Source organism: the organism of the source record quoted next, unplaced genomic scaffold (genome assembly GCF_019419815.1).
Source record: "Pyrus x bretschneideri cultivar Hongxiangsu unplaced genomic scaffold, Pyrus_bretschneideri_v1 Contig68, whole genome shotgun sequence".
Lineage (NCBI taxonomy): Eukaryota > Viridiplantae > Streptophyta > Magnoliopsida > Rosales > Rosaceae > Pyrus > Pyrus x bretschneideri.
In genome coordinates this window covers 2,026,190-2,098,278 of record NW_025999807.1, presented here as the reverse complement: position 1 = coordinate 2,098,278, position 72,089 = coordinate 2,026,190, and the positions used below count along the sequence as shown (strand labels likewise).

The window sequence follows — 72,089 nt, the reverse complement described above, 5'->3', positions numbered from 1 at the left end:
AAATTCGAAACTCTTCCCTCCCTTAAATTATAATAAATTATATTTTACACCCTCAGCTTTGCATGCAATTGCAACGTCATACAACATTTTTAAAACATTTCAATCTCATCTAATACTTATCATTTCATTTCAATACCATTATAGTAATAGTCTTGAAACTCCTCTCTTCTATTATTAATAATAATAATCATAATAAATCATTATTTGGAAAATAACTTGCACATAACCGTCACAATGTTGGATATTTTTGTAAGTTATGGTTTTCCCTTTTTTATTTTTATTTTTATTTTTATTTATTTATTTTTAAAGGGACCTGGTGGAAGAAAGAACATTTTAAGGTGCGTAAAAAGGGATTTTTATTTTTTTAAGACTCTATTTGTTCACACATCTAGTGTATCAGAGGGATATGCAAATTAGGCCTTTTTGTGACATCTCACATCATTCAGGGGAGTGATATTTAAATGTATATTCTCATTCCTACCTAGCACGAGGCCTTTTGGGAGCTCACTGGCTTCGGGTTCCGTAGGAACTCCGAAGTTAAGCGAGAAGAGGGCTAGAGCAATCCCATGATGGGTGACCCACTGGGAAGTTGCTCGTGAGTTCCCAAAAACAAAACCGTGAGGGAATGGTAAGCCCAAAACGGACAATATCGTGCTACGGTGGTGGAGCGGGCCCGGGAAGTGGTTCCGCCCCGGGCCGGGATGCGACATTTGGTATCAGAGCCTAACCCTAACCGCGTGTGTGCCGACGAGGACGTCGGGCCCCTAAGGGGGGTGGATTGTGACATCCCACATCGCCCAGGGGAGTGATCCTTAAATGTATATTCTCATCCCTACCTAGCACGAAGTCTTTTGGGAGCTCACTGGCTTCGGGTTCCGTAGGAACTCCGAAGTTAAGCGAGAAGAGGGCTAGAGCAATCCCATGATGGGTGACCCACTGGGAAGTTGTTCGTGAGTTCCCAAAAACAAAACCGTGAGGGAATGGTAAGCCCAAAACGGATAATATTGTGCTACGGTGGTGGAGCGGGCCCGGGAAGTGGTTCCGCCCCGGGCTGGGATGTGACAATTTTAGATACAATGAAGCTCAATTTAATATGCCGTTCAACAATGTATGCACTACTAAATTTTTTTATTTTTGTAACAAATGATATTATTTACATTAAGAATATGGGGAGTGGGCTAAGCCTCACAATGGTCTAGCAATAATGTGGTTCAAATTCGTTTTTGACGATAATTGAACTTAATATCTCCCACTTACAAATGAAGAAAAATATTACTAGATCGTAATACAAAGTGACATACGCACTACCAAATTTAAACTAAACACAAGAGGGAATAGACAATGACACTCAATAATGTCTGGAAACTAAACTCAAGAAATTAGTTTATAGACTTTGTACTTTTTTGGTGAATGATGGAGGAAGGAATAACATAAAATATTACAATTAAGTTAGTTATTTCCTACAAAAATTTCTTTTTTTTTAGAGGAATAGGTGTCACTTCGGTATGATTAAGTAACCATTCACAAAACCTTGCATTGCATCGCTTGTTTATATCTCTACTAATTAATAAAACACTTATTATTAACTAAAATTTTATGAAATTACCAGTTTAACTTTCTAATTAAAACAGAACATGAATAAGAAATATTGGACAAAAATGTAATTTCACACAACCAAATTTTACTTTTTTTTTTTTTAAAGCCTCACCTACATATAATTATAACATATCTCTAATTAAAAAAAAATTAAAAAAATAAAAATAAACTTCCCACTCCCACATTCTCTATCACCCTCTTCCTCTCTCCTTCTATTTCAAATACAAAAATAAAAAAAAATTCTCACACGCTTTGTGTGCGTGTGACATCCCACATCGTCCAGGGGTGATCCTTAAATGTATATTCCCATCCCTACTTAGCACGAGGCTTTTTGGGAGCTCACTGGCTTCGGGTTCCGTAGGAACTCCAAAGTTAAGCGAGAAGGGGGCTAGAGCAATCCCATGATGGGTGACCCACTGGGAAGTTGCTCGTGAGTTCCCAAAAACAAAACCGTGAGGGAATGGTAAGCCCAAAGCGGACAATATCGTGCTACGGTGGTGGAGTGGGCCCGGGAAGTGGTCCGCCTCGGACCGGGATGTGACAATTTGGTATCAGAGCCTAACCCTGATCGTGGTGTGTTGACAAGGACGTCGGGCCCCTAAGGGGGGTGGATTGTGACATCCCATATCGCCCAGGGGTGATCCTTAAATGTATATTCCCATCCCTACTTAGCACGAGGCCTTTTGGAAGCTCACTGGCTTCGGGTTCCGTAGGAACTCCGAAGTTAAGCGAGAAGGGGGCTAGAGCAATCCCATGATGGGTGACCCACTGGGAAGTTGCTCGTGAGTTCCCAAAAACAAAACCGTGAGGGAATAGTAAGCCCAAAGCGGACAATATTGTGCTACGGTGGTGGAGTGGGCCCGGGAAGTGGTCCGTCCCGGGCCGGGATGTGACAGTGTGCCCATATGCTAGTACCTTTTAACCAAGAAGTGCCACTTCGTACATATATATAACATGTCTTTTCAATTTGAAATCCTAAACTACTAATTTTTATTTTAACAAATGATACTATCTACACTAAGGGGAAGACGATGAATTTAGCCTCCTAATAGGTTAGCAATAATTTGGTATTTAAACTTCTAAAATTTTTTATGAAGTTTTTTACGAGTTAGATACCAAGTACACAAATTTGAATTTCAAAACAGTGCCGACTAGTTGTTTGAGACCTTCGACTCGTCTGTTAATAAGTTACAGAGATTGTCATGCGTCGATCGGATGTCTACTTTCTCTGACCGCTCGGATTTCTCTGTTATACCTCCCAAATTTCTCCTTTTGTTTTGAAAATTTTCCGATACACACTATCGTCTCGTGTTATTATGTTATGTACAAAATTATATTTACATAACTTTATATTATTAGCTCAAAACGCAACAATGACGATGAACATGTTTCGTAATTTGACATGAAAAACCGACTCCAACAACAAATACTCTTTTGTGCTGGATTGACTTACTTTGTGTTGGTAAATAACATAATTCCACTTGTAAAGGTGGGAACGGCGGCTAATGTGGACAGCATAAATTGCTCTCCAATCTCAACAATCACTAACTAATCGACATATTTAAAAATTTATTAATGTTGAATAATATGAAATTCCACTATATCTTGTCCAAAATTTACTGGAGACCCCATGATTACTCATTTTTCCCTTCCTTTATATAATGAGCAAACTCCTTTGCTAGCTAATAACTCATCAACCCACAAAATTATATTTCAGTTTATGATCTAAATCCTCTCTTCTAGCAGCTAATGACCTTATTAAATATGAAGGTGGTGGCACTTTTATTTGTTGTGATGATGGCCAGCTCTTCCTTGGCAGCACCAAGGAGGGCTACGTTGGGAGGAATGAATGGACAAGAGCAGCCGCTGCACCACCAGTGTCGAAGGCGGAAAAGCCATGGAGAAGAGCAGTGCTAAGTACCCGGGAAGCAGCTTGAGCAACCACAATACTGACAACCACCATAACATACCTAGGCAGTATTACGATGACCCCAGTGGCGGAGACTGATGATGATGGTGATGGTGATAATGGGTAGCATCGACCTAGGTACTTCACGGACGTGGACTCAATGCACGCTAGCTAGTACAACGTAGAATTAGTACTTTACAGATGTGGAACTCAACGCACGCTAGTACAACTGAGGGTGTCACAAGTCCTGCCGGAGGAGGGTAATATCTGTATGTGAATACTATAAATGATCTTTGGTATGGTCACTTGTTATAAGTTGATGTAGAATTAGTATACTCTCTATAAGGTTTGGTAGACAACATCTAGCGTGTCTCTAGACATGGTATTCTGTAGAAATACGTAGGCTGAAAATAATCGGGGTATTGCAGCTCTAAAGTTGAATATCAAGTGTTTGATTCTCTCCGGTGTAACAAAACATAAGTTCTACAGTTTTAAAGTCGAATATCAAGTGTTCGATTCTCTCCAGTGTAACAAAACACAAGTTATGTTCCAGTTTTCATTGTCGGTGAGCTCCTATGTTATAATGTCACAAAAGTGGATAAATAAATATGGAACTTTTGATAATGTTTACTTACGAAAAAGGAGAATGTAAGGGATGGATCTCTTATTCCAATTTCTGAAACATCCTCAAGAAATGAATAAATAAGTGAATCCTGCGTTAGAAATATGTGTTCCATTCCGAATTTCATGCAAACGATCTTTTTATTTTGTTTCTCTTCCAAAATTTAGAGCAGAAAAACATTAACACCTGATCAAACCCACAAACTGCAGACATTAATAACTTTCTAGCACAAGCAGCATGGAGCCAAGTTTTTCAAATTACCCGAAGTAAATTTCTTGACAAGTTAACCGGAATGCGAAACCGTTGAATACAAAACTGTTGCTCACAATAGAAAATTTGGCCTAATTGTCTTGATGTTATAACAGAGAATTTTTACAACTAAACTTGGGTACATTCCTGAGTAGTGACTACTGATTTACTGCACCAGTTATTGAACTTCGAAAACGGTTCTTCCATCGTACATACCTTCTGATATGATCAGATGAAGCACTTTTACTGGCAATTGAAAGTATGGGAGGAGCAAACTTTTTGCCGCGGTGCCTGGGATACGGATGGACTGTGGCCAGCTCGCAGACACAGGGCACCAACGACTTTGGTAAAGCACGCATCTCCTTTTGCTAAACCTGTGGTAGCCAAACGACAGCTAGACAAGTTTAGGTTACATGACAGTGTCTGTATCCTAAAATGTAAAAGTATAAACAGATATAAGTCTAGCCTCGTTCTTCAGCTCCTTTCCGCAGCTCCTCCCTAAAATATTTCTCCATTGTCCTGCAGCGTGCGCAAGTAGTGAAGTTAGAAGTTAAACCGCAAAGACAACTGTTCAACTGAAATTCAAGTCCTCCTGTAGAACACAAAATGGAGAAAGGCAGTAGAAATCTGGTCTTAAAATGGCGTATGAAACCTTCACGGAGCCTGCCCCAATTTAGGGGGCCTGCGGCCTTGCGTAACTGGCCCTCTCCACTTTCTGTGCAAATGGAGGGCATATTATTCCCATTATTGGAAAGCTGTGATGTACCCTGAGATCTAGTGGTGTGCGATAAGGAGATGCAAATAGGAACCTTTTTATATCTGTCCATTGTCCAACTCCGTATTGAGAAATACCATCAACCAATGTCGTCACCTCAGAGGGAGTCCACATCCTTTGATGCTTCCTTCGACCATGCTTTGTTGATTTTTTTCTTGAAACATAGTCATCTTCAGACCCGGATGTTATAGGTTGCTCATTGGACTCATATGACTCATCAGATTCATCACACTCAAGCATCTGTGCAGAATAACAAAGACAGTTGAACTTCTGAAACTGTGGCGTTACATGACCCAAAAGAAAAATTCACAACACTATTGACAATCATAGTTGTTCAAGGAAATAAAAAAGACAAATTCATTCTGATTTCTATGTTTTTTCTTTCTTTCCAGTCAATAAACATCACAACTACCAGGAAGCACGCTAGCAAAATACAAAGTTTTGCAATAAGAAATGGGGGACATAATGTCAAGATCGATTTGAAACTCTCAATACATTTAGAGTGCTAGTTTTCTTTGGCTAGGCATAATGCAGGATAGCAGTAACCGTGGGCTATTTAGCAGCCACAAAGGAATAATAGTAGACCAATAGTCCAGTTCTACATGAAAATGTACAGCAATCTACAGACGGTCACAGTTAATTTCACTGTTTATGAAATTACTGATAACTGATAAGACAAATCAAAACAAACATGGAAAGAGAAACGACCATACAACCTAGGACTAGAGAGACAGGAGGACAAAGAAGTTGGGAGAAATTTTCTTCTAAATATTTCAAATTTAATAGTAATAATTCTAATAAAGTTGTGCAGGTCTGAACTTTCTCCTACCGAAATTGATGCATACTTTTTTCGACATGCTCTTTGCTTCCTGAATTCAGCCAGTGTCCGGTTTTCAGAAATTAAATCATCCTCAGGGACTGATGCCAATATCCTAGGCCTCAGATGATGATGTTTATTCTGTGATCTGACCTTCGAGCGTCGACTCTCTGAAGTAGTAACAGCATAACAATCTGCCCTCCCCTTGGAATCTTTTGACATCTTGTCCAGAAATTCCTCAATGTATTTTCGAGTAGGCTTATGTAGTCTTTTCTCCTTAAGAAAAGCAGCAGACACTATTCCACTTACTGAAGGTTTTTCATCATTATCTAACTCATCAAGATTTTGTAAAACGATTGAAGCAGGATAGGCGACTGGTGTTCGATGTCTTTTTTTTTCTGCCTGAAGTTACCATGGAACTCATGAGTTACGGCCTTGTCAATAGAAGTATTCTTGCATTCAGATTCTTGAATGGTCACAGTTGATGATTCAGATATCCCAATAGCAGTGTTACAACTACCACTTAATCCTGGAAACTGATTTGCAGAACATGAGTTTCTTTTACGTGATCCTTCACAAGAACCAAAACCCAGTTCAGAAGCTTGTCCTATAAATCCAATATCTGCACTCGGGAAAGAAATAAAGCATTAGAAAACAAAAGCAAAGAGAAAGCACTCCATAAATGTCATCATCACCAGACAACGTACGCAAAATTTCACCTAGAAGATAATCATCGCAAGGGCTTGCAAGACCATTTATTGCATATATATCCTCCACTTCATCGACTTCATCCAGCAATCCGTCAAGAACCTACTAAATCACTATCTCATCAAAACAGCAATCACATACGCGAATAATTCAGCAGTCTAAATAAATCCAGCATCCCCCTCAATTGTCACATCAAGTGTTATAGAGAAATGATGCAAAATACTACGTACTTGAAGGGTGCTAATTTCACGAAGAGATCTGTGAAATATTTATGCATAAAGTTAGTCACATACACCAAGTTCAAATTCATTGTGCCTTCCTCGAGGATGAGCAGAATGCAACCCGCCTTAAGAAGACCAAATGTTGGAGCGAGATTTCTTACGAAAGGAAATACCTCCACAGATATGTTGACTGCAATCCTCACGTTCGCCGAATCCTTCCTTGAGGTGTCCCAAAATAATCTTCCTCTTCCATGCATGCTTGCCCGGGCGGGGTACCTGTAAAAGATGCTCCGACGCTCAAGTCAGTCGATTGATTTCTCTTCTCTAGATTCTCTCAGGTTATCCTTACGTACCTTGTTCTTTGGCTCCTCTCCCTATTTATAGGATTGCATGCTTGAGGATCAAGCATCACGACCAGTCCTCCTTCCCCACTTCCCTAGTGGTCATCCGTCATATGGTTGCATGCTTTGGGAACAACTGCCACGACCTGTCGCCCTCCCCCACTTCTTCTCCGTAGTGGGGTAGTTATCTAGGCACGTTCCCTTGCGTCCGTGTATTTCTTGTGTCCGTGACGCAACTTAGTGTCAGTGTCAAAGTCAATATATATGTATGCGTGTGTGTCTGTATAAAAGCAGATAGGTGTGCAGACTAGGGGGCGAGAGGGACGCGCTACTAGTCGTGGTGCTTGATCCTTAAGCATGCAATCCTATAAATAGGGAGAGAAGCCAAAGAACAAGGTACGTAAGGATAACCAGAGAGAATCCAGAGAAGAGAAATCAATCGACTGACTTGAGCGTCAGAGCATCTTTTACAGGTACCCCGCCTGGGCAAGCCACGGAAGAGGAAGATTATTTTGGGACACCTCAAGAAGGATTTAGCAAACGTGAGGATTGCGGTCAGCATATCTGTAGAGGTATTTCCTTTCGTAGGAAATCTCGCTCCAACACCAAAAAACATACAACATTAGATTGAGAACAGACGCGATTCCAAAATTTATTTGGAAAAATGAAACCAAAATACATGAATTTCGATTAAAATCATTGGTGTCTATTTTATCATCAAGGAAACAAGATTTCACTACATGCAGGTGTCAAATGTTAAAATCCCTTGATAGAATTTTTTTCTTCCATTTTATATTGTTTTTTTTTTTCTTTCAGCAAGAGGGTCTTCCTGAGTGACGGAAGAATCTCACTCTAGGGATCGAAGGTCAAGAAATTCAATAATACAACGCTCAAAGAAATTCAATAACAACGTTCAAAGTGTCTATATTTCATATGCATCAAAGAATAAGGAAAAAAAAAAAAAAAACCTAGCAGGACTTAGTTTTATACGTTTAACTAATAAGGGCGCCGAAACCATAAACACTAGCATTTAGTAGCATTACCGCCACATGTATTAAGACCAAAGTCATATCCACAGGAAAAATCTTCCATGTTTAAGCACTGTCCTGCATTTTCCTTGTCAAAACATAAGACGCCATCTACCGTAACATATTCACTTTTAGGTTCTGCTAGTAAATGCTCAATAGTTTCGGATTCATCTTCTAATGCAGGATCAAAAGAATCTTCCACTTTCACATATAAAAAATTGAAAATAAATTATACAAGTGACAATCCCACTCAAGGAACTAAGGGGAGACGTAATTTTAATTACTGACTTGTGAGTGCACAGAAGCATGATAATAAAAGCAGTTCCGTAAAAAACTGACAGCTCCTCACCCTTTGGGGTTTCATGTTGACGAACGTAGTACGCGAATGTGCTTCATGATCCATGTCATATTATGCTTCTAAAATTGATCCTGCAGCTCTAAGCATTCATCAGTCCCATTGTCCCGTAAACAACCAAACAGATTCCATTAATCAGCAGAGTACACTAATACAGCGACAGAAATTATCTCCAAAGCTATTTTAAACAACCACACATCGCATATCGTTACCAAGTTTAGTCTCCTTAACATTCTGGTTAAGTTCGAACCACCATTCGAGAAAATATATGAAACAGTTCGCCGCCATTCGAAGGGGGTGTATTCAATTGGAATTTTGAGAGATTTTAATTCTTTTTACAAATCTAGGGTGTTTGCTCCTGCATGAATTGTGAAACAGATCTTGCAGAAATGGATAAATTAATTTTTACAGATATAATTAAAATTAAATTTTTATAGGTGGTGTCATTTTGTAGTTTTGGCTTGGCTAAGTAACAAGTCTATTGGTAGCATGGTTAGAGTATAATGATTTTATTTCCCAAATCCAACTTGATCTATGGGCTATAATGTAAAACACCGCAAAATTACCTGTCACCAGTTGATATTTCTAGCAATACAATTCTCAGTGGTATTGATTTCCAAATTTTATCATTCCACTTTCACTAAGTGGAGGATCAAATCAAGAGTTTAAATAATGATATGATTTTCTTTCACAACAATAATAGATAAAAGGGAAAATATGTAAATATTAAAAACACAGTTGGTAACTTGGTAAGTATGATTTAAGATTACAAGGAGCTTTTGTCACCACTTACATAATTCTAAATGTTATATGACATAATATTTTCATGATTCACTTTAGCAAAAAAAATAAAAAAATAAAAAAAATATTATGCATGTGGTTTAATATTCTAGTGGATAGGTGTTAAGATTTCAGTTAGGACCTGTCATTGAATTTACGATATTTTAATACTAAAAGTGTAAAATGACTAAAATGCCTCTAGAGGCTCTGTTGACTTCTGTTGACCGTCGTGTTGTGAGACGTATGACCCATTCTTTTAGTGTTACCTAGCATTACTAGATGTTACGAACGCGTGGGAGAAAGCGAACTAAAATTGGAGTTATGGTGAAGATTTTACGGAACTACGAAATTTGAGGGTATTCTGGTAAATTTATATTTTAGATATTTTCTTCTACTATTATATTATTTTTTTATGGAACTTTTGTTGGCCAGTGGAGCCCACATCCCACTTCTACTATCCTCTTTTGTCCCATGTCTTTTTTTTTTTTCTCCGACACTCTCGAACTCTCTCCCCCTCATCTTTCTCTCTCATCTGTTTCATACCCTCAGAAAATCATGGCTGAGATCATCATGACCATCTCTGACACACTGCAATTGGAGTCAAGGCATGCTGGGCAATACCCGGAGGTGACGTAGCCAAAATGAAAGTGATGTATAAAATATCGATAAATTTAAACCAAAGCTAACATTTATTTAAGCTAATAAAGAGAGTGCGCAGTAGTGGGAAGAACCCATAAAATATAAGTAGTCAGAGCATAGATGACAGTACGACATAAGTAGAGCAGTCAAATCTAGTTAAGGTACTTATTACACAACCGGAAGTAAACTCCCACATTTATTTATGGAAATGTTAGAACCTCTAGAGATCCCTCGTACGCCATACAATGGATCCAAAGTGAGCGTGCGGTGCAATGTGAACATACACGTGAAGCGTGGCCCTGGCCTAGGGCGAGTACTACACCGGTGCAAACATTTATGATGAGCAGGTAAAATGTATATGAACATGCCATTATAATTTATAAATCTCAACAATATAATAGCACTTTCCAAATGAAATAAAACATGGCATGATAGACATAATATCAATCCAAAAGCATTTGGAAACTATAAAGCTTTATATAATATATGTATATATGTATATATATATATATAAAAACAAATGCCCACTCACTGATACGTATTCGGATCGTAGCCTCCTAGCCTTGCTTGTCCTCGTACCTCCTTGGGATAATTCTCTCCTATATGTGAAACAACTATAGTAATTAATTAATTAGGACATACACGAAAAGGCTAGGAAAATCCCTCATAGTTTGCTCAAATGGAAGGTTTAAATATACGAAAACATTCTACATGACGTCATGGACCCATACACGTCGACCACTCACCGGCACGAGGTCTCATGTGCCCTCACGCACTGCCAAGTCGCGGCCACACGTGCGTCCACGCGCTGGCAAATCCTGAAGGAATATTTCGTTAAACCTAACAACGTCAGTTAACGGTGTTACCTTAACAGCATCAGAATATTTCGTTAACTTTAACGGAATATTCCCCTTCGTTTCTAGTTTTCCTCCACCGCCATCACTGTATGTCGCCGTCTAGCTCACTGGATTCTGGAAAAATTTTCCGAGATTTTGTGAAAACTTTAAAATTTCATAACTTCCTCATTTCTCAACCATTTTCGACGTACTTTATATGGAAATGAAGCTGGGGAAGAAAAGAACAAGATTTTAGCTTTGAGAATCTAAAAAGTGAACGGAAATGGATTGAAAATAGCTCAAAAGTCTCGGACCTAACTCCAACTTCCCAAAGCCGCGTGTTTACCCGTTGGCTCGACTTCAAACTTAGGCTAGGGACTCCAGGGAGTTGCTTAGTTGCATCTAGACCAACCAAAACCTTGTGACTCAAACAGAAAGTTGCCAGAAAACCTACACCAAAGTTGGAGTTCCGAGTTGGAAGCTCAAAACTTGATCATTTTTTAATCGGCTTGTACGAATGGACTCGTGGTGATGAGGGGAGCACAGTGATGGTGATTTGATGTCCGATTCATGAAGTTTGATTATGGTGTTTGTGTTGCAGAGAGAAGGCAGAGGCTCGACATGCAAGAGAGAAGAAGAAGAGAGAGAGAGAGAAAGGGAAGACTTCTGAGTAGACAGAAAGGAGAAGGTTCTTATTGGGTAAGGAAAATGAGGAGAAAAGCTGATTAGTGGTGAGATAGGGTCACGAGACCCGACTATTAAGGAGAAAAAGTGATAAGATTTTGTATAATTCAAGGTACACGAAATCTGTCTCCTTATCAAAAGTAGTATTTCCTACACTAAATTATTAGTACACACATGTACAATTCTACCTGTTGTTGACGCACTTTAACTAAGTGTAACATCTTTGCTACAAATCTAATTCGGGTCTAACTCGCGCTCACGTATTTGTAACAACAAGTACCATTTAATTACGATAATAGGAAGAATAAATAAAAGCCAAATAAATACATCCCCGTCAGGTTCCACTTTGCCAATAAGGGCATAATCGTTAATTTACACACTCGGGAAGGAAATTAAATGTAAAATTAGGGACGGGTCGTCACAATCTCACCATCAGCTATCCTGAAGAGCTTCGACACCACCAACTCTCTCTTTCAAACTCTTTTCTCTCAACTTTCCTCTCTGTGCTGCACGGAAACGGCTAGGCCGAGAATCACTTATCACCTCATTCTCTAGTAAGTTTCCACCATCTTTGACCAAGGTAAAGGTCTGGACGGCCTGGTTTGCCTTCCCCGTGTCATTTTAATGAGGATTGACTCGTTAGACAAGTGTTTTGGCGACAATTTGGTGTAGAATCAACTCGAGGGAAACTTCCCCAGTTTGCCGACGGAGATCCGCGAGTTTCAGACCCTTTTTCTGATCAACTCCAGTCACGATCAAAGACCATAATGGTATAATCTTATTCCTCTTGTCCTAAGCTTCAATTCCATATGTATTGATGATTTTGACGGAGAAATGACCCCAAACGGAGCTGGGATTTTCCAGCATTTTCTCCTTTAAAAATTTGGCTATCACAGGCGACTAAGACCATGTTGATCGACTCCACAACCCAGAACCCGGATCCAAAACCTGGTATTTGACCCAATCATTTTACTCAGGATCCGACCTATTGACCCGATCCATTTATGAATGGATTCGAAATATTTCTAGAATATTATTGGAATATTCCCTGCGTTGATTTTTCGGGTTTCGTCGATACCCCTCCTAGGCTAATTTTGATGTTCCGAGTCCATTTTTGGCATCCGTTTAGTGAAATTTCGAAGTTTCAATGTAATTGACCACCTCAGCGTCTTGGTTAACCTTTTGGTTGACCAATGACTTTCCCGTTGACTTTTTACAAAATTTCCTCGGGATCATTCTTAGGATACTTTGATGCGCTGATTCTGAATCCGCCGTCTGTTTTCCAAATTCAGACATTTAAATTGAGTTTTACTAATTGGTATCTATATTATGCTTAGGTACGATTAGCATTGGCGATCCACATGTACTAGTTCGAACGGCTACGACTTCGCAAGTAACTATGAGTGGGTCTTTGATTTTAATTACTACATATTTATTTAGTTCCAGAAATATATTTAATAATAAAGAATCTTTTACATCATACCATGATTAGACTAGCGGTTATAAGAATTAGCGTATTGACGAAATTTATGAAAGTATCCTAAATCCTACAGGATGCACATGTATGTGTATTATTGTGGGATGCCTTAATTATATTTACGACCATGAATAGTATTATATGGCCTAGAATTATCGATTTACCATGGCATGGTCATACTTATGTTACTGCTCATCATACATGCTTACATTGGTATTTGTACTCGCCTAGGGCTAGGCCAGCCTTTACGTGTATGAACCTTATTTACATAGTGGATTGGACTCAAAGAAAAGTCCCTGATTTTTTAACTTTTAGTGCTTGTTTTTTAATATTTTTATCTCCAATCTGTAGATCAAAACCTTCATTACTATTTGGATCATCCTCAAAGAATTGCATCATTTCTGTAAGGTTGCTAGGTTCCATTTTCCTTGTTTTGAAGCAGCTTCTGATGTATGCTCTCCGCTTAAGTGTACCTAGTATCTTTGGTGGTAATGATGTGCCTTCGCCTAAAACCTCCAGTGGCTCTGCTTAGCCCCTTACAGATTTTCTGCGAGAAAATGGGCGAGACATCTGCCCTTGCAATCCAATTTTACGCTTCTTGACTATGTCTGCTATAGATTTCCATCTTCCGCATGCTTGTGCAGTTTCTCGTGCATGTCTTGCTGTAGCTTCCCTGGTATTAGCCGCTCTTTTTCCCGAATGGCAAGAATATGATCAGAACAGTTATAAACTATGAGCAGCACAATACTCAGTAAAACCTACACAGTGAAGTGAATCTGATAGTGAGCTTCGGTTAAGGGATCCTCAAATAACTTATTAGAGGGAGTTCAACGATCCAAATGGTATTTCCTCAAAGATTATCTCTAAAAAAGATCACCCAAAATGGGAAACCGTATGACCGTTAGATTAAATGGTGTTTATTTTAGTTTTTCTTTTTGTGAACTTTCTTCACTAAAATTGGATGTTCTAATAGTTTTAGATTTGTCTAATTTTTTTTTCTAGCATGATCTATGAATGAAAAAAATTAAACTATGTAACTGCCTAAACCGAAAGGGAAAGCCACAATGCCCACACCTAATTCTTCACTTGCTGATACAATGAACTACCCACTTATATTTTATTTTACAAATTTTCATCTAAGATTATATAGTATGCACTTACAATAAGGATGATCCCATAAGCATGTATCTTCTGGTTTGCAGTGCCTTGACCACAAGCAGTCAGCTTCAAGCATGCCGTAAATAGTGAATTGATAGTTAGATATCAATAATATATATCCAACCTCAACCCACACTTTCTCAAAAATAGAAGTACGAAGGATAACCTTTAGAGGAGCATGGATTTGTGAATACAAAATGGTTTGCAAGGCTAAAGTTATGGTCAAAAGAAATAACATAAGTTGATGCTGAGAGATTTATGGTCAGTAACCTATTTTCTTGCATTCATCAGAAAATGGTAACCAACTCTTCCTGTATTTTATTCAAGCACCTAATAGTGCAAAACTTATTTAAGAGGATCAACCCCATCCCCAAGCCTACTTCCTCTTATTTAAATGACACTAAGAAGCACAATATCAGAGAAAGGGAGAAAAATTTGCTCATTTGATACGAGCATATTTAGGCGACTTAGTTAGCTTGTTTTCGTACATTTATGTTGTTAGTTCATAGTTATTTTAGTAGTTTAAGCCATTTTCGTGTGTTTTTAGGTTCATATGGCTAAGGAAGCAAAAAGGTGCATTTTGGAGCATTTTGGGGCAAAATTGGGCTTGGAATGGATAGCTTATGCTTGGAGCAAAAGGAATGGACTGAAATTGAAGACCTAAAGGTGTTAGGATTCCTAATCAAAGAAGGATTCCTAATTTAAGAAGGATTCCTAATCAAAGAAGGATTCCTAATCAAACAAGGATTCCTAGTCAAAGAAGGTTTCCTACTTGAAGTAGGAAAGTTAAGCAAGGTTTCCTATTTTTGTTTGACCTTTCCTAATCCTAAATATCCCTAAGTTCCAGCAACTTTGAAGGTATCTTATGCATTTTAGGACACAAACCAAAGATTCCTTGCACTATCCTAGTCTATTTCACACTTTTCTTACCCTTTTCTTCCAAAATCTGCCATATATCTTCTTTCCCCTTTTATTCTAGTCAATGCCGCAACTTTCCTTCCCTTTTCCATTGGGATTCTGATTTGTTACCCTTTTTCCTTGAGGATTTGGAGTTAAAAACCTTCCCAAATTAATTACTTATTGCCTTAACCTTTCTTCCTCTATATATACATAATCTGCCGCACTTATGGGAGATTCTGGACATCCATACACATTCATACAAATTATTCCTCATTCTCTACATTCATTCAGCCATCATCCACCCTCTACCACCATCCAACCTATCCATCCATCACCATAATTCATACTCAAACACCCTTGTGCCGCAACAAAGAAGGAGAAAGAAGAGAGGAGAAGCCTTGGACGTTTTGGCTATTCAAGCTTGGATTGTTGGAGCGTTTCTAGGTGTATTCAATCTTTGTTTTCAATGTTTACTTTATATTCTCTTTGTTTTGTTGTAAACATGAGGAACTAATCTTATTTTAGCTAGGGGAGACTTTGAAACCATGATTATATTTGCAATATGAATTGATTAATTCCAGTTGTGATTTCATAAATTGTGAATGCAATTTACTTAACTGTTTGATGGATAACTTATTCTTGTTTGTTGATTAAGGGTGCACACTTAGTTTGCATGCATGAATTTGGGGCTAGAATATAAGGAGTTTCACATAATCGTTACAAACTTATATTCACAAGTAGTTAAGGTTGTTTTCACAATCATGTTAAGTAAATTCCTAGCATGAGTATCATGATGTCATAGTTACAACTGTTTTGTCAATGCTTATGATTTTCATAGAACGTAATGATCTTTGATTGTATCTCTATTATGATGTCATGTAGGGAACTTTTGAAGAATGCTTTGGGTTGTCGTATGATGTCATCCAATCCAATAACTAAAGGAAAATCTGAGGGTTAATTAGTGATGTCACGGTTAATCTGGGGTGTTGAGGTTCATGGTTTATCGAAAAAGCAACTGGAAATCAATTTGTGTTCAAATGTGTCATGTGTGGAAAAGAATCCTCTAGCTATCTAATCATCCATTGTTTTTCCCAAATTCGTCCAAATCCTATTTAAGTCTTTTAGTTACTTGTTTTTACATTAATTTCGTCCAAAACCCAATCCCCTTTACTTACTTGTTTCAAATCTGTCCTAAAATGTGTTTTTGAGTCTTTTGAGTCAAAACCAATTCTATTTTCGTCCAAATTGAGTCCTAGAGTCTAGTTTGAGTCTTTTTTATTGTTTTGTGTTGTTTTGAGTCTTTTAAGTTTGTTTTGAGTCATATAAGTTTAGTTAAGAGTCTTTTGAGTTTGTTAAAGTGTTTTTAAGCATATTTTTGTATCTTTGAGTCAGTTTTCATTAGATTAGCAATCCCTCCTAATCCCCGCCTAGAACGATCCCTACTTATATCTATACTACAATTGTCAAAAAGAGGGTTTAATTTGAGTGCTATTATATATCACATCAAATTTTTGGCGCTGTTGCCGGGGATTAGCAACTTTGCTAATCCCATGTTGCTTCCCTTTGTTTCTGTTATGTATTTTAGTTTTAGTTTCTGATTTGTGTTTTGTTTGTTGATTTTAGGTACTAGAGAAGCACAACATGGCACTTGATAATGCTTCTTTTTTGTCACAGCTCGTGGAAAGGTCCCAAAGAGTTGGTACATTTGATCATAATCAATTAAGAAATGACGTGTTTTCCAATACTTGCAATTCATATTGGAGTGATCATTCAAACTCTATGTGGTGGGAACCTCAACATGTTCAACAAGAAGGATATTGGCAGCCATATGAGGAGTTCTATTCAAGACCTATGCAGCCACCACAACCTCATATACAATATGCCCAACCAAACTCAGGTTCGTCAATAGATTATAATCAAATTCTTAATGAATTAATTTTTTTGGTGCAGGGCTCACAAAATCAAGTCAAGGAGGCTCAACAAGGAGAATATTGGCAACCATATGCGGAGTTTTACACAACACCTATGCAGCCACCACAATCTGCCCAAACAAATTCAGGTACGTCTTTGTATAATGATATGCTTATTAAGTTACTCACCAATTTATCTCAGGGGCAAGAGAATCAAAACAAAGTGATGCAAAATCAAGACAAAAGGTTGGACCACTTGGAAAAGCAAATTGGGCAGATAGCGAAGTTCGTAGGGCAATTTCATGACCAAGGCAAACTCCCTAGTTCAACCATTGTAAATCCGAAGGGAGGATTTGAAACCACCAATGCTATCACGTTAAGAAGTGGCAAGGAGGTTGGAACGGACCCTCAACCATCAAAATCAAATCACAAGGAAGATGAAAGATTGCAATTTGAGGAAGATGAGTTGGACAAAGCCACGACAAGGGTGGAAACACCTTTGCCGTAGCTACCTCAAGACCCCTAATTCGTCCACCATAGGTAAGGTTGTTCCAAATTTAATTCTTTCTAACCCCATTCCACCCAATGTCCTTATTTCTTGCAGGTTCATGATTGCCAAGGAAGAAGAAAGTGAAAAAGACATTTTGGAAGCCTTCCAAAGGTGAAAAGTAGGGAATATCAAGAATTCATCAAAGAGGACGTTCTTGAGACAAACAACCCCAAAGAAGTTGAATTTTATGACACAAGACAAGGAACAATCCTCACACCAAATCTGTCCAAGGGCAAAGTTCCTGAAATGTTCAAAGAAGATGCGTTTATCCTTGAGTTCTTGTTGGAGCACATAGGTAAGCCACCTCCTCCAATTTCAATTTCGTTTTATACTAACAGGTTGTTGATGATTCAGGCACCCAATCTTGAATTTAAACCATTACTAGATCATTTCAAGTATCACCTTCCATTCAAAGATATATTCCATGCCGTGGGTTCCAATTGATGCTAAGAAGAGAGTTCGTCCGGCTGCAAGACGTTAAAGCAAGCGCTTCTTGGGAGGCAACCCATGCATTCAACTAGAGAGGACTTAGGCAATCCAACAATTTATTCCAAACAATCAGATTTGCGTTCCTAACTCTCTCTCTCTCTTTATTGTTTTTATTTCGTCATGTTAGTTAGTTTATGTTGTTTGTTTGAATGTGAGTCTTTGTTTGAAACATTGAGGACAATGTTTGATTTAAGTGTGGGGGGGTAAACAAGTTGTTTTTGCATGATTTTCGTGGGATTTTATCACCTATCACGTCTAATGTTGTTTCTCACTGTTTTTAAGTGTTTTTAGTGTGTTTTGAAGTGTTTTCATGTGTTTGATTCAGAAAATTCGAAAATTTACAAAAAGATTGCAAAATAGTTTCGAAAAACCCAAAAAAAGTTGTTTTAAAGTTGTTTTTGTGGGTTTGTTTGTGTCTTAGGATACCTTCCAACACAATGATGAGGATTTGGTTTTTAATTGCATGACTATTAAAGAATGTTGTAAACATGGATGGAAGTTTGATTTATGCTTTGGTTTATGCTTGGTTATAGTTATAGTTTACGAATTCACATGTATTCACAAAGAGAAAATCAGTTTTTGTAACATGCTTGAAGGAAGGAACTCAAACTAAAGCTACATCCCTGAGAGACTTGAGCCTAAAACGTTGTTTGGAGAGTATAATCTGTGATTTCTTGTTTTCTAAAGTCGTTGCATGATCTCATCATTCTTTGCTTGGTTGCTACTTAGAATGCATTTCATCATTATAGTTCCAAAAACTAGAACTCATGCCCATTTCATTCAAAGCATGATATTGATTGCATAACATACAATAAGATGAAGTTGTTTAGTTAAACCAAAGACAAAAAGCCTATCCCTTTTCATATGTATTGTTGGATTAACCCCTTCGAGCCTTTTCAAGCCTATTTTCTTTGTTAGCCACATTATCCTTACCTAGCCTAGATTAGGACTTCCCATACCCTTGTTCTTAAAGGATAGTGAAGCACGACTTAGAATGAACTCCTTTTGATCAACATATTGCAGAAAACAAGTGTGGGGGAAGGTAATAGGGCACGGCAAAGAAGAAAATAAAAGAAAAAATTCGTGGAAAAATAAAAAGAAAAGAGAAAAGTTGTAAAAAGAAAGAAAAAGAGTTGAAAAATAAGTGAGAATGAACTCACAAGTGTTGGTTGTTAAAGAAAGGGTCCAAAAGTTTGAATTTGACTCTAAATGTTGCATGAATCTTCCCTTGTGTTTAAAAGTTAATTTCTACCATCAAAAGTGAGTTTAAGTGTCAATTTCATTACTTTGCTTCCTATTGCTTTAAGAACCTTTGTTTTTCTTTACCTTTCTTTGTTAACCAATACCCTTAGCCTCGTTACAACCCTCAACTTCTATCTTAATGTTATGTGTTCAATATGTGGAGTTTGAATTTGGTATGAGCATATGGAATCACTGGTTCTCGTTCTAAGTAGTAGCATTCCATTCATGAGATCATATACATGTCATTGTCGTAAATCCAGAAAATGCTTTCTTTGATATAACATATGTGAGTGTTAGTCTTCATGTTTAAATCAATCTTCTCACATATACTTAGTGTAGGGTGCGTAGTTAGAAAATCTGTGTGCAAATAGAGAGCATTCTAGTGAGGAATTGAGGGAATTCTCTAAGGCATGTTACTACATTCAAAATGTTGTTTTAATTGATTAAATGTGAACTAGTAAGTGGTAACTATGGTTAAGTGTTTGCTAAAGTGTAAAGAAAGCTAGAAACCGTGGGAATGATGTTCTTTGATATGTCATGTGCATTGGAAATATAGGAGATAGATAGTGTGATCCAGCTGAACAGAAAATATCATTTTTAAGTTCAAAATCATTTCACGTATCTGCCTCACCACAAGTATGATTTGGTTCTCCTGCTGGTATCTGGTAACTTTATCTGCAAAATTGTATCCACCAATGAAACTAAATTTGTATTGACTAAAAGGAGAGGACAAAAGGCTGTCAAGACTAGGATATGACTCACGGGTCACATAATCCAGTCGATTGATTCAGCTTTGCATGGGACAGAAACAACCTGAAGGGCAAGCTTCATTTACAAGAAAAAGTGTTTGGTTTTGCTCACTATCATCAATACATCATACTTTCATATCAGTGAATTATGTGGACTGAGAAAATTTGTCATACAAGTATACTTCTGATTGTAGATCAATAAATTTTTTCCAAATTTTAAATCATAAGCTAACATGTTCATGAGTTTCATCTCGCTAAATAATCAAACAGGTATATTAGCATCCACTGTTACGATGTAATATGATTTTGAACTCAAACAAAGATCATGTGGCAAGACATCTATAGGACCAACACTTCTAGCCCTCTCAAACCAAAAACAAGACTTATTAATTTATGAAGCCCTAAAACCAATCCAAATAAGCATACACCAAACAATCAAATAACATAAGAAATGCCTCAACCTAATCAATTCAATCTTAACTTAACCAGTCCAAAATATGCATCCCATCCTATCCTTCCCACATTTCAACAAGTTACAAAGCACTAATTACAAATGCATATAACGCATAAGTCAAAAGGAGTTGAAATGCTGAAGTTAATAAGAGGTACCAAATCATGCATTTACAATAAATATCACTTAAACTAACAATCAAATAAGGATAATGCGGAAGATCAAAATTTTCAAACTAAATTTATAAACCAAATGATGTGATTGTTGATGATTGGATTATTCCTAGAACACACATGCACTTACAAGCAAAGGAAAAGACTGACAATGGAAACACACCAAATGTAAAAAACATTGCGGAATTGACCGAAGCTCATACCATCGGTCTGCTTAATGCACTCATTCAAGAATTCCAGCCTTCCCGAAAAATTGAATGCTGTATTCCAATCCTCATCCCTGAAAACCAAGAAAAAAAGGAAATCTTATGCTTATGAAACCAGAAAGGTTACAGCAACGAAACAAACCAAAGGGATATTGGGTTTTACTCACAGGTCCTTTATGTAGAAACCCATAGTACTTTTCAGGTTAGTGCTCATATATCTATGTAGACATCGAAATTTAGGTGAAATGAATGTTGACCAATAATTAAAATTTCAACGCTCACGTGTCACATAAATTTTACACGTAGCGTGTGACTCAACGAAAAATCGAAATAAATCGGAAAAGTCATCAAATAGGACACAGGTCAATACCTGACAGAAATGATTTATTTCATCTGATTATTTAAATCCAAAAATCAAGTTTTGGAATTCTATAAATAGGAAGCCAAGGCATTCATTTTGGGAGGGCAATTGATATCACACCAAAACCTTGAAGCTTTGAAACTCTAAAGCTCTCAAGCAAATCCCAAAGGATCAAGAAAGCACTATTTTTCTTCGTCATTTCTTCGTCAAATCCTCCTTCAAGATCAAGCCCCGACGGCCCTTGAAGAACTTTCACCACCAACTCAAGATCAAGCCCTGATGGCCTTTAAAGAAAGTGTTCATCGTTCATCATCCGTTCATCCTAAGATCAAGCCCCAACGGCCATTTAGATCAACAACATCAACAAATCCACACATCCAACCGTTCTTCAAGATCAAGCCCAAAAGCCCTTGAAGATTCGTTCATCACCGTTCTTCAAGATCAAGCCCAAAAGCCCTTGAAGATCCGCTCATCCATCAACCTTCAAGATCAAGCCCAAAAGCCCCTTGAAGACCCATTCATCAACCTTCAAAGATCAAGCCCTGAAGACCCTTGAAGAAACTTCCCTCAACCTTCAAGATCAAGCCCCAACGGCCCTTGAAGAAACTTCAAACCGTTCATCCAAGATCAAGCCTCGACGGCCCTTGGATCAATCGCACATCCACAAGTCAACACCTTACGGAGATCGAATCAGAGGATCTAATTAAAAAGAGATTGTAACTCCAAAATCATTAATACAAAATATTATTTCGTACACGTTTCTTGTTTCAAGAATTTTCATGTTTACAATCTAATGACAATCGAAAGCCAGCTATATATTAGCTGTGTAACCTGAGGAAGCAAAGCATGATTTTTCGTCCTGCTGTAATCATCTCCGTTCACACACCTCGTCGCTAGCAATAAACTCAAAATAACGATAAGAAGCAGAAAAACATGGGGAACCCAACATGCATTAATCCTCATTCCTCTCTTTTCTAGAACTTGAAGCTCCCCATATCACACATTGTAAGAAAACCATCCAGATGCTTCTAACTACTAACATCACACACGAAACATGTTGTAATCGAATTCAGATTCGCAAGCCATCCATGGAAATTGACCATGGAAGCATTGATCACCATTATATGCAAGTGTAAACACCTTCACCAAACGAGCATATCATGCAATGCTGCAACAAATTGCGAACCCAGATGGATGAAAGACGCAAATTTGAGAAATAGGTTGCTGAAAATGGCAATGGGATTGAAATCTGTGCTAAAAATTGTTGGGTTTCATGGACCTAGAAGAAAGAATGGAGTAAATGGGTTGCTTGGAAGTGAAGGAAAAATGGAACGTTGGGAAGTGAGAGAAGTGTAAGAATGGAGGTTGAAGACGAAGGTGGCGGAGGGGGCTCGAGAGTCAGACCCCTCATCAAATAACATAGCATATATTATATTTGCTTCTTAATGTGTGTGTATGAAATAACCCCATAATCTAGTCAGATCCCTTGAACATGGTCTCAATAAAGAGTCGTTCTCTTTAGAAAATGGAAGATAAAAGATTGGGAGAAGTTCGTTTTGGTCTTAAAATCAAAAGAGCAATTGCTTTTACAGTTGAAGCTCAACCTTCTTTTGTCCACGTCCGAAGCCAAACGGGCACACGAGCTCATATGTTTTGTCCGTGTGTTTTGTTTGAATGTTGGCAAAAAAATTCATAATAGCTCTTGATGGAACTTGTTTGAAGCTGCCCGTAATGATTTGGAATGTAGAGAGTATTTATGAGGAGGTATTTTTTAGGTGCGTAGGAAAGAGAGGGGGCTTGGTTTGTTTGTTTTGGTTTTGGTTTTTTGTATTTTATAAATGTCGCATACCTAAACAACTGATCTTAACATTCTTCTTGAGTCTTGTAGTAACAAAAGCAAATCAACTTGTATCTATCTCCTCTGTAATGGGGAATGGGGAATATCAGAACGAGCATAACAATCCTAGAGAAGATGATCGCTACCATTGATACTGTCAAGGTGAAAAGGGCAATTTGTTGGTGGTGTTGTCACATGCATTGTTAGAAATTGCCCACCGGTTCTGTCTCTGTCTCTCTCGTCATGTTAATATTTTCAATCCAATCCTAACCAGTCGAGTTTGTCAACACCAAGCAAACACCGTAAGAAAAGCTCAATCTAACCAATTCGATCTTAACTTAACCAGTCCAAAATATGCAATCCAATCCTATCCGTCCCCACATTTCAACGAGTTACATAACACTAATTAGAAATACATATAATGCATAAGGAAGGAGTTGAAATGTTGAAGTTTATGAGAGGTACCAAATCATACATTTACAATAAATATCACTTATATAGCAAATATAATATTTGCTTCTTAATGTGTGTGTGTGCGTGAAATAACCCCATAATCTAGTCAGATCCCTTGAATATGGTCTCAATGAAGAGTCCTTCTCTTTAGAAAATGGAAGAGAGAAGATTGGGAGGACAAGTTCGTTTTGGTCTCAAAATCAAAGAGCAATTGCTTTTACAGTTGAATCTCAACCTCCTTTCATCCATGTCCGAAGCCTAACGTCCACGTGTTTGTTTTAATTGTTGGCAAAAAAAATCATAGTAGCTTCAATTCACCATATCATTCTTCAGTGGCATTCACTATAATCTCTTGGCTTTTGATTTGGAACTTGTTTGAAGCTGCCCGTAATGATTCGAAATGTAGAGAGTATATACGAGGAGGTATTGTTGAGGTGAGTATGAAATTGAGGGAGCTTGTTTGCATGTAAAAGAAAGGAAGAGATGAAACTGCATTTCTTTACACTTAGGGCAGCTCGAAGAGTAAGATTAGCACAGCATGTTAAATTTTCTTTGGAACAAGTTCTGATAGGATACTGTTGATGATACTTGTACAAGGTTGTGATAGGTTGATATTGTTGGTGACAAGTGTCTGGGAATCATTGATTGAATGTGTGGTTGTTAATTGATGATTAGTTAGGAAAATATCTTGTAACTACCCTAGCTTGCAATCTAGTATAAATACTAGATAATTGTGCAAATGCAGGATGATGAATTGTAACAGAAGTTTGTTAGTAATACAAGAGGAATTATCAGCTTATGAGTAAAGGTTAGAACAAGGGTTCTATTATTGGTATCAGCCAGTAACAGATCTCCACGTTTCCCTTCTTGTATGACGCGCGCATCTACGCGTGCTAACACCATGGATGCACGGGTAACGATTCTTGAAGGCTCCGTCTCGGAAATTCAATCGTCTGTCGCGACGATCAGTTCGACGATGCAGAATCTGTCCAGCGTAATGGCTTCCATGGAGGCCCGATTCGCATCTTTGGAGACTCATTTCAATGGTGCTGATCGCACTCGGCGGGATCAATTTGACCATGGCGATTCTTCCAATCCAATTGGGGGATCCGAAGACACCTTGCCTGATCCGGCGATTCATATGGGTCAGCGTTTTCATCGCCAAGAATCATTTTTTCAGCCCCGACCGCCATTAGTGAAGCTTGAATTTCCACGATTTTCAGATGGTGATGATGCTTTAGCATGGGTCTATCGTGCAGAGCATTATTTTGACTATTTCACCATTGATGATAGGCAGAAGGTGAGAATGGCCTCGTTCCACATGGATAATGAAGCCTTGCAGTGGTTTCAATGGAGAAATTGTATCACGAATTACCCAAAATGGGAGGAGTTTGTTCAGATTTTCTGCAAAGAATTTGGTCCATCAGAGTTTGAGGATTTCACCGAAGCCTTAGTTCAATTGAAGCAGTTGGGTTCTCTCAAAGATTATGTGGTGGAGTTCCGCCGTTTGGCGAATCGCACTAAGGAGATCAGTCCGGTGATGCTGAGAAGCTGTTTCATTGGTGGGTTGAAGTCCGAAGTGCGTCACGACGTCAAATTACTCCGTCCATCTGATGTTCATGAAGCAATTGCCTTGGCTTTTCAAGTGGATGCCAAATTGGCAGACATCAAGGTTCGGAATTTTTCTAAGAACCCAAATTCTTTTTCCAGCAATTTCACAAATCAGAAATCTTCACCTCTGTTAATTAGTCATAGCTCTTCTTCTAGCACAAATTCTAAGCCTAGTAATGTGCGCAAAATGTCTTTTGAAGAACTTCAAGATCGTCGTAAGAAGGGTCTATGCTATTCGTGTCCGGAAAAATGGGTTAGGGGTCATGTTTGTGCGAATCAACAATTGCTGTTATTAGATGTATTGGCTGAACGATCCGTTGATAGGGAAGTCACTGATTGTGAGGATCAAGAAGGTCAACATGTGGAAATCACAGCTTGTGCTGTCTATGGTATTTCGGCCCCTCAACATATCCAAACCATGAAAGTTACTGGTTTAATAAAGAATTGTCCTGTGATTGTCTTGCTTGATTCTGGAAGTTCCCACAATTTTATTAGCCTATCTGTTGCCAAGAAATTAGGCTGGAGTGTTGATGCCAATAAATCTTTTGAGGTCATGATAGCAAATGGGGGTACTATTTCAAGTAAGGGTTGTTGTTCACAGGTCAAATTACAGATTCAACAGTATGAGTATACTTCTGATTTTTATGTGTTACAACTGGGTGGCTGCGATGTTGTTCTTGGAGCACAATGGCTTCGAACTTTAGGTCCTATTCTTTGGGATTTTGACAAATTAAAAATGGAGTTCAGTTTGGGGCAGAAACATTATTGTATTTCCAGTTATCCTCCCCCCTCACCAATGACAGTTTCAGCATGTCAAGTGGAAAGATTGCTTTCTCAGGGTCCTTTTGGTATGATTCTGTTTTTTGTGGAACCGGAGACACAAGTGGCTGTGGTTGGGACTCTTTCTGACCATCAACAAACTGAATTAGATGCCTTACTCTCTCAATTTGCTGCTGTATTCCAGACCCCTACCACTCTGCCCCCTTCACGATCTCATGACCACCGCATTCCATTGTTGGAAGGCAGCAAGCCTACAAGTGCAAGGCCTTATAGATATGGTCCCTTCCAAAAATCGGAGATTGAAAAATGTGTACAAGACTTGCTCGATTCTGGTTTTATTAGAGCTAGCAACAGTCCCTTTTCTTCACCTGTTCTGCTAGTCAAAAAGAAGGACAATAGTTGGCGTATGTGCATGGATTACAGGGCCCTCAATTTGTTGACAATCAAAGATAAGTACCCCATTCCATTGATCGATGAGTTGCTAGATGAATTGTTTGGTGCTCAATTTTTTTCCAAGTTGGATTTAAGAGCCGGGTATCATCAGATCAGGGTTCATCCGAGTGACATTGAAAAGACAGCTTTTCGTACTCATGATGGTCATTACGAATTCCTCGTCATGCCATTTGGACTTACAAATGCCCCGGCTACTTTCCAAAGTTTGATGAATGAGATTTTTCGGCCTTACTTGAGGAAGTTCGTCTTAGTTTTCTTCGACGATATTTTAGTCTATAGTCCTTCTTGGGCAGCTCATTTACACCATTTATCCTTGGTTTTAAGGATTCTTCAGACCCACCAACTCTTTGTGAAGAAGACAAAGTGTGATTTTGGTAAATCCCAAATTGAATATTTAGGTCATGTGGTTTCCAGGGAAGGTGTCGCTGCAGATCCAGCTAAACTTCAGTCCATCCAAGATTGGCCCGTTCCTAAGTCAGTAAAGGCTCTAAGAGGATTTCTTGGCCTTACCGGTTATTATAGGAAGTTTATTCCTAATTATGGGAAAATTTGTGGACCTCTCACTGCGCTTACAAAGAAGGATGCCTTCAAGTAGACTAATGAGGCAGATGTGGCTTTCCAAACTCTCAAGGCTGTTATGGTTTCGCCTCAAGTCCTTGCCTTGCCGGATTTTTCCAAGGCTTTTACCATTGAAACAGATGCTTCCAACACTGGGATTGGTGCTGTTTTACATCAAGATGGTAAGCCTATAGCCTTTACAAGCAAGGTTTTAGGTGCTCGAGCTCAGGCCATGTCTACCTACGAAAGGGAAATGCTAGCTATCGTCCATGCCATCAAGAAATGGCAGTCTTATATTCAGGGAACACACTTTATTATCAAAACTGATCATCACAGTTTGAAGTTCTTTTTACAGAATAGGGCACACACCCCGTTTCAGCAGAAATGGATCTCTAAACTTCTTGGTTTTGATTACGAAATCCAATATAAACAGGGTTGTGACAATGTGGCTGCTGATGCTCTGTCTCGCATGCATTCTGAGGTAGAATTACATGCCATTTCCTATCCTTATATGGGCTGGTTAGATGATATCTGAAGACATGGGGAACAAGATCCTTGGGTTGTCTCTAAGATTCAGGAATTGTTCTCTCCTGGTGCTACAACTTCCCATGATAAGTACCATTTTGACAATGGCTTCCTCCGATACAAGGGACGAATTGTTTTGGGTCCATCGAGTTGCTGGAGGAATAAGGTCTTCTATGAACATCATTGCACTCCGGTGGCAGGACATTCTGGTTTTCTTAAGACCTACAAACGAATTTCCAGATCGTTTTATTGGCAAGGCATGAAATCCGACATTATGCAGTGGGTGGCAGCATGTCAAGTATGTCAACAAAATAAGAATGAGACCATTGCTTCTCCGGGGCTGCTCAATCCTCTCCCTATTCCTTCTACTGTTTGGACAGATATCGCTATGGATTTTATAGTGGGTCTTCCTCCTTGTAAGGGAAAAACTATTATCTTTGTGGTGGTCGATCGTCTTTCGAAGTATGCTCATTTTTTGCCAATGTCTCATCCCTACACTGCTCACTCAGTAGCTCAGTTATTTGTTGACCATATTTTCAAACTTCATGGAATGCCCTCAACAATTGTAAGTGATCGAGATCCTGTTTTTCTCAGCTCCTTTTGGAAGGAATTTTTTACACTACAAGGATCTCAGTTGTGTATGAGCTCTGGTTACCATCCTCAAACAGACGGTCAAACGGAGGTTACTAACAGGGGGTTGGAAACATATTTGAGATGTTTTTGTAGTCATCAACCAAAGAAATGGGTTCCATGGCTTCCTTGGGCGGAATGGCACTACAATACTACTTTCCACACCTCTTCAAAGCTTACACCTTATGAGGTTGTTTATGGTCAACCTCCACCTACTGTGCCTACTTATGAATCAGGAGCAACAAAAATTGATTTGGTTGATCGGAGTTTACAAGAACGAAACAGGATTTTATCCCAGCTTAAAACTAATCTTGTTGCTGCCCAAGTACGCATGAAGCAGCAAGCGGACAAGCATCGCAGTGAAAGATCTTTTGAAGTGGGTGATATGGTATTTCTCAGATTAGTACCTTATCATCATCAATCTCTTGCTAAGCATCCTTTTCACAAACTACAACCGAGGTTTTATGGGCCATTCAAAGTATTACAAAAGGTGGGATCAGTTGCTTACAAGATAGATTTGCCTGCAAATTCCAAACTTCATCCAGTTTTCCATGTGTCTTGCTTAAAAAAGCAATTGGGCACTGGTCTTATCCCTGCAACTCCTTTACCGGTGGTAACCGAGGACGGCATAGTGGAGGACTATCCCATGGCCATCTTACAACAACGGGTGGTCCGCACTGGTACTTCATCTCAAACTCAGGTCTTGGTGCAGTGGAAGCATCATTCCAAGGAAGATGCCACTTGGGAAGACTTTGCGGCATTCAAACAGAGATTTCCTACATTCCAACCTTGAGGACAAGGTTCGTTTTTAAGGGTGGGGTAATGATAGGATACTGTTGATGATACTTGTACAAGGTTGTGATAGGTTGATATTGTTGGTGACAAGTGTCTGGGAATCATTGATTGAATGTGTGGTTGTTAATTGATGATTAGTTAGGAAAATATCTTGTAACTACCCTAGCTTGCAATCTAGTATAAATACTAGATAATTGTGCAGATGCAAGATGATGAATTGTAACAGAAGTTTGTTAGTAATACAAGAGGAATTATCAGCTTATGAGTAAAGGTTAGAACAAGGGTTCTATTAAGTTCAAATCCAAGGAACCATGCAAACAATTTGTGAAAAGAGACTTGCAGCCAAACTTCATAAACTGTAAAAATCGCAATTCCAGTCCTCGAAAAATCTTAAAAAGTGCAAGAGTTGTGCCAAATGAAGCCCTACTTCAACGACTAAAACAAGACGCAACTAGTACCAAATTTCACTCAATTGGCCCAACAATTCCTGCAACATAATTTTCTTTCTTCTGAAAAGGATACCAACCACAGCACCACAAGTTTATGGAATAGGACGAGTCTGCAGGCAACAAGAATACAATGGTTGCAAGAGTTTGAAATTTCACTCAACTGTCAGTCACTTGCTTCAGAAGCAACTGCACAACATCATTCGAAATCCTTGAGCACTCTGTTGATAGGTGATTGATCTTTTCGGCAGTTTCATATTCAAGGCGCTTCACATTAGCACCAGAATCTCCACTGCTCTGCTCGGCGACAGAATGAAAACATGAGGGAAAAGAAGGCATAATTGCCACAAGGTGGCAGCTTCATGAGATTAAACCACACACTGACTCTATATTTATAGTCCGTAGGTTAGTTTTCTAGAAATTGGAAGGGGCGGAAAATAGTGACATTGGCAAGTGCATTGCCAGACGTAATGAACATTCAACGTATAGCTTTCAAAAATAATAATTTACATTTAAGAAAGTTACCAAAAGAAAAATAGATTACAAATATTCTTTAATCATCTCGGCCTAAAATTTTAAGCCAAAATCATCGGAGGATAAAAGCTTGTTCTCGGTTAGGTTTTGACACACACCATTGCACATGGTCTAATATACTAAAATTGTTGAGTTTGATGGACCCAGAAGAAAGAATGGAGCAAATGGGTTTCTTGGAAGTGAAGGAAAAATGGAATGGAGCAAATGGATTCCTTGGAAGTGAAGGAAAAATGGAATGTTGGGAAGTGAGAGAAGGGGGAGAGTGCATGTTGAAGACGAAGGTTGCTGAGGGGGCACATTAACCTGAGGAGCCAGTTTGGAGGCAGAGCCAAATACATTGTATTACAATTTGAATGAAGTCGTAACGCCACGTGTGGCGGCGTTACCAGTACATCGAAAAAAATCTGGCATTGTTTTTAATGTTTAATTTAAACAGTTAAATGGCTCATGTAGATTGAAACCTAATTAATATTAGCGCATGACATTAACCCAAAGTCTCATTCATGGCATTAACCTAAACATAGAATATTCCACCAAAATAGAAGTTGAAACGACATGTGAGGAAAAACAGAAAATATTTGACATGCCCTGAAGCTCCTTAAGGAAGCTGTACAACAAAAAGAGAAAATATCACAAATCCCTATATTCTCAAGAAAATAAAAACAACACAAAAGCTAAAGCATCCATATAGCTAGATAGCGGTGGTCACTCGTCAACCAATTCCGCTGGTATCTCCATCATGTCGTGGTCAATCTCATCCTGAGCCATATCTGCAGCAACAGCACCCATAACTGCAGCCTGATGGGCCGGAAAATCCCAACAATCAACTGCTGTCAAATACCTATCTATGATATTCCACTGCAAACCTAAAATCTGATGTGTGGTCATGTATATCCCGTCAAGCCAATACTGGAATATGTGTGCAGGGAATTCAGCGAAATCCGGATAAACCTGAGCGACCATGTCGGCCTCCATTTCAAGCACATTTCCATATGTTCTAATATTCACAGTCCCTCTGCCAGACCATATGCCTCCCTCCAACACCCTAGAAAGATTGACAACCTTCCCATCCATATGCGGTAAGGCCAGCACGCTATCAGCGCTCTCGTAAAACTGCTACCATGTGAGAGCCATGGCATGCTCTGATGCCATCGCCTGAACTCCACCTTCTCCAAAATCGAGCAAATAGGTGCAAATAAAATGGTCCGGAACCAAAAAACCAGTATTAAGAAAAAGAGAGGTGTATGCTCCCCTGATGAGATGCTCGACCTCGTGCACACCACGGACTATGTCAAGATTCAGGGAGAACTGAAATCGAGGAATAAAGTTGAATGGGTTCTGCCATCCCAACATTATCCTATAGACTGAGAGTACTCGATCTATGGGCAAAACTCCTCCTCCAGCCCCTGGTCCACCTCCACCATCCCCATCACCAACTACTAGGATGATAGCTCCTCCATCCTCAACCTGATGAGATGGAGCTGGAACTGGAACTGGAACTAGAGCTAGGGCATTACCTACAACTGTGTCTAAAAGATAACCCCCTCCGCCCCCTCCAGCTCCAGGGTTGTCATAGTCATAAGGCGTATCCTGTACAACCAAATAAAGCATAATGGGAACCATCAGCAAAGTGTCAACTGGAAGAACACTAAAAGTATCAAACATAATGTGAGGAGTATATGTGAACATAAAATTGATGTAAACTGCAAGTGCATAGAACTAATAAAGTATGCGACACACCTCTGTTTGCCATTCTTCTGAAAGTTCCAACATTTGAGATTGAGCTGATCCTATGGAATGTATCTTCTCATTTTTCTTGATAAAATTTGACACATATCTGAGAGAAATGACAGGTTAGAAATATAAGAAAGGTAAGTATCAACAACTATTCAGAATCGAACAACTCAAGACATGAAATGGGAGGTTATACAGAATCGAACATCTGTAAAAATCAGCTATTGAAGTTTATTCAGTTAAGAATAAACTTTTGAGACAAGTTGTGAATATAGAATGTCAATTTACAGCGAAAAGAGTTGGAAAGAGGTTGGTAAAAATAGATCACCGAGAGCAATAGGTAAAAAAAATTTCCATCCAAGATTCAATAGTTGGTCCATTCTTAGCCTCAGTAAGGTCCATCTTGTTGTGATAGGATAGGAATGAAGGAGAACGGATTAGTTTTAGCTAATGTAATGAAGATACGTATTATCTGTCCAAAAGCTCCACATGTTTTACTTATTTCAGAAAGGTCAGAAACACGCATGTCCATTGTCCGGAATGGATATAATCCAACACCCCAAGTAAAGAACATCAGAGGAGAAGGCAGTTCGACGAATAAAAAGACAGAGAACAAGTGAAACAGTGGGCTCACAGCTTCTTCCTGTTAACGATTGTATCATTCAGAGCATTGATAGTGGTAACGGATGACTCGTCGAAACCTTTAGTTTTCCCTTTTTTTTCGAGCGCGTTGCAAAAGCGCTGCAAGTGAGTGCTGTTGATGGAATTCTTCACCGAGGCATTGCCAGAACCAGTTTTTCTTGGAAGATGATACCCTGAAAGTACCAAAGAAGATCAGAACTAAGAAAATAAACCTGTGCGTTCACAGAATCCAACAAATAAAGAAACACACACGCATTAACCAAGAAGCAAGAAAATCAAAAGCACAACAATCGCATTAACGAAGAAAATGAATGTAGACATCGAAATTTCGGTGAAACAAATATTCACCAATGCATTAAAGTTTTGACGTGTCAAGGCATACATGGCATACGCCACGTGTTGTACAAATTGTACACATGGCGTGTGACTCAACAAAATAGGAAGAAATACCCTTGAAGGATTAAACAAGTTTTTCTTCTCATTTTTGGGCAATGACAAGGCAAGCACATTTCAATCCATTGAGGATCAAAACAAGTTTTTCTTCTCATGTTGGGCAATGACAAGGCAAGCACACTTCAATCCATTACGGATCAAAGCAAGTTTTTCTCATTTGGGCAATGACAAAGCATACACATTTCAAGTTTAAAATGGTGTTAAGTGGGAAATTAGGCCATAAGTTACACCACTTCAAGTTTAAAATGGTATTAAGTGGGAAATTAGGCCATAAGTTACACCACTTCAATTTCAATATTGCATTAAGTGGGAAAATTAGGCAATGGTGCTTGGAAAGGAAAAAAAATATTTTTGTGGTGGTGATTCATTCTCAAAGCCTATAAATAGGTTTCTCCATCAAGGTATCAAGCATCAAGGAATTCACAAATACATTTCTCTACACACACCAACACCAATTCACAAATACATTTCTCTACTCCCAAAATGGAAGAGAATACTCCCCACACATCCAAAATCCTTGAAGCTTTGAAACTCTAAAGCTCTCAAGCATCCAACCCCAAATTCCCAAGAATCCCGAAGAATGGAGAAAGTACTCTTCATTCTTCGTCAAATCCTCCTTCAAGATCAAGCCCCGACGGCCCTTGAAGAAAGTGTTCATCATTCATCATCCGTTCATCCTAAGATCAAGCCCCAACGGCCCTTTGGATCAACAACCTCAACAAACCGAGACACCAAAACCTTGAAGCCTTAAAGTTCTAAAGTTCTCAAGAAAATCCCGAAAGATCAAGAAAGCACTCTTCGTTCTTCGTCAAATCCTCCTTCAAGATCAAGCCCCAACGGCCCTTGAAGAACTCCCACCATTATTCAAGATCAAGCCCCAACGGCCCTTGAAGAAAGCGTTCATCATTCATCATCCGTTCATCCTAAGCTCAAGCCCCAACGGCCCTTTGGATCAACAACCTCAACAAATCCACACATCCAATCGTTCTTCAAGATTAAGCCCAAAAGCCCTTGAAGATCCGCTCATCCATCAACCTTCAAGATCAAGCCCAAAAGCCCTTGAAGAAATCCACACAACCATTATTCAAGATCAAGCCCCGACGGCCCTTGAAGAAAGTGTTCATCCGTTCATCAACTGTTCATCCTTAGATCAAGCCCCCGACGACCCTTTGGATCAACAACTCATCCACAAACCTACACCCTACGAAGATAGAATCAGAGGACCAAATTTGAGAGAGATCGTAACCCCAAAATCATTAAACACAAAAATATTATTTTGTACACGTTATTCTTGTTTCTTATTTCGAGGAATTTTTCGTGTTCACAAATTTGGCACGCCCGGTGGGATCTCTCTACCTTTCATCTCTATCCTCAAATCATCAAAAAAACGCAAATGGCATCAAGAAAGGATCAAGCTGTTCCTGCAATCAAAGCAAAGAACAAGAACATCATCGCCGCAAGTGGTGATATTTCGGGCACCATAACCCGAAGTAAGGCAAGAGCTCTTTTTGTCGCGGCTTCCGCCCCTGCATTAACTCTGTCAAAGGAACAAGAGCACCTGAGGCACGAGCCTGTGATCACCCTAGCCTCGCTAAGGGCATCAAGAGGGGAAAGCCCGAGGAAATACTCAGAGTCCCTACTCTCCGACGCTGATTCGAGCGGCAATACAACCATGCAAGTCATGACCACTGGAGCAACTTCAATCGAGGAGCAGCTAGCTCAGATGAATGCAGCAATCGTAAAGCTCACACGGACTGTGGAAGAGAAGGACTTGCAAATTACCGCACTTGTCAACCAACTAGATGCGCTGCCCGACGTGAAAGTCGACCCAAATGTTGGCCTATTAAAGAAAGAAGTCGACGAAGAAGAGGAGCCACCAGCGGAGAAAGTTGAAGAGAAGCCGAAGCTAGACCAAGCAACGGCATTCATGGGATCTCTCTCTATCCAGCAGCTACAGGAGATGATCGCAAGCACTATCAAGACACAGTACGAAGGAAGCTTGCATGACTCCGTACTGTACTCAAAACCTTACTCCAAGAAGATTGATGCTTTGAAAATGCCAAGGGGTTATCAGCCCCCAAAGTTCGTGCAGTTCGATGGAAAAGGCAACCCGAAGCAACATGTCGCCCATTTCATTGAAACTTGCAACAATGCTGGGACAGAGGAAGACTACCTCGTCAAACAGTTCGTGCGTTCGCTGAAAAGTAACGCTTTTGACTGGTACACTGACCTCGAACCTGAGTCTATCAACAGTTGGGACCAGCTAGAAAGGGAATTCCTCAACCGTTTCTACAGCACTCGTCGTACTGTAAGCATGCTAGAGCTGACCAGTACGAAACAGTGGAGAGATGAACCTGTCGTCGACTACATAAATAGATGGCGCTCCTTAAGTCTGGATTGCAAAGATCGGCTTTCTGAAACCTCTGCCATTGAGATGTGCGTTCAAGGCATGCAGTGGGGACTACACTACATCCTTCAAGGCATCAAACCACGAACATTTGAGGAGTTAGCCACCCGCGCCCATGATATGGAGTTAAGCATCACCCGTCATGGGAAGAAAGAACAGATCGCCGACTACAAGAATGACAAAGTTTTGGGGCCAGAGGTGGATAAGGCTACGCGGAAACCCACCAAGGAAGCAATGACGGTCAACACAACTCCAGTCAAAATCCATACACGAAGCAAGGCGATTCAAACCGAAGCTTTTCGTGATCAAGAGATACGTAGACGCACTTTGAAGGAGCTTGAGGAGAAGACTTATCCATTCCCCGACTCTGACGTGGTTGCCATGTTGAAAGACTTGCTTGACAAAAAGGTGATCGACCTACCTGAGTGCAGACGGCCAGAAGATATGAACCGTACTGACAGTCCAAGGTACTGTAAATTCCACCGCTTCATTAGTCATCCGACGGAAAAGTGCTTTGTGCTAAAAGATCTCATCATGAAGTTGGCTCAGAAAGGGATCATCGAGCTAGATCTTAATGATGTGGTGAAGTCAAACTATACCACCGTCACTTCTTGCTCTTTGAACTCAAAATCTTCACCTCAACCGCTGGGGGCATGCTCCAAAACCATGTCAGTCAAGTCAAGTGAAGTTGAAGGATGGACTTATGTCACTCCAAAGAAAATGCACAAGAAACATACGTCTCCTCCACAAGTTCACCAATCGGAAAGGGGGCAAAGCAGTTATCGTCAACCTTCAAAGCTACATGAAAGTGTTGAGGATGATGAAGTTATGACACAAAGATCGTCCGTTGCCATCACGATGCGCGATTTCTTCCCCAAAGACTTCTTCAATCACTCAGTCAAGACTCCTTGCTATAAAGATTGCAAGGAATGCTTCTCTAAGATCATTTGACAAATTCACAACAAAAGCTCCTCGTTCGCACGAGCCTAAAAGGCCACAACCAAAGCTCCTCGTTCGCACGAGCCTAAAAGGTGACATCAAAAGCTCCTCGTTCGCACGAGCCTAAAAGGTGACAACAAAAGCTCCTCGTTCGCACGAGCCTAAAAGGTGACATCAAAAGCTCCTCGTTCGCACGAGCCTAAAAGGTGACAACAAAAGCTCCTCGTTCGCACGAGCCTAAAAGGCGCCAACCAAAGCTCCTCGTTCGCACGAGCCTAAAAGGTGACATCAAAAGCTCCTCGTTCGCACGAGCCTAAAAGGCGACAACAAAAGCTCCTCGTTCGCACGAGCCTAAAAGGTGACAACAAAAGTTCCTCGTTCGCACGAGCCTAAAAGGGGACAACCAAGCTCCTCGTTCGCACGAGCCTAAAAGTTGACATCAAAAGCTCCTCGTTCGCACGAGCCTAAAAGGCGACAACCAAAGCTCCTCGTTCGCACGAGCCTAAAAGGTGACATCAAAAGCTCCTCGTTCGCACGAGCCTAAAAGGTGACAACAAAAGCTCCTCGTTCGCACGAGCCTAAAAGGTGACATCAAAAGCTCCTCGTTCGCACGAGCCTAAAAGGTGACAACAAAAGCTCCTCGTTCGCACGAGCCTAAAAGGCGCCAACCAAAGCTCCTCGTTCGCACGAGCCTAAAAGGTGATATCAAAAGCTCCTCGTTCGCACGAGCCTAAAAGGTGACAACAAAAGCTCCTCGTTCGCACGAGCCTAAAAGGTGACATCAAAAGCTCCTCGTTCGCACGAGCCTAAAAGGTGACAACAAAAGCTCCTCGTTCGCACGAGCCTAAAAGGCGCCAACCAAAGCTCCTCGTTCGCACGAGCCTAAAAGGTGACATCAAAAGCTCCTCGTTCGCACGAGCCTAAAAGGTGACAACAAAAGCTCCTCGTTCGCACGAGCCTAAAAGGTGACAACCAAACGCTCCTTGCCTGCACGAGCTGAAACTGCAAAAGGCACCAAACACTCCTTGCCTGCACGAGCTGAAACTGCAAACGGCACCAAACGCTCCTTGCCGATCATCCAATCCTGGCTGATTGGAAAATCTCAGACGACTTGCCTGACGAGGAGGTGTTCTACATCGACATCTTCCCAACATGGACGATGTTCTTCGACGGATCTGCACGAGCAGACGGAGCGGGGGCATGAGTAGTATTCATGTCGCCACAAAGGCAAATACTACCTTACTCCTTCCAACTGAATGAGCTATGCTCCAACAATGTTGCTGAGTACCAAGCATTGATCATCGGGCTCCAAATGGCGATCAACATGGAAATCACAGCTCTTGAGGTATATGGCGATTCCAAGCTCATAATCAATCAACTCTTAACTGAATATGAGGTGAGGAAAGATGATCTCATCCCATACTTCCGGCTAGCGACCCAACTGCTACAAAAGTTCGAAGCTGTGGCACTGGAACATGTGCCAAGAAAGGAAAATCAAATGGCAGACGCTCTCGCCAATCTAGCCTCGAGTATGACACTAGGAAAAGATGAAGTTGCAGACGTGCCAGTTTTCCAAAGATAGGTGATTCCGCTCGTTAATGAAATGTCACTAGATGATACAAATGTCATCTCAGTACTTCCAGTCGATGCTGAAGAGTGGAGACAGCCGCTTTCTCGGCTTTTCAGAGCACGGGTGCCACTTTGTCAAAAGATCACGTGGAGGTCATCATCGCAGCTACACATCTTTAGCCGACAAGCGCAAAGTTCGGTGGCGCTTTCTCTGCTTTTCAGAAAACGCGTGCAGCTTTGTCAAAAGAGGCGCTCGTTCAGAAATCGAAGAGGCGTTATTCAGAAATCAAAGAGGCGTATTCAAAGATCGAAGAGTCGTCACTATTTCAAAAAGCCGGATTTGCGGGATCAAAACGTTTGTCGACAAGGGTAAAAGAACAGTACCACCACTTGCTATTGGGAAATCCCTATATATGTCGACCTTCATCTTTTATGGCAAGGCAGACCTGCAAACAAAAAAAAAAAAAATGCCCAACTCTTCCTCACCTCCGAGAGTACACTCCCAGCAAAGCATCTCAAAATGCTCAGTTTTCTTCCTCTCCGGGAATGCCCTTGCAAACAAATGACACCAAGGCAAAAGTATCTCATATCATCAAGGGCGAAAGCAAAGGTATCTCATATCATGCTTTTCCCCTATCTTTTCCTTTGCCCTTGTTCTCACCTGCCAAGACAAGGACAGAGAAAGCAATATGTCGGAACCTCCACTCAAACTTGCGCTGCCACCAAGAAGTGATGGTCCATTCAAATGCAAGGTTTGCATTCAACTCCTGCATCAGGAACAAATACTACAAGAGAAGATGCTAAACCTGCATAAGGAAATACCACTTCTGCAAAGGGGAGCAAGTAAGGCAAGTGAAAATGATACATTGAAACATGTGGAGACAAGCTACAACTGCATATGCTGAGCTATCCTCTAACCCTCTTCAATACGAATTGGAGAGATTGAACAAAGAAACAGAAAAAAGGAGTAAGCTCAGACCTTCGGAGGAGACCAAAAGAATCCTGCTGCCCAGTTCAAGAGTAGCACAAAGGAAAATCAACGATTGGAGGAAACCAGAAAATCTTCCAGTCGAACTCAAGATCGAGCCTCAATGGCCCTTGAAGAAATTTCCTGCTGCCCAGTTCAAGAGTAGCACAAAGGAAAATCAACGATTGGAGGAAACCAGAAAATCTTCCAGTCGAACTCAAGATCAAGCCTCAATGGCCCTTGAAGAAATTTCCAGCCCAGTTCAAGAGTAGCACAAAGGAAAATCAACGATTGGAGAAAACCAGAAAATCTTCCAGTCGAACTCAAGATCAAGCCTCAATGGCCCTTGAAGAAATCACAAGTCCGATTCAAAATCAAGTGTTCTCCACCCTTGAATCAAAATCAACTCCAGATAAAAGGAGTAAGTTTAGACCTTCGGGGGAGACCAAAAGAATCCTTCAGCCCAATTCAAGATCAAGCCTCGATGGCCCTTGAAGAAATCACAAGTCCGATTCAAAATCAAGTGTTCTCCACCCTTGAATCAAATTCAACTCCAGATAAAAGGAGTAAGTTCAGACCTTCGGGGGAGACCAAAAGAATCCTCCAGCCCAATTCAAGATCAAGCCTCGATGGCCCTTGAAGAAATCACAAGCCCGATTCAAAATCAAGTGTTCTCCACCCTTGAATCAAATTCAACTCCAGATAAAAGGAGTAAGTTCAGACCTTCGGGGGAGACCAAAAGAATCCTCCAGTCCAGTTCAAGACTAAGCTTGTGGAAAATCAACGATTGGAGGAAACCAGAAAGTCTTCCAGTCGAACTCAAGATCAAGCCTCAATGGCCCTTGAAGAAATTTCCAGCCCAGTTCAAGACTCAGCCTGTGGAAAATCAACGATTGGAGGAAACCAGAAAATCTTCCAGTCGAACTCAAGATCAAGCCTCAATGGCCCTTGAAGAAATTTCCAGCCCAATTCAAGATCAAGCCCCAACAGCCCTTGGGTTGACATCTACATTAAGGGACTTCAAAACGCATCTTCTACACGTGACAAGCACATGTCTACGACGCGCCTTGAAGTGGGGGCATTTGTAGACATCGAAATTTCGGTGAAACAAATATTCACCAATGCATTAAAGTTTTGACGTGTCAAGGCATACATGGCATACGCCACGTGTTGTACAAATTGTACACATGGCGTGTGACTCAACAAAATAGGAAGAAATACCCTTGAAGGATTAAACAAGTTTTTCTTCTCATTTTTGGGCAATGACAAGGCAAGCACATTTCAATCCATTGAGGATCAAAACAAGTTTTTCTTCTCATGTTGGGCAATGACAAGGCAAGCACACTTCAATCCATTACGGATCAAAGCAAGTTTTTCTCATTTGGGCAATGACAAAGCATACACATTTCAAGTTTAAAATGGTGTTAAGTGGGAAATTAGGCCATAAGTTACACCACTTCAAGTTTAAAATGGTATTAAGTGGGAAATTAGGCCATAAGTTACACCACTTCAATTTCAATATTGCATTAAGTGGGAAAATTAGGCAATGGTGCTTGGAAAGGAAAAAAAATATTTTTGTGGTGGTGATTCATTCTCAAAGCCTATAAATAGGTTTCTCCATCAAGGTATCAAGCATCAAGGAATTCACAAATACATTTCTCTACACACACCAACACCAATTCACAAATACATTTCTCTACTCCCAAAATGGAAGAGAATACTCCCCACACATCCAAAATCCTTGAAGCTTTGAAACTCTAAAGCTCTCAAGCATCCAACCCCAAATTCCCAAGAATCCCGAAGAATGGAGAAAGTACTCTTCATTCTTCGTCAAATCCTCCTTCAAGATCAAGCCCCGACGGCCCTTGAAGAAAGTGTTCATCATTCATCATCCGTTCATCCTAAGATCAAGCCCCAACGGCCCTTTGGATCAACAACCTCAACAAACCGAGACACCAAAACCTTGAAGCCTTAAAGTTCTAAAATTCTCAAGAAAATCCCGAAAGATCAAGAAAGCACTCTTCGTTCTTCGTCAAATCCTCCTTCAAGATCAAGCCCCAACGGCCCTTGAAGAACTCCCACCATTATTCAAGATCAAGCCCCAACGGCCCTTGAAGAAAGCGTTCATCATTCATCATCCGTTCATCCTAAGCTCAAGCCCCAACGGCCCTTTGGATCAACAACCTCAACAAATCCACACATCCAATCGTTCTTCAAGATTAAGCCCAAAAGCCCTTGAAGATCCGCTCATCCATCAACCTTCAAGATCAAGCCCAAAAGCCCTTGAAGAAATCCACACAACCATTATTCAAGATCAAGCCCCGACGGCCCTTGAAGAAAGTGTTCATCCGTTCATCAACTGTTCATCTTTAGATCAAGCCCCCGACGACCCTTTGGATCAACAACTCATCCACAAACCTACACCCTACGAAGATAGAATCAGAGGACCAAATTTGAGAGAGATCGTAACCCCAAAATCATTAAACACAAAAATATTATTTTGTACACGTTATTCTTGTTTCTTGTTTCAAGGAACTTTCGTGTTCACAATGAACCCATTAAAAAAAAAATCAAAAACTAGATTAAACATCTATTCATCAAGTAAACTCACGAAAATAATCCAAAGAAACATCACATTTACCAAAAGAATCTAATCAAAACTACAAGCACCCACAAGCAAGAAGATAAGAAGAGAGTTGAGGTTTGTGATGTTTTAGTTACCCTGGGCGTCACGGCAGAGATGAACTGCAACTTCTACTCCCGTCCGATGGTCTGCCGGAGGTGGAGGTGGAGGTAGTGGTGGCAGAGTCGGTGGAGGCGGCAGCGGCATTTGGGTTTTGGAGGTGGTGGAAGACGCCATTGTCTAGTCGGAGAGTCGGAGAGTTTTGTCCGAGGCTACTGCACTTGTTTGTGTTGTACGGAATGAAACTGGGGACGGACAAATCGTTATTTTTTGGTAGCTTTCATGAAAAGGATTTGGACTAAGTTTAGTTTAACAAAAAAAACCACCTTATAATATTATTTAATCATAAGGACAAAACTAATTAATATCAGACCCACAAACATGGGCTGAATTAAAAGCCCAAAACGGAATAAATTTTTTTTCCAACCCTTGCCCCTAACGGAAACTCCATTATGTTAGCCAATTATGTTAGAAATAGAGTTCCCTTTTCTGAAAAATAAACAAGTGGAGTCAAAAGGAGATCCGAAGGAAGACCATTGGAACTGGAATGCTGAGGTATCAGCGCAATGTGCCTCGCAGATTCAAGAGCTGTTTCAAAGAAGGTATTATTACTATTTCTTAAACTGACACGAATATTATCACTATTTCTTAAACTTAACACTAACTATTTCTTAAATTGACACATGTACTATCATTATTTCCATATTTCGTAAACTGAATACTGACTATTTCTTAAACTAAACATGGGTACTATCACTATTTCTTAAACTTAACACTAGTAATATCATTATTTCTTAAATTTAAGACTGACTATTTCTTAAACTGACATAGGTACTAACACTATTTCTTAACCTAACACAGGTACTATTACTATTTCTTAAACTAAATATTGACTATTTCTTGAACTGAACACGGGTATTATCACTATTTCTTAAATACTTTTTACCTTTTTTTGTTTTTGCTAAAAAAAATTATAATGAGAATCTCGACAAGAATTTAATTGAAGTTAAAACACATCCTTGAATATGATAAATGTAAACTTTCTCACATTATAGAAAATGACAATTATAAATGTATCAGCAACAAAATTAAGTAATTAATTATTTTCTCAACAATGTGAGTTTGAATGTGTATAGAAAGAAAAAACCAAAGCTATTGCGCACCGTAATGAATTGGTTACATTGTGTGCATAACACATAAGAATGTAAAATGTGAAAGTTAAATCAAATAATAAATTGTAAGTAGTAGATTACTCTAATGACTAAGACAATTTCTCTTAAACTCACTGAGTAGTTGGTTCAAACATTTCATTTCTTCTTTAGCGTAATTTGTTGTAAATTATAATGATGAAAATTTATAATTAATCAAGTTCTTTAACATGGTCGATCGATCTCCATTCGCTCTAAATGAAATGGGTTAAATCTCACTGTCTCAAATGGACATACATACGTAGGTACACACATAGCAGCAGTCAGTCCACACACACACAAAAACTACAAAAACAAATATTAATTCCTACCATAAACTCAATTTACAAATTTAGTTAGTAAGCTTCATGTAGAAACTCAGCAAGTGTAGGACTCAACAAGCTCGTCCATGGACCCCAACTGAGTCTCTGCATTCTTAAGCAGCAGAGTCAATGATTCCACATTAGAGTAATCTACTACTTGTGCAGCAGAGTCAATGATGATGATATATGTAATCACCATCATTATTAAGCATTGGTGATTTGGATAATAAAGGCAAATGTAATGGGCAATGTGGTATTGAAACGTATTGAGACACATTTGGCAACATCTTTCATTTCACTTTAGTGTAGAAAGACTGACTAGTCACCAAGGGCTCTCAGAGACTCCCGGAACTCTCCTTCTCTGCATGTTTTGTTGCAGAAGATAAAAGAAATTTAAAAAATATGGGGATCAATCGTTTTCTTCGATCCAATCTCAGAACCCAGGTATCAAATCTTAAATCCCAAACACCCATTTGGTTTTTTTTGGATTACATCTTCCTGTATGTATTTTCTGATTGACAAAGACAGAAGAACAACAGAATATTACAAGCAACTGCATCATATCGAATTGAAACTCTGTTTGAACTTCTTCTGACTTCTTAATGTCATCCCAAAAACCATAATTGCACTCTTTATCTGAGGATCGGTAAGAGATTTGAACGAACATCCCGTATCTTAGCTAGGGGGTCAAAAAGAGAGCAGTTATTAGTAATTAACAAGAATTGAAGAATTGAAAATTATTTCCGGTCTCTTTGTTTCTTCGCCGGGACCTTCTTGCCGAGAATCAAACCTACGACGTCTCATTTACCAGTGAAGAGGAACACCACTAGCTTTCACAATCTAATTCTAGTCCACTCTTTAAAATTCAATGTGATTCTATAACAAATGAATTCCCGAAATTAATCCATCAACCAACCCACATCTAGATTTCAAATTTAAGCATTTTTTACGGGAATAAAGGGAGTTATTGATGAGGAATTCCCAAGTGCATGAAAATGCTGACGCTCAAAATCCCTATTTAGACACAGAAGAAAGTTTATTATATTTACGCCGTCCGACGCAGAGTCCTCAAAATATAAGTCAAGTACATGCATTAAAGTCTCCAACCATGGAATGGAATGCCATAAACTTCAATATAGTTCCAGTATTGTTGATCCCCTCCCATTTCTGGATATCAAAGTTTGATGACTAAGCACCTTGCATGTACGATGACCCTGCCCTTAGCTGCGAATTACCGCTCCAGGGAGTGCCTTGTCAGGGGCGAAATTCCTGGCATTGTTAAGGGGCAAGGGAGGTTAGTTGCCATTTCCCTTGTGCACTAGCTTTCTTTATTTTTTGCACCACTTCAGCAGAACAAGATTTTGCTATATTTAATTGTATTTCTTCATATGTGGTTTCAAGATTTTCCTTAAGAAGCGCATATGCGAATTCCCAGTTCCGGGAGCTGGGGAACTGAGGGAGAAGCGTCCAGATTTTGTACCGGTAAGAATGCCGCCACGTCAAACATGTTTTACTTCCTTGCTGTGCATTCATTCAACGGATATACTACGCGTATACAATATGTTCCAAATTGAACTTTCATGTAGGTCACTGTGGAGAAAGATGCAAGGAGTAATGGCATTCCTGGCATTAGTATGAAGAAGTTAATTTCCAATTCCCTTTTCCTTTAATTACTTTGTTCTGTTTTTCATTTATGCATTTTGGTATGCATTCCCACATCCAACAGAAAAGAGATAAGAAGTGCGAAGATTTATATACATAGAAATCCCCACATACTTGCTACTTTTGTATTGTCGTGCAATTTAAGATTACATGCAGGCCATAGCCATAGGCACACAGATAGGACTTGGTCATGTGTGTTGTTCACTTGTTCGTTTAGATGTATGCATGAATGTATGTACGTGTCGAAGGCTTCCTGCCAAGCAATTATTGTATGCCATATCAGTGTGTAAGATTTGCACACAGAAAGCAAAACTCATACAACTCCAAAGTGAAGGTTCATTTGTCTGCACCTCTCTTCTCACATCATTTTGGTTGGACCATCTTGGTTTAATTTCCGACTGCAGATATCATGTCCATGGTGAGATGCCAGTTGGGGAATTTGTTTTTTTTATTCGGCAGCAGATCGTGCTCCCCCTATCCAAGCCTCTGTTTGTCTTCTTCAAAAACACTGAACCTCCTGCTGGTGAGCCACAAACCCATTTTTATTTTAGGCATAACAGTATCGCCTTGTCGCAGAGTTAAAGTTGTGGTGGTGATGTTTGTAATGATTCTAACAAATGTAAATGTTACAGATGCCTTGATGTCAGAAGTGGATGGGGAAAATAAGGAAAAAGATGGGTTTCTTCACATGTCCTACAATGGAGAAGCGAATGCCTCTAGATCCATCAATCACGAGCAAGAATGGATGGACAAGGCACTCCCTGGAGCGGTAATTCGCAGCTAAGGGCAGGGTCATCGTACATGCAAGGTGCTTAGTCATCAAACTTTGATATCCAGAAATGGGAGGGGATCAACAATACTGGAACTATATTGAAGTTTATGGCACTCCATTCCATGGTTGGAGACTTTAATGCATGTACTTGACTTATATTTTGAGGACTCTGCGTCGGACGGCGTAAATATAATAAACTTTCTTCTGTGTCTAAATAGGGATTTTGAGCGTCTGCATTTTCATGTACTTGGGAATTCCTCATCAATAACTCCCTTTATTCCCGTAAAAAATGCTTAAATTTGAAATCTAGATGTGGGTTGGTTGATGGATTAATTTCGGGAATTCATTTGTTATAGAATCACATTGAATTTTAAAGAGTGGACTTGAATTAGATTGTGAAAGCTAGTGGTGTTCCTCTTCACTGGTAAATGAGACGTCTTAGGTTTGATTCTCGATAAGAAGGTCCCGGCGCAGAAACAAAGAGACCGGAAATAATTTTCAATTCTTCAATTCTTGTTAATTACTAGTAACTGCTCTCTTTTTGACCCCTTAGCTAAGATACGGGATGTTCGTTCAAATCTCTTACCGATCCTCAGATAAAGAGTGCAATTTTGGTTTTTGGGATGACATTAAGAAGTCAGAAGAAGTTCAAACAGAGTTTCAATTCGATATGATGCAGTTGCTTGTAATATTCTGTTGTTCTTCTGCCTTTGTCAATCAGAAAATACATACAGGAAGATGTAATCCAAAAAAAACCAAATGGGTGTTTGGGATTTAAGATTTGATACCTGGGTTCTGAGATTGGATCGAAGAAAACGATCGATCCCCATATTTTTTAAATTTCTTTTATCTTCTGCAACAAAACATGCAGAGAAGGAGAGTTCCGGGAGTCTCTGAGAGCCCTTGGTGACTAGTCAGTCTTTCTACACTAAAGTGAAATGAAAGATGTTGCCAAATGTGTCTCAATACGTTTCAATACCACATTGCCCATTACATTTGCCTTTATTATCCAAATCACCAATGCTTAATAATGATGGTGATTACATATATCATCATCATTGACTCTGCTGCACAAGTAGTAGATTACTCTAATGTGGAATCATTGACTCTGCTGCTTAAGAATGCAGAGACTCAATTGGGGTCCATGGACGAGCTTGTTGAGTCCTACACTTGCTGAGTTTCTACATGAAGCTTACTAACTAAATTTGTAAATTGAGTTTATGGTAGGAATTAATATTTGTTTTTGTAGTTTTTGTGTTTGTGTGGACTGACTGCTGCTATGTGTGTACCTACGTATGTATGTCCATTTGAGACAGTGAGATTTAACCCATTTCATTTAGAGCGAATGGAGATCGATCGACCATGTTAAAGAACTTGATTAATTATAAATTTTCATCATTATAATTTACAACAAATTACGCTAAAGAAGAAATAAAATGTTTGAACCAACTACTCAGTGAGTTTAAGAGAAATTGTCTTAGTCATTAGAGTAATCTACTACTTACAATTTATTATTTGATTTAACTTTCACATTTTACATTCTTATGTGTTATGCACACAATGTAACCAATTCATTACGGTGCGCAATAGCTTTGGTTTTTTCTTTCTATACACATTCAAACTCACATTGTTGAGAAAATAATTAATTACTTAATTTTGTTGCTGATACACTTATATTGTCATTTTCTATAATGTGAGAAAGTTTACATTTATCATATTCAACGATGTGTTTTAACTTCAATTAAATTCTTGTCGAGATTCTCATTATAATTTTTTTTAGCAAAAACAAAAAAAGGTAAAAGTATTTAAGAAATAGTGATAATACCCGTGTTCAGTTCAAGAAATAGTCAATATTTAGTTTAAGAAATAGTAATAGTACCCGTGTTAAGTTAAGAAATAGTGTTAGTACCTATGTCAGTTTAAGAAATAGTCAGTCTTAAATTTAAGAAATAATGATATTACTAGTGTTAAGTTTAAGAAATAGTGATAGTACCCATGTTTAGTTTAAGAAATAGTCAGTATTCAGTTTACGAAATATGGAAATAGTGATAGTACATGTGTCAGTTTAAGAAATAGTCAGTGTTAAGTTTAAGAAATAGTGATAATATTCGTGTCAGGTTAAGAAATAGTGATAATACCTTCTTTGAAACAGCTCTTGAATCTGCGAGGCACATTACGCTGATACCTCAGCATTCCAGTTCCAATGGTCTTCCTTCGGATCTCCTTTTGACTCCACTTGTTTATTTTTCAGAAAAGGGAACTCTATTTCTAACATAATTGGCTAACATAATGGAGTTTCCGTTAGGGGCAAGGGTTGGAAAAAAAATTTATTTCGTTTTGGGCTTTTAATTCAGCCCATGTTTGTGGGTCTAATATTAATTAGTTTTGTCCTTATGATTAAATAATATTATAAGGTGGTTTTTTTGTTAAACTAAACTTAGTCCAAATCTTTTCATTAAAGCTACCAAAAAATAACGATTTGTCTGTCCCCAGTTTCATTCCGTACAACACAAACAAGCGCAGTAGCCTCGGACAAAACTCTCCGACTCTCCGACTAGACAATGGCGTCTTCCACCACCTCCAAAACCCAAATGCCGCTGCCGCCTCCACCGACTCTGCCACCACTACCTCCACCTCCACCTTCGGCAGACCATCGGACGGGAGTAGAAGTTGCAGTTCGTCTCTGCCGTGACGCCCAGGGTAACTAAAACGTCACAAACCTCAACTCTCTTCTTATCTTCTTGCTTGTGGGTGCTTGTAGTTTTGATTAGATTCTTTTGGTAAATGTGATGTTTCTTTAGATTATTTTCGTGAGTTTACTTGATGAATAGCTGTTTAATCAAGTTTTTTATTTTTTATTTTTTAATGGGTTCATTTTCTTCGTTAATGCGATTGTTGTGCTTTTGATTTTCTTGCTTCTTGGTTAATGCGTGTGTGTGTTTCTTTATTTGTTGGATTCTGTGAACGCACAGGTTTATTTTCTTAGTTCTGATCTTCTTTGGTACTTTCAGGGTATCATCTTCCAAGAAAAACTGGTTCTGGCAATGCCTCGGTGAAGAATTCCATCATCAGCACTCACTTGCAACGCTTTTGCAACGCGCTCGAAAAAAAAGGGAAACCTAAAGGTTTCGACGAGTCATCCATTACCACTATCAATGCTCTGAATGATACAATCGTTAACAGGAAGAAGCTGTGAGCCCACTGTTTCACCTTCTCCTCTGATGTTCTTTACTTGGGGTGTTGGATTATATCCATTCCGGACAATGGACATGCGTGTTTCTGACCTTTCTGAAATAAGTAAAACATGTGGAGCTTTTGGACAGATAATACGTATCTTCATTACATTAGCTAAAACTAATCCGTTCTCCTTCATTCCTATCCTATCACAACAAGATGGACCTTACTGAGGCTAAGAATGGACCAACTATTGAATCTTGGATGAAAATTTTTTTACCTATTGCTCTCGGTGATCTATTTTTACCAACCTCTTTCCAACTTTTTTCGCTGTAAATTGACATTCTATATTCACAACTTGTCTCAAAAGTTTATTCTTAACTGAATAAACTTCAATAGCTGATTTTTACAGATGTTCGATTCTGTATAACCTCCCATTTCATGTCTTTAGTTGTTCGATTCTGAATAGTTGTTGATACTTACCTTTCTTATATTTCTAACCTGTCATTTCTCTCAGATATGTGTCAAATTTTATCAAGAAAAATGAGAAGATACATTCCATAGGATCAGCTCAATCTCAAATGTTGGAACTTTCAGAAGAATGGCAAACAGAGGTGTGTCGCATACTTTATTAGTTCTATGCACTTGCAGTTTACATCAATTTTATGTTCACATATACTCCTCACATTATGTTTGATACTTTTAGTGTTCTTCCAGTTGACACTTTGCTGATGGTTCCCATTATGTTTTATTTGGTTGTACAGGATACGCCTTATGACTATGACAACCCTGGAGCTGGAGGGGGCGAAGGGGATTATCTTTTAGACACAGTTGTAGGTAATGCCCTAGCTCTAGTTCCAGTTCCAGTTCCAGCTCCACCTCATCAGGTTGAGGATGGAGGAGCTATCATCCCAGTAGTTGGTGATGGGGATGGTGGAGGTGGACCAGGGGCTAGAGGAGGAGTTTTGCCCATAGATCGAGTACTCTCAGTCTATGGGATAATGTTGGGATGGCAGAACCCATTCAACTTTATTCCTCGATTTCAGTTCTCCCTGAATCTTGACATAGTCCGTGGTGTGCACGAGGTCGAGCATTTCATCAGGGGAGCATACACCTCTCTTTTTCTTAATGCTGGTTTTTTGGTTCCGGACCGTTTTATTTGCACCTATTTGCTCGATTTTGGAGAAGGTGGAGTTCAGGCGATGGCATCAGAGCATGCCATGGCTCTCACATGGCAGAAGTTTTACAAGAGCGCTCATTGCGTGCTGGCCTTATCGCATATGGATGGGAAGGTTGTCAATCTTTCTAGGGTGTTGGAGGGAGGCATATGGGCTGGCAGAGGGACTGTGAATATTAGAACATATGGAAATGTGCTTGAAATGGAGGCCGACATGGTCGTTCAGGTTTATCCGGGTTTCGCTGAATTCCCTGCACACATATTCCAGTATTGGCTTGACGGGATATACATGACCACACATCAGATTTTAGGTTTGCAGTGGAATATCATAGATAGGTATTCGACATCAGTTGATTGTTGGGATTTTCCGGCCCATCAGGCTGCAATTATGGGTGATGTTGCTGCAGATATGGCTCAGGATGAGATTGGCCACGACATGATGGAGATACTACGCGTATACAATATGTTCCAAATTGAACTTTCATGTAGGTCACTGTGGAGAAAGATGCAAGGAGTAATGGCATTCCTGGCATTAGTATGAAGAAGTTAGCAGTCCTGGCATTAGTATGAAGAAGTTAGTTTCCAATTCCTTTTTCCTTTAATTAATTTGTTCTGTTTTTCATTTATGCCTTTTGGTATGCATTCCCACATCCAACAGAAAAGCGAGAAGATTTATATACACAGAAAGCCCCACATACCTGCTACTTTTGTATTATCGTGCAATTTAAGATTACATGCAGGCCATAGCCATAGGCACACAGATAGGATCTGGTCATGTGTGTTGTTCACTTGTTCGTTTAGATGTATGCATGAATGTATGTACGTGTCGAAGGCTTCCTGCCAAGCAATTATTGTATGTCATATCAGTGTAAGATTTGCACACAGAAAGCAAAACTCATACAACTCCAAAGTGAAGGTTCATTTGTCTGCACCTCTCTTCTCACATCATTTTGGTTGGACCATCTTGGTTTAATTTCCGACTGCAGATATCATGTCCATGGTGAGATGCCAGTTGGGGAATTTGTTTTTTTTATTCGGCAGCACATCGTGCTCCCCCTGTCCAAGCCTCTGTTTGTCTTCTTCAAAAACACTGAACCTCCTGCTGGTGAGCCACAAACCCATTTTTATTTTAGGCATAACTGTATCGCCTTTTCGCAGAGTTAAAGTTGTGGTGGTGATGGTTGTAATGATTCTAACAAATGTAAATGTTACAGATGCCTTGATGTCAGAAGTGGATGGGGAAAATAAGGATGAAGATGGGTTTCTTCACATGTCCTACAGTGGAGAAGCGAATGCCTCTGGATCCATCAATCACGAGCAAGAATGGATGGACAAGGCACTCCCTGGAGCGGTAATTCGCAGCTAAGGGCAGCGTCATCGTACGTGCAAGGTGCTTAGTCATCAAACTTTGATATCCAGAAATGGGAGGGGATCAACAATACTGGAACCATATTGAAGTTTATGGCATTCCGTTCCATGGTTGGAGACCTTCACTTTGGAGTTGTATGAGTTTTGCTTTATGTGTGCAAATCTTACACACTGATATGACATACAATAATTGCTTGGCAGGAAGCCTTCGACACGTACATACATTCATGCATACATCTAAACGAACAAGTGAACAACACACATGACCAGGTCCTATCTGTGTGCCTATGGCTATGGCCTGCATGTAATCTTAAATTGCACGATAATACAAAAGTAGCAGGTATGTGGGGCTTTCTGTGTATATATATATTCGCTCTTCTTCTATCTTTTCTGTTGGATGTGGGAATGCATACCAAAAGGCATAAATGAAAAACAGAACAAATTAATTAAAGGAAAAGGGAATTGGAAACTAACTTCTTCATACTAATGCCAGGAATGCCATTACTCCTTGCATCTTTCTCCACAGTGACCTACATGAAAGTTCAATATGGAACATATTGTATACGCGTAGTATATCCGCTGAACGAATGCACAGCAAGGAAGTAAAACATGTTTGACGTGGCGGCATTCTTACCGGTACAAAATCTGGACGCTTCTCCCTCAGTTCCCCAGCTCCTGGAATTGGGAACTCGCATATGCGCTTCTTAAGGAAAATCCTGAAACCGCATATGAAGAAATACAATTAAATATAGCAAAATCTTGTTCTGCTGAAGTGGTGCAAAAAATAAAGAAAGCTAGTGCACAAGGGAAATGGCAACTAACCTCCCTTGCCCCTTAACAATGCCAGGAATTTCGCCCCTGTCAATCTTAGCCTTCAACATAGCCATCCCAGAAGCCACAGCAGCTTGCTCTCTTTGAGCCTTCTCCCGGGTCACACGCAAGGAGGGAGGCTCAAATTAGAACAAAGTGTACGCATCGACTAAAAGCATAAATTAGGACTATGATTGAAAGGATTTCTTACAAATCCGGGCATACTCCAAGGCTCTAAATAATAAATGCTCTTTGAATATGTAAATCCTTTGAACGCCCGAGCAGCCTCCAGAACCTCAGCGTTGCGTGCCTCCGCTTGCTCCATCAAAGAACGAGCAGCGGTTAAAAACTCAGTTGTTACCTCAGAAATTGAACAATCAGAAAAGAAATTATCTCCTCTCCAAGACTAAAAGCATAAGAATATCAAGCCAGTGCCTGTGAGAGTTTGCAGTAAAAAAACGTTTAAACTACAGGGACCAACCATCTTTTATCCTAGAGAAGGAAGATATCTACACACCAAAAACCCTCACACTACGTTTGGATGATGAAATTGCAAAACAATACGGAAATTAGATTCCCATCATTTAAAACTCCGACAATTACAAATCCCATCGTTAGGAGATATGCGTGTGGAATTTGAAAATAAAATACATTAGAAATTCTATTGATGAGATGTTTTGAATGAAATATGACATAAAAATTGCTCTAAGTTAGCACTCACATTGTCCAGCAAAAAGATTTTAACCAAATAAAAGCAGATGTGTATCCCGTCAGAGGTCCCATTTCACTATTGTAATATCACCGAACAGAGAAAGAACAGATTAACAAGTTGTAAAAATTTGAATTGTAATGTGAACCAAATAGACCAACATCTAACATAACAAGGAGTCGCCAAGAACCGAGATAGAAACCCATTTACTAGAGGATAGGAAACCAAATTCAGAAATAACTGCAAATCTCTCTTCCTTGTAATTCCAAAAATTACAAGTGTTACTGCAAAATATTAACAAAGCAACTTGCAATTCCAAAAATTACCACAAAATTAAAAAATAAAAAAAATAATCCCAACCCGGAAAAGTAGAAGGTCTGCAAGTCCTGGAAAATCTTCCTTCCATGGCTACGCCTGTTGTCTGCGAAAATTCAAACCCACCAAACAAACATGAGAACAACAACATGATTATAAGTAAGCAATGTATATATGGCAAGAATTTAAAAGATTTAAAGGTCCACAAAGATAAAACATCAAAAACGAAAAGGAGGGATCGATTAGGGTTTTGGTTAATTGAAAAAAAATCCCAATTCAATTTTTGGGAAAATCATGTTCAATCAAACGTCTGAATATACACATGCGAATATAAAATTTCAGGATTTGATATCACCTGTTACTTTTGACTGAGTTTGATTTTCCAGCGCTGACTCCTTTTAGTCGTTTTCCTTCGGCCCCGCTCCCTATTTATATCTCAGCCTCTATTTTTCTTAATTTTATTTTACACTATCATACGGGTATGAGAAAATTTTATTTATTTATTTATTTATTTATTTATTTATTTATGAACGGCATTTTTACAGTACAGACAGGAGAGAGAGAGAGAGACAGACCTCGGGACTGCGAACGGGTAGGCGCAGACCTCCGGGCACTGCTTGCCGGAGTTTCCGAGCCAGGCGTATGGCAGAGTGTAGCCCACCATGGAGGGGAACGTGAAGTAATGGAAACCACAAACGGCTCGACAATAGTCCTGAACGGTGACCTCCTCGGAAGTGAGGATTAGGTAGACGCCGTGTTTGTGATCGACGGGGAAGGGGGCGGATCGGACGGCGGAGGCGATGACCTGCTGGACTGAGAGGCGGGTGAGGTGATTCCCCTGGGAGTACTTCATGTCGGAGTACTGGCCGGCGACGACGACGGAGCGTGAGACGTTGGCGCCGGTCTGGTCGGTGTACAGGGAGACAGTTCGCCACCACTCGGCGACGGAGGGGGAGGAGGAGGCGGAGGGAGCGGCCGAAATGGAGTGAATGAAGTCGGTAATGAGGAGCTTCTGGGGCGCGGCCCACTTGCCGTACCAGATGAGGTAGATGTTGATGGGGGAGGAGGAGAGGACGGGGCCCATGTGGTAGCGGAGGTCGACGAGGTTGGAGGAGCCCTCGAATTTCTTATTGGAGGAGAGGGTGCGGGGAGGGAGCTTGGGGTTGAAGAGCTCGTGAGTGTTTAGGGTTTGGACGGAGGGAGTGGCGGCGGCATTGGCGAAGACGGTGGTGGTGGTGAGGAGGAGGAGGCGGAGGAGGAGGGAGGTGAAATTGGTGAGCGGCATTGTTGGGGTGCGGGGGATGGAGAATTGGAGAGGGGAAGGGAGGAGAGGGGTTATATAAAGTTGAGAGTGAGAATGGAGTGGGGATTGGGCTGGAGACAACTGCAACCTCTGTGGGCACAGAAGAGAGAGAGAGAGAGAGAGAGAGAGAGCGATATTTACTGTCTGTGAGTGAGAGTGGGTGTGTCACTGTCTGTCTGTCTCTCTCTCTCCCTCTTGTCTGTACTGGAAAACCGAAATCGGCATTTTTATTTTTGAAACTATAAGTTCAATTTAGTTTATGAATAGTTAATTCATAAAAGAGAGGTTCTACAATAATACATAATACAATATGCTGATTTAAGTGTAATGGATTTGAGTTGCTTCGGGAACTTAAGTGTGAGAGATTCAGGACTATGAAAGGATGTCAACGGTTCAAAAAAGAGAAATAAATTATTAAATCGTTAATGTCCAAAAGTGATCTTTAGGTCAATAATTTTGAATTTCTTGTCAGATATTCAATAGAGCAGGACCATGTAGGGTCGATCGTAGACGCAAAATAATGACTTCGGGCCTTATTCACTTTGGGCCAGATAATTAAGAAAAATAAGCCTAAATGATGCTTAGCCGTAGACACCCCAACCTAGTTGGGTGCGGGCAAGAAGCAAAACGGGCCAAAAAAATGATTTGGGTCGTGAAGTTCATGACAGCCCAACAAAGAATTGATGGTTGTTGTCCAGAAAAAGAGTGGTTGCAGCAAAGCTGCAGATTGGGCTCGGGTCATGGCTGCAATGGCAGCGGCCCGAGTGGGATTGAGACCCAACAAGCATCCAGTTGCAGTCTACAGCTGAACACAGGCCAACAGATGGGAGCGGGCCATTCAAATGATAAAGCCTAGCAAGCTTTTGCTGGCTTCTAGTGTGGGCTGAGGGCTGCAGGCCTAGTGCACAGAAAATCTGCTTAGGCCGAATATTTGGTGGTCTGGCACACTTGCAGCAGAGCCCATGGGGTTGCTGTGGTCTAGAGGAAGCAGGCCTGAGCTGCTGGCTCGGGTTGGTGGCTTGGCGATGGTGCGGCCACAAAACATATATATTGAGAAATATATGAAACATATACAATATATATATTGGAAGGTAAATATAAATGTAGGGGATTCATACATCATAAGGAATGTTTTCATGCTTCATGATTCCTTTATTTTAAGCGTACTTGATTGGCAAAAAACAATAGAAGCCTTTGAATTTTGTAGAAGATCATTATTTGAAAAGCAGGAATTGCATCTCCAATGCGTTATATCATGTTCAACACAGAAAATTAAATTGAATCAATAGCATGTAAATCAATTCAATAAAATAATAAATTAATCATAAAAAGAATGATTAAAACGTAATACTCCCCTGATTGAAGATCGAACTCTATTTAGCGCAGAGTCAAGAGCGTGCTAATAACGTGTTGTTGACATAATTTACTGAACAATTATGGAGGCCAGAGAGGGGGCGCAGCACAGAGAGAAGAGAGATGTGTAATTGTGAGGTGTGTTATATTCCACCCCATTGTGTCTTTATTTATAGTCGTAGGGAAGATTAACTTCTTACCTTAGTAGGATTAGAACTCTAATAGGATAATATCTAATCTAAGGGGGATGTATTCAATTGGGAATTTGAGAGATTTTAATGGATTTATAAATCCATGAATTTTTTTATAGAATTTAACTGATTTGTAGAGATTCCATGTAAAATTTTGATTCAATTCCCTTCAAATTTCATGGGGAGATGTGAGATTTGTAGATGCTTAAAATACACTACAAAATCTCTCTAATTCCCTCTAATTCCTCAACTTTTCCAAATTCTTTAAATTCAAATTTTAATTGAATACACCTGAAATGTTATAAACTTCTTTAAAATTCTAATTGAATACACCGGATTTCTAAGGATTTTAATAAACTATACACATTGAATTTCAAAGAATCACCTAAAATCCTGATTGAATACACCTAGATTCATGAAAAGAATTAAAATCCCTCAAAATTCTATTTGAATACACCCCCTTAAGAGATATGGTAGAATCTCATAAGGATATTCTAAATATGTTAGAATTTATACAATCACATTCCTAATTTAATAGGACTGCAATAAGAGTAGTTTTGTCATTTTAATTTTTATTTAACATAATTATTCACTGAATGACCAAAATAATTGATAGTGAACAATTTCAGGGACCACTTGTATTGATTTCAAATATCAAAGATCAAAGTGAGAAGTTATGCAAATCTTAAAAATCATTTTAGCTAAAAAGCATTTCTGAAATAAAATTCCTAAGTTCATATATATGCAGGACTACTTGACCTGCACTCAGTCCCGTTCCCATCTTATACCCTTTTCGTCTCACTTTCCAACCCTCCATTCACACTTAAATTAGCATTTACCAGCTGCGGAAATTAATTAAACAATTGTTGACTATCCACCCTGTACATATATTTGTAAACTTTTACATACTTGTTTGCTTAACATCAAAGGAGGGAAGTCGAAGAATAGGATGAGAAAGTTCAAATGGAAAAATTGCTATCACTTAACCACATGATTTTGAGGTTAAAAACGAATTTTAAACTCATATTTTACACAATAATTCCAAATTCGATTTCTGTCATTGCTAAACTACCGACTAATCTCTTTTTTGAAAAAGAGAAAAATTGCTAGCACTTCTCTTTGTGTATATATAATATTTTGGTAAATTGGTTGAGGTTTGTGCCGACTCTGTAGACTGATTCAAAAGTCAACAGGTGCCGTGTGGAGGCTCTTGTCTCTACAAGTTTAAGCCATGGACTGCTCTTTCTCTAGCTTCACAGGTCATTCGGTGCAAATTAACTAAGTGGGTTTCTCTCAAAGCTCCTCACTTGTTAGAAATTTGTGAACTTTACGAGCCAGAGGACTTATTTCTGTGCAATCAGACTGAGATCATAAAAACAGGTGCTTTCTATTTACTTGTTTTTCCCAGAATTTCAATTTTTTCGTTATATTGTTATTATTATTATTATTATTTCTTTTGTTTGAGTTGGCTTTGTTAGATATGTTTATGATGGAAATGATTGAGAATGTGTCTGAATTTGATTTTTCTTGGGTTCTAATGAAGATTGATAAGTGAAGTTGGTTTATTTAACATGGTTGGTGTGAAATCTGTTAACGGAAGACTTGACGCAAAATCGAGCGTAATGACGCTGTAGAATTCATACAGGGCACCCATTTAGAGGGATAATGCTTTGTTGTTGTTGTTTGTTTGTGACGAAATCGGGGTCTTTAGGATTAGTTGGATTTATGTAAAATGAAGAAAGCACAGTGGATGTCTAATTTATGCTGGATATTGTTGGTAAGAAAACCAGAAAATGAATGAGAATAACGGGTATTGGAGTTTTATTTAACTACTAGATATTGGTTTTGAACTTTTGATCAAGTTAATAGATGAGAAAAAAAATATGATTACTTGTTAGTTGTTACATAGTTGTATCTGATCCTCTCGGGGGTACTCGCGAAAGACCTGTACTAGGAAAGAAAACCAGCAGTTGTATACAAGTTAAAATCTTTAATTTGAGCTGTGTGATATTTGTTCATCATAGTAATGATCACATTTGCAGAATTGGTGAGTGACATTTTGTAGTGTTTGCTTTATGTGTCTTTTCTTATCATACTTTCAATGGTTTTGATCCTTGAATTGTAGCTTTTTATGGACTCCCTAATTCTAAGGCTTTCTTCAGCTACCGAGTCTTAGGTGAGGATTAGAGCACTTCATAACGTTAGGAGATATGAAGTGCTTCTCATTCTACATTGGAGAAAAGAAGGACGAACCAAAGAGTACAAATACAACTTTTACCGATGCTGATATGAAGAGATCTGGATCTGAGTTAGATTCACAGAATATCTCTGATGCGAGCACAGAATCTCTGAGGAGGAACCAATATCCTAGCTTCTCTCAGAGACCCAGCAACCTCAGAGTATTCTCAGTTTCGGAGCTGAAGTCTGCCACGAAGAACTTTAGTCGCTCTGTCATGGTTGGAGAGGGCGGGTTTGGGTGTGTCTATAAAGGGCTGATTAAAAGTGAAGAAGATCCTTCTAAAAAACTTGAAGTTGCCGTGAAACAGCTCGGTAAAAGAGGCTTGCAGGCAAGACTGTTTTTCAATTGGCATAGCTTTGATAGTTTATACAGATTCTTTTTCATTAGAGTAATGCTATTCATACCATGTTTTTATACCACATTTCTATATAAACTATCAAAGACATTGCTTTCTTGTTTCTTTCATTGGTTATTAGCAGACTGAGTCCTTTCTTTCATCATTTACTAGCTTTGCTTCTTCCTAATTTGGAGAAAAACATTGTCCTGCACTTACTGGTAATGTAGTTTTATCCTTATCTCCGAGTTTGTTAATCGAACTGATATAAAGTCTAATAAGATGCCTTGTTTCCATGTATGTGCAAAAAATCAAATTCGGTCTAAACTAAAGATTCCGCCTTTTTGCTACCAGGGGCACAAGGAATGGGTGACAGAAGTTAATGTTCTTGGGGTGGTCGAGCATCCAAACCTTGTCAAACTAGTGGGCTACTGTGCTGAGGATGATGAACGAGGAATCCAACGACTTCTAATTTATGAATACATGCCTAATGGAAGTGTAGAGAACCATTTAGCCAGTCGTTTAGATCCTCTTTCATGGGCCATGAGATTGAGAATAGCACAAGATGCTGCTCGTGGCTTGGCATACTTACATGAAGAAATGGACTTTCAGGTACTTTTAAATTTTGTTTTCGTTTTCATTTTGTAACGGTGTCCCTTTTTATGCATTTGATATTTGTTTTAAAAGTTAAGAAATGAAAAGAGGAGGGAGGGGAGAGGGAATAAGTTTGTGTGCTGACATTTTTCTATGTTTTTGTTCTAGATCATTTTCAGGGATTTTAAATCTTCAAATATTCTTCTGGATGATCAATGGAATGCAAAGCTATCAGACTTCGGAATGGCTAGGTTGGGCCCGTCAGAAGGATTAACCCACGTCTCAACAGCGGTATGATTTTATACAAATGATCTGATTATAATTACCGCCCATTACATAATTCAATATCCTTCAAACTATGTGCTACACTCTTGCGCTCACATGGCTGGGGATTTTTCATCAGGTTGTTGGAACCATGGGATACGCAGCACCTGAGTATATCCAGACCGGACGTCTAACATCTAAGAATGATGTGTGGAGCTATGGGGTCTTCCTTTATGAACTCATCACAGGTAGGCGTCCTCTAGATCGAAACCGCCCTAAGAGTGAGCAGAAGCTCTTAGAGTGGGTAAAGCCTTACCTGTCAGACGTGAAGAAGTTCCGGCTAATAATTGACCCTAAGCTTGAAGGTAAATACCCCCTCAAATCAGCTCAAAGGCTTGCAATTGTAGCCAACAAATGCTTGGTCAGACTCCCCAAGAATCGTCCTAAGATGAGCAAGGTATTGGAGATGGTAAATCAAATTATAGAGGCTCCATCAGGCCAAAAGAAAACTATGGAGGTACCCTCAATCGAAAAGAAAATAAGGGAGGTACCATCAAGCCAAAACAAGTTTATGAAGACACCAATAGGAACGGAAAGTGAGCAACTGCCCCCCAAGAATTTAGCACCAATAGAAACTTGCCGGGATGTTGAAACAATGAACAAGATAAAAAATGTGGATTTGAGGAGGAGAGAAACTGGATGGTTGTCTCGCTTGTGGACACCAAAATTTTTAAGGACACGCTGATTGTAAGTGCATTTTAGCAATCTGGTCCTAGTGTGATTAGTACTTACATGAAATTGGTTCATTGTTGTGTGGCGTCTCAGTCTATTAATGGATAGTCATGTGTAAGTTTCTTTTTCATATGACGATGTATTATTGGATCGGGTCGATACGGCAACCGTGAATTCGTTTTATACAAGCTGCTCTTATTTATTTGAAGTACATTGACACTATCGATACTCGCCACATTGCTCAATTATCGTACAATTGTTTTTTTCAGACTTAAAACTGAAAAGTCATGTTACTCAACTCATTCGTCGACATATTCAGGGATGGACCAACTAACTTTTGATCTATCCATAATTGTCTCTACTTCGTTGGGAGAAGACTCAAGTTAGAGTAACATGTACACATAACGAGAAATTACAAACCAAGTCAACTATAAAACAAACTTGGGGCCAGAAAATGATTGGATCATAAACTTTAGGTTCACGAAATCACTGAATTATTGACGCAGTTTTGGACCATTATGATTAATTGTTTGTTACGTGTAAACCAAGTCGTTGCACATCCCAGAATCAGAAGCCAACATTCTTCACTGAATTCATAAAACAACTGGCTTTTGAAGGCCTCACATGTATAGAAATTGGAATATATATATATATATACACACACACATATATATATATATATATGTATGTATGTATGAATGTATGTATATGTATCTATCTTCAACTTCAACTGTGGTGCCTAATTGACGAGCCACAATTGACTTTAACACTTATATAGATTAGCTTACTATTGCTCAACTTCAACTTCGGGTCCGGAGGGGATCCGGTTCTATTTTACAAAACCAGCTTACTTTTGAAAGTTAAGTCTGCCAAGCCAGCAGCCACCTAAATTGGCTTTTGAATATCACAAGTAAGCGATTGACAATTTGGGTCCTTAAAATATTATGTGGTTGATCCAGGTAATTTCGTACTTATGATAACAATTATTCACATTATAAACTAATTTCTAAAAATCATCTTTAAATAATGAGATTTTATTTATCGAAGTGTATAAAAACAGATGGTTGGAATCGATAAAAGTATTACGAACTATATACCTGTTTGCTACATTTTACTGACCAAACGACTTTTGTTTTAATTGAAATTTTGTAGAGATAATCTACATGTAACAATTACAATATTAACGATTTTGATTGTAAACACAAAATTATGTGAATCAACTACGAAGCATTTTGAGGAGGAATGTTTTCTCGTCTTTGATTAGCATATGGGATGTGTTTTATTTTCTTAATACATAATAAGGAAGAAATATATATATATATATATACATATATATATATATATGTTGGTTTAGCAAATCTAATATAGAACGCTCTCTCAAATGCGTACAAACATTTTGCAACTTTTTGTTATTTATTTTTATTTTAGTTTATACAAACGATAATCCACACTACGCAAGATAATTTGAGTGTAGGAAAAAGAGTTTTGCCAGCTGACAAACCTGGCATTCGTGTCATGTTTCTCGTGTTCGTGTCGTTTTCGTGTCATACCCAATAGCTTAACGGGTCGTGTCGTGTAATACCTGTTAAAGTAAACGGGTAATATGACCCGACCTGAAATCAACCCGTTAATATTATCAGGTAATATGACCCGACCTGTTACCCGTTAAGAAAATTATATTTTAAATCAATAAAAATGAAAAGAAAAACATAATTTGACCAAAAAAAATGTAAAACATAATACTAAATTAGTATATACATACTAAATTTCGGAGTTGACCCCTTAATGAAAGTTGTAAAGTTTTTCATTACGAGTGATTACATTTTTCACACTTATTATTATTAATTTTTCACTCAAATAAATAACATTGTTCATGAGATTTGGAGGGTTTTAAAAATCTACACTTATTTATACTTTCATCAAGTATAACATAAGATTTTATGGTATCTACTGGTGTAAATATTTTAAATTGAAGATCGAATTCATTCATTGTATTCATATAGGGTCAATGAGTGTAGCTGTAAAAAATCATCAAAATCGGAGTTAAAATAACCGTTAAATCGTAATTTTTCGTATATAACCGTCGAAAAGTTTTGTCTCATTACTTGATCTCTGAGTGTTTGTTTGTTTGCAATTTTTGGCATATGCGATCTCGAAGCATATATAAACAAGTTTGACAGTTGGATCGTTGAAATTAGTTTCGTAGGATGCGTATCCCATCAAAACGATAGATTCACTAACACTTAAGAGTTTATTTATACTTTCATCAAGTATAACATAAGATTTTGTGGTATCCACTAGTGTAAATATTTTAAATTGAAGATCGAATTCATTCATTGTATTCATTTAGGGTCAAGGAGTGTAGCTGTAAAAAATCATCAAAATCGGAGTTAAAATAACCGTTAAATCGTAATTTTTCGTTTATAACCGTCGAAAAGTTTTGTCTCATTACTTGATCTCTGAATGTTTGTTTTTTGCAATTTTTGGCGTATGCGATCTCGAAGCATATATAAACAAGTTTGACGGTTGGATCGTTGAAATTAGTTTCGTAGGATGCGTATCCCATCAAAACGATAGATTCACCAACACTTAAGAGTTTATTTATACTTTCATCAAGTATAACATAAGATTTTATGGTATCCACTAGTGTAAATATTTTAAATTGAAGATCGAATTCATTCATTGTATTCATTTAGTGTCACATCCCCGCCCGGGGCGGATCACTTCCCGGACCCGCTCCACCACCATAGCACGATATTGTCCGCTTTGGGCTTACCATTCCCTCACGGTTTTGTTTTTGGGAACTCATAAGCAACTTCCCAGTGGGTCACCCATCATGGGATTGCTCTAGCCCCATTCTCGCTTAACTTCGGAGTTCCTACGGAACCCGAAACCAGTGACCTCCCAAAAGGCCTCGTGCTAGGTAGGGATGAGAATATACATATAAGGATCACTCTCCTGGGCGATGTGGGATGTCACATTTAGGGTCAAGGAGTGTAGCTGTAAAAAATCATCAAAATCGGAGTTATAATAACCGTTAAATCGTGATTTTTCGTTATAACCGTCGAAAAGTTTTGTCTCATTACTTGATCTCAGAATGTTGTTTTTTGCAATTTTTGGCGTATGTGATCGAAGCATATGTCACAAGTTGGGGTTGGATCGTTGAAATTAGTTTCGTAGGATGCGTATCACATCAAAACGATAGATTCACTAACATTAAGTTTATTTATACTTTCATCAAGTATAACATAAGATTTTCGTTTATAACCGTCGAAAAGTTTTGACTTATTACTTGATCTCTGAATGTTTGTTTTTTGCAATTTTTGGCGTATGCGATCTTGAAGCATATATAAACAAGTTTGACGGTTGGATCGTTGAAATTAGTTTCTAAGCTGCATATCCCATCAAACGATAGATTCACTAACACTTAAGAGTTTATTTAGACTTTCATCAAGTATAACATAAGATTTTGTGGTATCAACTAGTGTAAATATTTTAAATTGAAGATCGAATTCATTCATTGTATTTATATAAGGTCAAGGAGTGTAGCTGTAAAAATCATCAAACAAAGTTAAAATAACCGTTAAATCATGATTTTTCATTTAAACCGTCGAAAGTTTTTATCTCATTACTTGATCTTTGAATGTTTGTTTTTTGCAATTTTTGGTGTATGCGATCTCGAACATGTATAAACAAGTTTGATGGATGGCTCATTGAAATTAGTTTAATAGGATGCGTATCTCATCAAAACGATACATTAACTAACACTTAAGAGTTTATTTATACTTTCATTAAGTATAACATAAGATTTGTGGTATCCACTAGTGTAAATATTTTAAATTGAAGTCGAATTCATTCATTGTATTCATATAAGGTCAAGGAGTGTAGCTGTAAAAAATCATCAAAATCGGAGTTAAAATAACCGTTAAATCGTGATTTTTAGTTTATAACTGTTGAAAAGTTTTGTCTCATTACTTCATCTCTGAATGTTTGTTTTTTTGCAATTTTTGGAGTATGCGATCTCGAAGCATGTATAAACAAGTTTGACGGTTGGATTGTGAAATTGTTTTGTAGGATACGTATCCCGTGAAAACGATAATTCACTAACACTTAAGAGTTTATTCATACTTTCATCATTTTGATGAGATACGCATTGATGTTATACTTATGAAAGTATAAATAAACTTTAAGCGTTAGTGAATCTTATCGTTTTGATGACTTGGAATAAATATATTAATTATTTATATATTTTAAGTGTTAATTAGACTATGTTTCAATTAGTATGTGATGATATTTAATAATAAAATTACATTTATATTTTTTACGTATTTATTTTTATTCAAGTTAAATGTTATAAGAGATAAAACAAAAAAACAAAAAAGCTGTCTTTGGGTTAAACATTAGGCGGGAAATGGATGGATATAGGTTGCAAAATTTCCCAAACATTAGGTGGGAAATGGATGAAACTCTTGAAATATTAGGGGGAAAATTAATTATAATTTTTTTATGTTTTTTGTAACATCCCACATCGCCCAAGGGAGTGATCCTTACATGTATATCCCGAATCCACCACCGTAGCACGATATTGTCCGCTTTGGGCTTACCATTCCCTCACGTTTTGTTTTTGGGAACTCACGAGCAACTTCCCAGTGGGTCACCCATCATGGGATTGCTCTAGCCCTCTTCTCGCTTAACTTCGGAGTTCCTATGGAACCAAGCCAGTTGAGCTCCCAAAAGGCCTCGTGCTAGGTAGGGATGAGAATATACATATAAGGATCACTCCCCTAGGCTATTCCCATCCCTACCTAGCACGAGGCATTTTGGGAGCTCACTGGCTTCGGGTTCCATAGGAACTCCGAAGTTAAGCGAGAAGAGGGCTAGAGCAATCCCATGATGGGTGACCCACTGGGAAGTTGCTCGTGAGTTCCCAAAAACAAAACCGTGAGGGAATGGTAAGCCCAAAGCGGACAATATCGTGCTACGGTGGTGGATTCGAATATACATATAAGGATCACTCCCCTGGGCGATGTGGGATGTTACAATCCACCCCCCTTAGGGGCCCGACGTCCTTGTCGTCACACACGCGGCCAGGGTTAGGCTCTGATACCAATTGTCACATCCCGGCCCGGGACGGACCACTTCCCGGGCCCGAATCCACCACCGTAGCACGATATTGTCCGCTTTGGGCTTACCATTCCCTCACGGTTTTGTTTTTGGGAACTCACGAGCAACTTCCCAGTGGGTCACCCATCATGGGATTGCTCTAGCCCTCTTCTCGCTTACTCGGAGTTCCTATGGAAACCGAAGCCAGTGAGCTCCCAAAAGGCCTCGTGCTAGGTAGGATGGGAATATACATATAAGGATCACTCCCCTGGGCGATGTGGGATGTTACAATCAAATTGTCACATCCCGGCCCGGGACGACCACTTCCCGGGCCCGAATCCACCACCGTAGCACGATATTGTCCGCTTTGGGCTTACCATTCCCTCACGGTTTTGTTTTTGGGAACTCACGAGCAACTTCCCAGTGGGTCACCCATCATGGGATTGCTCTAGCCCTCTTCTCGCTTAACTTCGGAGTTCCTATGGAACCCGAAGCCAGTGAGCTCCCAAAAGGCCTCGTGCTAGGTAGGGATGGGAATATACATATAAGGATCATCCCTTGGGCGATGTGGATGTTACATTTTGGTATTTTTAAATTACTTGATATTTTATTTTTAATGTGTTTTATGATTTTTAATTAATCTCAATCTTTGCCTATAATATACTATAAAAATAAATAAATAAAACTTAAATTTTAAATTTATATAGAATAATATAGAATAATAATTAAACAATATACATTCATTATATCTATTGCATTTTATAGTAAGTTATTTAGTAGTTTAAAAAAATTAAAATCATCAACAATAGCATTTTCTTATCGTGTCAAACAAGGTTCCCCGCGTGTCAGCTCTCGTGTTCAACCTGTTAAGGACCCGTTATTAACGGTAATTATGTGTGACCCGATTAATGATCGATTAGTTATCGTGTTGACCGAAACCCCAGTTCGTGTTTAGTGTCGTGTTAACGGTCGTGTAATAAATTGCCATGTCTAGCTGACATTGTCTGGTTATTAGCCTAGCAATGTTAAAAAAACACTTAATCCGAAAGTGAATATTGACTTTGTTAGTAACTTATTCATGAAGATGCTTATAAAAAGCCTAAAAGTGACTATTGACTTTGTTAATACGTAGTTTAGCAAAATGAACTGTTCTCTCTTCTTTTTTGGAATAAAAAACTCACATAAAAGTTATGAAACGTGCAAAGAAAATTGCCGATCGATAAAAGCATTTTTGTTCTTTTAAACTTAAAGTAAGGGAGAGAGAGGATCCTTGTCGGATCCTTTTTGTGAGGATTCTTGCCGGATCTTCTTTGTAAAGATTTCGGAAATTCTTAAATCATATCCGTTCATCGTATATCGTACGGTCAGAAATCATTGTAATTTTTTTTATTTAAAATTAAATATAAACAATACCTGACAAAAACTGGCTACATAATATACGATGAATGGATGTGATCGAAAGATCCTCGAAATCCTCACAAAGAAGATCCAGCGAGGATCCTCTCTCAAAGTAAGGTTAGCAAAAGCTAATTATGTAGTTATTTTATAGGAGCTTGATGTAAACTTTTGGTCACCATACAACAGGTGATACTTGCAGCTTAATTCTATATAAAATATAAAAAAAAATTAAGGATTTGGCCAAGTGAGAGAAAAGCATGTATCCCATCCCACAATCATCTACATTTAGGAGTCTTCTTCTCTTAGAGTTCATGGTACAAAAAAATTGTCGCAATTCACCGTTTAATTTAAATTCAACGACAGAGGAAAAAGTACAATATCAAAAATTCATAACTACTCACCGTTAGATTAAGATTGAACAATTAGCGATCACTTCCATGAGGTCTAGGAGAACAGGTCTGCTACATCTAGGGCTTGATTAGTTTTCGAAACCAAGTATTCCTATTATATTTTCTCCAACAACAAAAGCTGCAGGATGACAGAGGGAGACTTTTACAGAAAATAACCAAGTAAAGAAGCTGGAAATATGTCACTAATTTGACTCAAATGAAACGGTAATTAAGACACAAAAGTACATTGAGGATGAAACAAGAACACATTTTTACTTCCCTTTCAAAATTGACTTGAAGATTTTTTGATGATATTCCGCTAGGAATACTGTCGAAATATGTCACAAATTTTACTCAAATGCATGTGAAACTAAGCATATTTGTTATCACTTTGATATCTAATTGTAGCTGATCCGCTAATAACTCCTTTTTGGTGAATTATAACGTTGTAAAAATAGTCTGCAACATTCATCTTTTGTTATTTTCATTGAGCACAGTGTAGAATAAATACAGTATAATTAGAGATTGCATGACGTTGGAAGTGTTTTAAATCCAATCATAAGATGATATTGTACGGACATTTCACATATTAAACTAATTCAATTTAATTTAAGGGTAAATGTTATTGTTTAAAGCTATCTCATTACATGTTATACACCTAAACAATAAGTCCAAGGAATTGTTGACCCTAAAAACTACTTCGCCTACGTGGTGCACAGACCGAATAGCTAATAAGGTAATTACATCATTTGGTCGAATGTGGGGCATGCCAACTCATCAACCAAGCTCAGCTGGGGAGTGAATGAATGTTGATGTGGCATTGGACACGCTGGTGGCTTCTGAATCTTGCATCTATGGCCAAGGAAGGAACATGTCTCAACCTTCGGGTTCTAGAGCTTGAAGACAAGGCTGCTAGTTTTTGCAAAGTTCACGAATCGTCGGCACTGGATTTGGAGACTGTAATTATAATCATGAGAATATAGGTGAGCTAAATTGGTTCCAGACTGTAAGGACACAAGTACTCGAAGGAGATGTGTGTCTTGATTGTAAGTATGGTTCAGCCATTTGAGTGCTGAACTCTAAAATGCACTTGTGAATATCCAGTCATAAAATATCAACTTCGACTTTCAGTGTTCCAAATGTCAAGTAACCTGGTAACACCTTACTTTGCCGAGAAGGCTTTCCCAACAAAGACTCAGAAAATCCTTGCTGCCCAAAACTTGGATAGATAACCAGTCAGCCTCGAAGTAGTGCTTTTTATCCAAACTAAAGGTGTTCCTCGGTCGGCTTATTCTACGTCTCCAATGCTGTTTATCCAAACTGAAGATATTGTGGGTTGCCAACATAATGCTGTTTGTCCAAACTAAAGGTAAGTTGGCGGGAAAAAAAGGGTAAAATAAAAATCTCAAGATGTTTGAGAGGTTTTGCGTAGAGTGAGAGTTTGCACAGGCAATTTTGTGGGTTGATTAGGAGGGAGGCTTGAACGATGCACTTCCATCTCTATTTATAGTAGCAATTCCCACATGGCATAAGTAGAATCTTACTCGGACTACAATTCCTAGATCAAATCTGAATGGACTTCGTCCAGTCCTGGTTTCTGAATCCAGTCCTATTATCCTTTAAATTCAACCCTTGATACTTGACATCTTTTCTTATTCGAGGCATAATTGGCCTCCAAGGACTCTTTGTTATACTAGGATTCGGCCGACTCTTCTATTCAAATAAGATTGAATTCTGATAGGATTTAGCCAAACTTTATTGAGCTGGGCTATTCTTGAGAATATTATGAGATTCTTGATGTGCCATACATTAGGCCGAGGTTGATTATTGGCTTGGCCCAAAAATGTCATTTTGGGTCCAAACAGGAATATGTAATATATAGAATGTAATTTAAGGAAGTTAGATTCATGAGACTCTTCTCTCTCATACACATATATTACACGTTCATGTTCAAAGAATTGTTAATTAGACATTGACAATCCGATAAGACTAGTACATATGATGTCTTCTCTCTTTAGGGAGTGACTGGCCTCGAGTCATGGTGTGAAAAAAGACACTAAAGCAAGTGTATAGATGCTAAATAGAGAGTGACAGTGATATCCCCTCCCGAATTTTATTGACTTATATCATTATTAAAGTATTTGGAGATTTAATGGAAGTTAGTTCGTTAAATTTTCCAATTTTGAGAAAAGTGAAATTTGGGATATTTTGATAATTTTCCAAACATCTATATATAGGGGTAGACTGATGTGATATATAATAGCACTCAAATTAAACCCTCTTGTTGACAATTGTAGTAAAGATGCAAGTAGGGATCGTTATAGGCCGGGGATTAGGAGGGATTGCTAATCTACTTAAAATTGACTTAAAAACATAAAACTAGGCTTGAAAACACTTAGCTAGACTTATATGACTCAAAACAAACTAAAAAGATTCAAAACAGCACAAAACAATAAAAAAGACTCAAACTAGACACTAGGACTTACTTTGGATGAAAATTGAATTGATTTTGACTCCAAACACTTAAAAACACAAATTAGGACAGATTTTAACTAATTTGACATAACAAAGTAAAGGGGATTGGGTTTTTGACGAATTTAAAGTAAAAACAAGTAAATTGCAGAAACTAAGTAAAGGAATGCGAATTTGGGTGAATTGATAGGTGATTAGCTAGCAAGAGGGTCATTCTTCACACATGATACACTTGCATACAAATTGATTTCCAGTTACTTTTCCAATAAACCATGAACCTCAACACCCCAGATTAACCGTGACATCACTAATTAACCCTCAGATTTTCCTTAAGTCATTGAATTGGATGGAATACGCATCGGCAACCAAATTATTCTTCAATAGTTCCCTACATGAACAGCATAATGGAGATACAATCAAAGATCATTAAGCTTTGTGAAAATCATAAGCAGTGACAAGGCATTCGTAACTACGACATCATGATACTCATGCCAGGAATTCAACTTAACACGATTGTGACTAGCGACCTGCACTACTTATGAATATAAGTTCATAACGATTATGTGAAACTCCCTTATATTCTAGCATCAAATTCATGCATGCAAACTAAGTGTGCGCCCTTAATCAACATACGAGAATAAGTTCTTAATCCAACAGTTAAGCAAATTGCATTCACGATTTATGAAATCACAACTGGAGTTAATCAATTCATATTGTAAATATAATCATGGTTTCAAAGTCTCCTCTAGCTAATACGAGTTTAGCCTCTCATGTTCACAGCAAAACAAAGAAAATATAAATTAAACATTGAAAACAAAAATTGAATACACCTAGAAACGCTCCAACAATCCAACAATCTTGAATGGAAAGCATAGCTCCAAGGGGTCTTCTCTCCTTCTTCTTTGCTGTGGCACAAGGGTGAATGGGTGTGAAATTGGGTTGTAGTGGATGGATGGTAGGTGGTGTAGATGTGGAAGATGGCTGAATGGTTGTATGAATGTATGATAAAAGGCTTTTTTTTTCTTTTTTTTTTGTGTGCGGTAGATTGTGTCAAAATAAAAGGAGAAAGGGCAAGGCAATAATTAATTAATTTGGGAAAGATTTAAGACTCCAAATCCTCCAAGAAAAGAGTAACAAATCATAATCCCATGAGGAAAAGGGAAGGGATTTGTGGTAGCATCCAAAGGGAAAGGGAAAGGAACTTGCACGACAAGGAAAGAATGAGAAGAAAGAGAAAGGTGCAGCACCAAGGTAGGAATGTGATTTAGGCTTCTAGAACATATATTTAAGTGTCCCAATATATTTAGGAATCCCCCTTAACAGCTGGGAATTATGTAGGAAAAGATTAGGATTGACTAAGTCAAAATAAGGAAGTTTGACTCATGTTTCCTTCTTTGTAGCTGATTCCTTTTCTTCCAAGTCTTGAATTAATTTCTTCCATCTCTTTAGCAGATTCCTAGCCTCCTTTGGTCTTCAATTTCATCCATCCACCTTACTCCATGCATGTGCTATCCATTTCAAGCCCAAAACTGCTCCAAAATGCACCAAAATGCACTTTCTTGCCACTTTAACCATTTGGACCTATAAACACACGAAAATAGCTTAAATCACTATAATAAATAGAAACTAACTAAGTAAATGCAAGGAAATAGGCTAACAAAGTTGCATAAATATGCTCCTATCACATATTTCTAGAAATTTCCATAAACTTTTCGAAACAGGAAAGTTTGGTTCCAAACCTGTTTCAGGGGCGAAATGGACCAGTAACGAGGTTAATTTGACACGGTTGTTTCTTCTTCGTCCGACCTCTATTTGGGGTGATCTTGGTGTCTATGGTAAGCTCTTCACAAATTGAACGTCCTAGTGGTGTTAGATTTCTCGATTTCCCCATATTTCCAAACCGAAGCCGCAAAGTCCCTAAGGTTTTCTGGTAATTTTTTTTTTTTTAATTTCCAGCAACTATTTCTATTGAGTGAGGTATGAAACTTCATCTACTCTTCATGATCTTTGAGTTTGTATGATTTACTCGTGCATTTATAGTTGTTTTAGAGTTGGGTGTTGATAACCCTAGAAATTCAATCAACACGGCTGCCATCGCCCGTGTTCTCAAACCCTATCAGCACAACTATCATCACATGTGTCGATGAGTGCAGCCAGTCATAAGTTTCCTTAAGTAGCAGAGACCTTCTAGTGATCTTAGGAACCTGTATCTAGTTAAATTTTCATATTCAATTATTTGGTGTGCTGATCAAATTGGACTGTCACTCATTTTTATAATTGGCGGAGATTCAATTGTCGAACCGTTGTCAACTTGTTATATGTTATAGTTTGATAGTTGAGAGAGCATAGTGGACTTACCTTTATAGACGTGACATTCCAGCTAAGGTATTACTAAGTTTGGTCTCGTTTTGCATATTGGTATTACTAAGTTTCCCAAGTGGGGTATTATGCAATGTATTAGGTTCTTTGTAGCGGTGTTGGTGAATTTGGAAATGCAAAGAACTCATGTGAGTGACTAGTGACTATAATATTATGTGATATGGTATTACTCGCGAAAATTCCCTTGTTATATATTGTGTGGATATAACATGGATTTACATCTTGTTTTATAGAATTGTGTGCTACTATATACCAAAATTATGTTTCAAATGTTTGTGAAATAAGAGGGCTAGTAGAGGACCTCTAACGAATGTCATGGGGTTCTGCAGCATTAGGTTTGCACCATGTAGCAGTGTGGTACATGGATGGTCCTGCTTGGTTAATTCGCATTGGCAACCCTATGATTGTGCTTGGTTAATCGGTGATGGATGATCTTCATTACTTAGATACAGTCATACGTACTTCACGGGTGATCATGCTTGGTTAATCCGCATTGGGTGATCATTGCCTACTAGTTTTCTTTGGAGTGGTTTTGCTTGGTTAATCTACATTGGGGGACTTTTTCCTATTTGATTACCTATTATTGGCTTCGACTGAAC

The 72,089-nt window shown here is 38.8% G+C and overlaps 4 protein-coding genes across 7 annotated transcripts; 2 read left to right on the top strand and 2 right to left on the bottom strand.

The window, feature by feature from the left end:
- Nucleotides 1-24,417: 24,417 nt before the first annotated feature.
- Nucleotides 24,418-26,955, top strand: LOC125472242. Its single transcript, XM_048573434.1, has one exon. It carries the CDS (start codon nt 24,418-24,420, stop codon nt 26,953-26,955), a length of 2,538 nt encoding a protein of 845 aa, XP_048429391.1.
- A 4,009-nt stretch (nt 26,956-30,964) lies between these two features.
- On the bottom strand, nt 30,965-53,262 carry LOC103942305. 3 transcript variants are annotated; one of them, XR_007254177.1, is made up of 7 exons: nt 51,927-53,262; nt 51,728-51,825; nt 51,540-51,621; nt 51,380-51,435; nt 50,470-50,639; nt 50,236-50,374; nt 48,963-50,063 (listed from the first exon to the last, which is right to left on the bottom strand). XR_007254177.1 is itself a non-coding variant. In XM_048573426.1 (6 exons), the coding sequence occupies exons 3-6, from the start codon at nt 51,598-51,600 to the stop codon at nt 30,965-30,967; spliced, it is 813 nt and encodes a 270-aa protein (XP_048429383.1). In that variant the 5' UTR covers nt 51,601-51,621; nt 51,728-51,825; nt 51,927-53,262. The 3 variants fall into 3 exon arrangements, 1 of the variants encoding a protein (XP_048429383.1); XM_048573426.1 differs by lacking the exons at nt 48,963-50,063; nt 50,236-50,374; nt 50,470-50,639; nt 51,380-51,435 and adding exons at nt 30,965-31,438; nt 31,589-31,685; nt 32,217-32,397; XR_007254176.1 differs by having other exon boundaries at nt 50,236-50,639.
- LOC103942308 (protein EXORDIUM-like 5) lies at nt 52,660-54,181 on the bottom strand. Its single transcript, XM_018646260.2, has 2 exons — nt 53,315-54,181; nt 52,660-52,845 (listed from the first exon to the last, which is right to left on the bottom strand). The coding sequence occupies exons 1-2, from the start codon at nt 54,022-54,024 to the stop codon at nt 52,833-52,835; spliced, it is 723 nt and encodes a 240-aa protein (XP_018501776.2). The 5' UTR covers nt 54,025-54,181; the 3' UTR covers nt 52,660-52,832.
- Nucleotides 54,182-56,747: 2,566 nt separating this feature from the next.
- LOC103942307 (serine/threonine-protein kinase PCRK1) lies at nt 56,748-59,957 on the top strand. 2 transcript variants are annotated; one of them, XM_048573459.1, is made up of 5 exons: nt 56,748-56,966; nt 57,712-58,153; nt 58,514-58,771; nt 58,922-59,044; nt 59,157-59,957. In XM_048573459.1, exons 2-5 carry the CDS (start codon nt 57,797-57,799, stop codon nt 59,760-59,762), a joined length of 1,344 nt encoding a protein of 447 aa, XP_048429416.1. In that variant the 5' UTR covers nt 56,748-56,966; nt 57,712-57,796; the 3' UTR covers nt 59,763-59,957. The 2 variants fall into 2 exon arrangements, with proteins under 2 accessions (XP_048429416.1, XP_009350770.2); XM_009352495.3 differs by having other exon boundaries at nt 56,749-56,966; nt 57,749-58,153.
- Nucleotides 59,958-72,089: the final 12,132 nt, after the last annotated feature.

Excerpts from the sequence above, each read along its gene's own strand:
- LOC125472242 (XM_048573434.1), top strand. The coding sequence starts at position 24,418 with ATGGATGCACGGGTAACGATTCTTGAAGGCTCCGTCTCGGAAATTCAA.
- LOC103942305 (XM_048573426.1), bottom strand. The coding sequence starts at position 51,600 with ATGCGAGTTCCCAATTCCAGGAGCTGGGGAACTGAGGGAGAAGCGTCC. Across the intron at positions 31,686-32,216 it reads ATCGTTAACAGGAAGAAGCT|ATATGTGTCAAATTTTATCA; the intron begins GTGAGCCCACTG and ends CATTTCTCTCAG. Across the intron at positions 31,439-31,588 it reads CAGAAGAATGGCAAACAGAG|GATACGCCTTATGACTATGA; the intron begins GTGTGTCGCATA and ends TTGGTTGTACAG.
- LOC103942308 (XM_018646260.2), bottom strand. The coding sequence starts at position 54,024 with ATGCCGCTCACCAATTTCACCTCCCTCCTCCTCCGCCTCCTCCTCCTC.
- LOC103942307 (XM_048573459.1), top strand. The coding sequence starts at position 57,797 with ATGAAGTGCTTCTCATTCTACATTGGAGAAAAGAAGGACGAACCAAAG. Across the intron at positions 58,154-58,513 it reads TCGGTAAAAGAGGCTTGCAG|GGGCACAAGGAATGGGTGAC; the intron begins GCAAGACTGTTT and ends TTTTGCTACCAG. Across the intron at positions 59,045-59,156 it reads TAACCCACGTCTCAACAGCG|GTTGTTGGAACCATGGGATA; the intron begins GTATGATTTTAT and ends ATTTTTCATCAG.